We start from the raw sequence: 64,910 nt of genomic DNA on the forward strand, positions 1-64,910 counted from the left end.
GCAGGACCGGCCAGCCGGGTGACAGCAGACCCAGCAACACCACTGGACCCCAGGGAATCCCCTCAGCTCTCCCACAGGTAAGGAGGCTGGGGGGATTTAAAAAAAAAATGTTAGTGTGTGTTTGTGAGTGTGAGTGTGTGTTAGAGGAGGCTGGGGGGATTAAAAAAAATGTTAGTGTGTGTGTTTGTGAGTGTGAGTGTGTGTTAGAGTGTGAGTGTATGTTAGTGGGTGTGAGTGTGTGTTAGTGTTAGAGTGTGTGTTAGTGTTAGAGTGTGAGTGTGTGTTAGTGTGTGTTAGTCTTAGAGTGTGTGTGAGTGTATGTTAATGTGTGTGTGAGTGTGTGTTAGTGAGTGTGTTAGTGTGTGTTTCTGTTACTGAGTATGTTTGTGTGCGTCTGTTAGTGAGTGTGTATGTATGTCTGTCACTGAGTGTGTGTCTGTCAGTAAATGTGTGCGTCTGTTCATGAGAGTGTGTGTGTGTCTTAAGCACTTACCTTTCTCCAGCGCTGGACTCCCTTGGCGCTGGGAATCTCTCCGCCCCGATCCGCCTCTCAGCTCCGAATGCGCATGCGTGGCAAGAGCCACGCGCGCATTCAAACCGCCCATAGGAAAGCAATACTCAATGCTTTCCTATGGACGGTCAGCATCTTCTCACTGTGATTTTCACAGTGAGAATCGCAGAAAATCCTCTAGCGGCTGTCAATGAGACAGCCACTAGAGGCTGGATTAACACTCAGTGAAACATAGCAGTTTCTCTGAAACTGCTATGTTTTTAGCTGCAGGGTTAAAGGGACACTCCAGGCACCCAGACCACTTCTGCTCATTGGAGTGGTCTGGGTGCCAACTCCCACTACCCTTAACCCTGCAAGTGTAATTATTGCAGTTTTTTTTTAAACTGCAATAATTACCTTGCAGGGTTAAGTCCTCCCCTAGTGGCTGTCTACTAGACAGCCACTAGAGGGAACTTCCTGGTCCCTAGCACAGATTATCTGTGCTAGAGCGTCGCTGGACATCCTCACGCTGTGTGAGGACCTCCAGCGTCGCTCTATTCCCCATAGGGAAGCATTGAAATTCATTTTCAATGCTTTCCTATGGGGTGCGCTAATGCGCATGCGCGGCATTACCGCGCATGCGCATTAGGTCTCCTCGGTCGGTGGGCGGGATCAGTCTCGCCCACCGGCCGACAGAGGAAGAAGGTGGTGCGACGGGGGAGGAGCGGGCAGCGACGTGGGACATGTCGCTGCCTCAGGTAAGTCACTGAAGGGATTTTCACCCCTTCAGCAACTGGGGATTGGGGGGTGGGAGGGAGAGGGACCCTCCAGTGCCAGGAAAACTGATCGTTTTCCTGGCACTGGAGTTTCCCTTTAAAACTAGAGACCTGGCACCCAGACCACTTCATTGAGCTGATGTGATCTGGGTGTCTGTAGTGGACCTTTAAGTGTATGTGTTTATGCATGCACTGGCGTACACACCATGTGTTGCGGCCCCAGCCCGCGCAGAGTAAGTGCGCGCGCGGGGGGGCCCACGGATCAGTTTTCGCACCGGGGCCCCATGGGTTGTGTGTACGCCACTGCTTGTGTGATACATTGAAATTTGTCGTCCATAGTTGAAATCTTATTAATCATCACTTATTGTAACATGAATGAACATGGCATAAGGACAGAGTGGATTTGGGGACAAAAAATTGTTAGCAGCACCTTTTTCATAAAATCTAGGTTAAAGTCAAGAACATTATACTTTGATTCAAACTAACCCAACATTTGACATTGTCACTTAGAGTCAGCATGATACCTAGTTACTGGAATAACAAACTTCCTGTATAAATCCACTAGTCTGCAGTTTGAAGATGTTGCCCTTTTTTTCTGCTCTAGATTTATGGTGCCACGGTATTTAGCCCATTGCTGGGATGTGAAAAATTGCAATTAAACATTGTAAAGGTCAACGTAATTAAATTTGGCATCCAGTACAAATAACACGGAAAGATTTTACCTGTTTTTTTTTCTAAACAAAACTGTTTGTTGGAGCAGCAATGCCAGTCGTCATATGCAATGAGTATGTTTGACAAGATTTCACAAGAGATGGAGCTGTATCAGATCTACACAAATGTAGAATAACGTACAATGTGTCTATGTTTCTGCAGGGTTTCATAATTAACTAACTCTTGCTCAAAAACATAATTTTCGGTACTTTTATTCTGATGACCCAATTCCTTTTTTTGCTACGGATAAAGTTTATTGTCCTACATTTACTGGACTCTTGCTCAAGTTCTTTTAACAAACATAACTAGCATGACTAACATAAAAATAAACAGATTCTTCAAATGTTGATCATCATTACCATAGGAAAGTTAAACTGTGAACAGCTTTCCCTCCCCGCACCCTGATTCTTCTTCTGCCACTGTCATTAAAATAGAACACTAAGCCCTCAATGAATTCTATCCTAGCAACCTACGTTTCTACCTTACCCTTACCTTTTGTGTCACTGTGCCCCATTCCCTCTAGCATGTAAGCTCATTTAGCAGGGCCCTTAATCCCTCTGTCCCTGTGCGTCCAACTTGTCTGGTTACAAATACGGATCTATTAGTCCACCCATTGTTTTAGCGCTACGTATCTTGTTGGCGATTTATAATAATAATAATAATAATCGTTATACTTTATTAATGAGAGAACATTTGTCCCAGGATGTATAAACGCTGCTTGTACTAGGGGATTATTAGGTTTAGGCTAAATGTGTACATAAGGTTAGGGCTAAGGAGTAAATAGTGTTAGGGGTTAAGGTACCCCTAAAATCCATAGAGAATTCTCTGTGTTGGTGAGGGGCACACTTGACATATCAGTCTGTGAAAGATGGGAGTCACAATCCAGAGGTTATCCAATTTCCAGAACAGTCTTCAGCAGTTGTTTGACTCAGGATATTGACTGAGTTGGGAACCACTGATTTAGAAGACTGTCCTCATGGCGTCAGAAGTACATTGTTGACAGCATAATGGAAATCAGATTTCTCCTTGGATCAACAACCCAAATTCTTGTTAATCCTAACCTTGAATATTTTGTTCAAAAAACAAAAAATCAGATTTTTTTGAAATATTTCTAAAGAATTATGTTTTTATATATCTAAATATGTATTTTATCTAAAAAGGAAATGTTAAAGGAAACACACTGATTGATATCGCTGCAGGACCATAAATATATCACCTGCTTTCATTGCGTAGCCAAGCTTGTTATAAGTCCTGCTTTATATTATACCTATCCTATGATAATCTTACTAAACCTAACCCAAAGCGTTTGACAACTCATCTACTAACAAAAAATTGTGCAGATTTAATAATGCTACTTCACTGTATCATCCTGTACCAAATATTGCCTGCTTATGCGGCATACTGGAGCAGCCTGTATTTTTCGTTTGCACTACAAAAATAAAGAATTAAAATATATATATATATATCACCTGCTGTCAGCTTGTGAAGTCTTTACCAACATTATCACTTCCGACTTCCTGAAACAAAATCTCACCGAACTAAAGAAATGGCAAAGGAAGGAATCTAATATGTTGGACTGGACCCCATGTGTAAAATTTGTTTGTGATCTGGAAGAAAAAATGTACGATCAATCCAGTACTGAAGATTTAATAAAGACATTTTTGTAATTAAAAAAAAAATGTAGATTGATACTGATGCTACGGGATAACATGTTTATGGCGCACATATGAGTGTGAGCCAAAAACCACAAATAAAAAGGCTAAGTGAGGGATTGAGCATCACTCACATGTTATGCAAACATAACATTATTTGAAAGCAGACTCTATTAAGTAGACTCTTTCAAGTAGGAGTTAGAAAACCAGGAGTTGCTTGGAGTGGTTTGTATACTGTGGAGAGTGGTTTGTATTTTATTTTTGTTTAATGGGTTCAGTCTGTAAAGTTTAAAAAAAAAAAAAAAAATTTTTGTTTTTTTTTTGGTGTTGTGTTTTTCCCCCCTCTTTTGTGCTGCTGCTTGATTGATTGGGGGTAGTGTTCATTAATTGCACCTGTGTGGGATTAGTATCCCTATAAAGGCACATCCCTAACTCACTGAGCTTGCTCACATTATTTGAAAGCAGACTCTTTCAAGTAGGAGTTAGAAAACCAGGAGTTCAAACTAACTAGGGGTTTAAACTATCAAGGTAATTTTTAATTTTTTATTTTATATATATTTTTTATATTTTTTTTATTTTTTTTTATTTTTATTTTTTTATTTTTTATTTTTTTTATTTTTTATTTTTATTTATATATTTATATATTTTTATTTTTATCTGTATCTGGGGAAATGAGCGAGATTGTTAGTTTAACTCAATGCACATCTTGTTGCATGTATGGATGCCTGGATGTACCCGTCCATGGTCCATACCTCTGTGATGGTTGTGTGCGAGTGGCTTCTCTGGAAGCTCAGATTGGAGATCTCGAGAAGCAAATCGCAACTTTGAGGGAGATTGACAATCTTGAGAGGAGTCTGCTGCTGACTGAGCAGAGTTTAGTGGGGACAGGTAGTGGAGAGGGAGGAGATATGACAGATGGGGAACAGGCATGTAGCTGGGTGACAGTGGGGCGAGGAAGCAGGGGGGGAGGGAAGAGGAAAGGTCTAGCTAGTCCTGATTTGGTGCAACCTAGCAGATTTGCCCGTTTGAGGGAAGATGTTGGGAGCATCAGCTCAGGAGTAGCTGTATTAGAGGAAGCTGTTACTTCTAACAGCCGAGGTGACAGCCCCTCTAGTACGGGTGGGGATCAAAATGTATGGAAGGCAAGACAGGTTGTGGTGGTAGGGGACTCTATCATTAGGAGAGCAGATAGGGCAATCTGCCGCTCTGATCGGCTCAACCGGACAGTTTGCTGTCTCCCGGGTGCTCGGGTCCGGCATGTTGCTGATAGAGTGGATGGATTATTGGGAGGGGCTGGGGATGACCCAGCGGTCATGGTCCATGTTGGTACCAATGACATAGTAAGAGGAAGATGGAAGGTCCTAAACAATGATTTCAGGGAATTAGGTAGCAAACTTAAGAAAAGGACCTCCAAGGTGGTATTCTCTGAGATATTACCTGTGCCACGCGCTACAGTGGAAAGGCAGCGGGAGATTAGAGAGGTTAATGCGTGGCTGAAGTCTTGGTGCAGGAAGGAGGGTTTGGGGTTTTTAGAGCACTGGGCCGACTTTGTGATTGGGTACAACCTTTATAGTAGTGATGGATTGCACCTAAACGGGAGAGGGTCTGCAGTGCTGGGGGATAGGATGGCTAGAAGGTTGGAGGAGATTTTAAACTAGTAGTAGGGGGGGAGGTTCATAGCAATTTACAAAATGGAGATAGGACAGAAAGGAAATGGGCTTTAGCACAGTACAAGGAGGGTGGAGACGGGGGAGGGGCAAGCTCAGAACAGAGAAGCTATGTAATGTTGATAATTCACAAAATATACAAGTGATGCATGATATTAAATGTATGCTTACTAATGCAAGGAGCCTAAATAACAAAATTGGGGAACTAGAGGCATTAGCATACACTAAACAATATGATATAATAGGCATAACTGAAACATGGTGGGATGAGACACATGACTGGGCAGTTAACTTAAATGGGTACATGTTATTTAGGAAGGATAGGCAAAACAAGAAGGGTGGTGGGTTATGTTTGTATGTCAACCATGATTTAAAGCCAAATCTTAAGCAAATGGAATGCAATGAGGAAAATGTGGAGGCTTTATGGGTAAATATCTGCTTGGGGGAAAACAAGGGAAACCAACTATTGGTTGGGATATGTTATAAACCACCTAATGTTAATATTGACGAGGAACAACAGCTGTTTGAGCAAATTGAGAAAGCTGCAAATCTGGGTAACACTTTAATTATTGGAGATTTTAATTACCCGGACATAAATTGGGACAGAGGGACTAGTAGCTCAGCAAAGGGAATTAGGTTTTTAAACTTGTTAAATGACACCTTCATGTCACAACTAGTACAAGCACCAACTAGAATGGACGCTTGTCTGGACCTGGTTTTAACAAACAACATTGATCTTTTGACCAACATTCAAGTAGGTGAGCACTTGGGAAATAGTGATCACAATATAGTGTCCTTTGAAATAAACTCAAAAAAACAGAAGCACATGGGGTATACTAAAACATATAATTTTAAAAAGGCCAATTTCAATAAGTTAAGGGAAGCTTTACAATATATTGACTGGCATAAACTCTTTAGTGAAAAGAACACTGAGGATAAATGGATCATCTTCCAACAAATATTAGAAAGGTACATTTCTCAGTATGTACCATTGGGAAATAAATATAAAAGAAACAAAGTAAAACCAATGTGGCTTACTAGAAAAGTAAAACAAGAGATTAAAAATAAGAAAAGGGCATTTAAAGCATTTAAATCGGACAAATCAGATGCATCTTATAAAAGATATAAGGAAGCAAATAATGCGTGCAAAAAGGCAATTAGACTTGCTAAACTTCAAAATGAAAAAATGATAGCTAAAGAGAGCAAAACCAACCCTAAAGCATTTTTTTAAGTACATAAATTCTAAAAAACCCAAAAATGAAAGTGTAGCTACACTAAAAACTGAAACGGGGGTGTTAGTCAATGAAGACCAGGAAAAGGCAGGAATTTTAAATAACTATTTCTCCTCTGTATATATTAAGGAAGAACCCATGGCAATAGATGTGCAAATGATTGCTACTAAAAACTTGCAGAATAATTGTAATTGGTTAACTCAAGACAAGGTGCTGCAGCAACTAAAGAAAGTTAATGTAAACAAAGCTCCCGGGCCTGACGGTATCCATCCACGTGTACTTAAGGAACTAAGTGTAGAAATAAGTGAACCTCTGTTTTTAATCTTTCAAGATTCTTTTCTTTCAGGAAGTGTTCCGGAGGATTGGAGGAAGGCAGATGTTGTTCCTATATTCAAAAAGGGTTCAAAATCCTTGCCTGGAAATTATAGACCTGTGAGCTTAACTTCTGTGGCTGGTAAAATATTTGAAAGGTTATTAAGGGATTATATTCAAGAATTCCTTGAGAAGAACATGGTTATCAGCAAAAATCAGCACCGTTTTATGAAGCACAGGTCGTGTCAAACTAACTTGATTGCATTCTACGAAGAAGTAAGTAGAAGTATAGATCAGGGTGTTGCAGTGGATGTGATCTATTTGGACTTTGCCAAGGCATTTGATACAGTTCCACACAGAAGATTAGTGTTCAAACTCAAGGAAATCGGTCTAGATGAAAATGCTTGTTCTTGGGTAGAACATTGGCTTAAAAACAGAGTACAAAGAGTCGTTAATGGTAAATTTTCAAGCTGGACAGAGGTGGCAAGTGGTGTCCCTCAGGGGTCTGTTCTGGGACCCCTTCTATTTAACATGTTTATAAATGATCTCGAAGACAGCATTGAAAGTCATGTTTCAGTGTTTGCAGATGACACAAAACTTTGTAAAATAATACAATGTGAGCAAGATATTACTTTGCTGCAGAGGGATTTAGATAGACTGGAGGACTGGGCACTCAAATGGCAGATGAAATTTAATGTTGAAAAATGCAAAGTTATGCACTTCGGCGTAAAGAATACACAAGCAACGTATACCCTTAATGGAAGCGAATTAGGGATAACAACACACGAAAAGGACTTGGGAATTGTTATAGACAACAAACTATGCAACAATGTGCAATGTCAATCAGCAGTGGCCAAGGCCAGTAGGGTATTGTCATGCATGAAAAAGGGCATTCATTCTCGGGACGAGAATATCCTTTTGCCTCTTTATAAATCACTGGTAAGACCACACATTGAATATGCTGTGCAATTTTGGGCACCTGTTCTAAAGAAGGATATTATGGCACTAGAAAAAGTGCAGAGGCGGGCTACAAAATTAATAAAAGGAATGGAACATATCAGCTATGAAGAAAGGTTAACAAATTTAAACCTATTTAGTTTAGAAAAACGTCGCCTGAGAGGGGATATGATAACATTATACAAATATATTCGAGGCCAATACAAACCATTGTGTGGAAATCTATTCACAAACCGGACTTTACATAGGACACGAGGTCATGCGTTTAGACTAGAAGAAAGAAGATTTCGTCTAAGGCAAAGGAAAGGTTTTTTTTTACTGTAAGAACAATCAGGATGTGGAATTCTCTGCCTGAAGAAGTGGTTTTATCAGAGTCCATACAGATGTTCAAACAGCTACTAGATGCATACTTGCAAAAACAGAATATTCAAGGATATAATCTTTCAATGTAGGGTAATAACTGCTTGATCCAAGGATAAATCTGACTGCCATTCTGGGGTCAAGAAGGAAGTTTTTTCCTAGCTTGTTGCAAAATTGGAAGTGATTCAAACTGTTTTTTTTTTTGTTTTGTTTTTTTTATATCCTTCTTTTGGATCAACAGCAAAAAACAAATGTGAGGAAGGCTGAACTTGATGGACGCAAGTCTCTTTTCAGCTATGTAACTATGTAACTATGTAACCCTAGACAATTTATTTGTAATAAAATAGTCTAATTTTTTTTTAAATGCTTCCCTTCCAAACATAATGAGGTTTATTCATTAAAAAAATATATTTTTTCAAATTCAAAAACAAATTGCAAAGTTTAAAAAAATGCTGATTTAAAAAAAATATCCAAGCTACATTCACACCATGGGTATTTTGGCCTTAAATTTTGTAATTTAGTTTCAGTTGAGTAAAATCTGACATTTAGTGAATAAATGCCAATGTGAGCCCTTTATTTTTATGAGTTGTACAGTATGCAACTATGACTCGACAGCATTAAAGTTATAGTCATAAACTTACGGAGATAAATGAGAGAAAAAAAAGAGAACTGCCAGGAGAGAGTGAGAAATACTAACTGTATCGCTGGTGGAGTGGCAAATAGCAACAAATTAGGCTAGGTATTTCTAAAGAATACAACTTAACGTTTAACATAGCGATTAAGAGGTGAAATAAGTCACCACAACAAAAAGAAAAGGATAACAAAATTCAAACAGAAATAATAATGTACATATTTACACAACAATTATCCTGAGTGTAGCTGTAACGCCTCTTTATGAAAATCTGGTGGTTCTAACCAAATATGCGGATAATGAATACAAAGGCAGTACAGGCCATAAATTTGTGAGTTCAGGATAATAATAAAAAAAAAATCTGTAGCAGACCAGCTTTATAATGAAAATAGAAATAAATCTAAATCTAAACTCCAAACAAAGAAAATTAAAAAAAAAGTAGTATTTCATAATGTGCAGAGCTTCAATAGTATATTGCAATAGGAGTCCAAGGAATCTGTCACTAAGATCCTTACATGTCCACACAGAACACCCAGTTCCAAGTGAAACTAAGTTATAAAACTTTATTTTACTTCGGACTAGCCCTTAAGATCATGACATAGACATTGCTGTGACAACTATAAAATACAAATAACCAGAACATATCAGAAAACATACAGGGATTATTAAAAAAAATAACACTATTTTTATAAAAGTGTGGGGAAGAGAATATTAAATACAAAACATCCCTCCTGCCTGCAGAAACAGCAATATGCAAATCTATCTAAATATGCAAATTAACCAGCCTTGCTATTCAGGTAGTGCATATTGCTGGTGCTACCAACAGACGGTGCTGCACAGGCTCCATAGCCAAATGCACCTAGTTGATAGCAATCCTCAGCAGACACAACATTTATTTAACATTTCCTAGATTTGATGTCCGATTTCCTGACTATTGTTAATTGTTCAAGCTACTAGCTTGGGCCTTGTTTGAATAAACTGTCCAAATGAATCATTGCTATTAGAGAAGAAGCATGCAAAGAAGAACAGACAAAACATTTAACAGTACACATACACAGTATAAACACCCTGCACCTATAATGGGCTCATATAGGAGAAAACAAGGGTTTGGCTGCACTCACCTAAACATACTTAAATGGGGTGCTGCTGGGGGCCAATAAGTACAGTAAAAATGAAAATCCAGCGCACTCACTTATCTACTAAACAGTTATTTTAGTGCTGAACAATTTTGTTAGTTTTATTAAAAACACCTAATCTAGGCAAAAAACAATGGGGGTTTAGCTACAGTATATGATCATACATTGCATAAGCCTGCCACAACGCCAATGTACCCCATCTTTGGCACATGAGTGCGCTGGATTTTCATTTTTACTGTACTTATTGGCCCCCAGAAGCACCCCATTTAAGTATGTTTAGGCGAGTGCAGCCAAACCTTGTTTTCTCCTATATGTATATATTTAGGAGTCTAGCCAGCTCCTTGGTTTTGCACCGCCCCCGTTACAAGTGCCTCATCTCAGGACCCTATGTAAGCCTTGTACTGCAGAGAACTCGAGATGGAATGATTTCCCCAAGTGAGTAGCTCATTTAGTAGACAGTTGGCAGTGAGAGTAGGACCTGCCAAAGATGGGGTACATTGGCGTTGTGGCAGGCTTATGCAATGTATGACCATGTAAGTGAGGGCGCTGGATTTTCATTTTTACTACAATGGGCTCAGGGTGACTGAGACATAGGACTAGTCCAAGGCCCTACATAAAATGCCTGTATCAAACCCCAGTCACAAATGTTGAGGGGAAATTGTCATGTATATGATAATGCTTTGTGCGGATCAAATCAGATGGGTATTTATTTGTTTTTTCTGTTATCTGTGGATCAGTAATAGAATTTACATAGAAATCAGAGCTGTTTCTTAATTAATATCAATTTCTGTTCTCCAGTGTTAATTTGGCGGAAAAGGAAGAAAAACTCCTTTCTGCTTAGTACAGGTTTTAGGGGGTTTTGCAAAGCTACAGGGGCAAATATGGGACTTGCCCATTTCAATTTGCCAGATTGGTATGTTGGGTCTATGTTGCTTTTGAGACAATGTGGCAGCCCAGGAATGAGAATTACCACCATCTTGGTGTACCATTTGCAAAAGTAGGCAACCCAGGGTATTGAAAATGGAATATGTCCAGTAGTTTTTATAAGCCACTAACTCCCAAACGCTGGGCAAATGTAGTTAATTTTTTTTTATTTTTTTTTGCATTTTGAACACAAAAACTGCACTTTCACTTATGATATCATCACCATTATACCGTTTACTGTTTAAAAACACTGATTAAAAATGCACGATCTTAAGCAAAACATGAAGTGCTGCGAGTACTCAGAGAGCCGGAACCGCTTAACAGAAGTTTGTGATGATGACGGTGATGGCGTCAGTGTAAGTGTAAGTAGACTGCTGTGCCACGTTTGTTAAAACCAGAACTAAAACCAGAACTATGTTGTATTATATTATATTATTGCATAATGTATGATAGGAATGAATTACCTTATGCAATATTGTTTTAATTCATGTCTTTGAATTAAGTTGCACACACTAATCATTTTTTATTCCCTTTATGTACTCCTGTCTTTTTTCTTCTTATTCTTCTTTTTATTGCTATATTTTTATATTTTTTATTACTATATATTTTTCATTTTGTTTTTATATTTCTTTCTTTACTTTTCACTCTTTATTTCCACTCTTAATTATCACATTTTTCACTTCTATGTTTTTGGTGAGTTGGGTAAGCATTTAGGTGATTAGCTCCTTTTGGACTCTCCACTTTATACTCTTGGCAATATTTCAGTGCTAATAGGTAACATTTTCCTTACAGCTGCTTGTTACTATAATTATCAATCAGTAACGCTATCACGTTGTATGCTTTATTTACTTTATATGGAACATTCACAACCACAGCACGATATCCCACTCCTCTCTTCAATATTGGACTCACTCCCAGTCACTCGGACTTCCTCCACCCTCTGTTGGCTGGCTGACGATAACTCCTCCAGTTTATTCATGTTCCCTTTGTCTGTGCTGGATCTGCTACACTGGTAAGACGAGCTTTATTTTTTAACAATTTCAGGGCCAGAGGAGGCATTACACACTAATCTGCCAATAAAATAGTGAGATTATGCTATTAAAACCAAATACAATGTGCAGTGTTTGATTAGTAGTAATGTAAAATGTGGTGCAGGATGTAATGACCGTATTAACTAGAGCTAACTAACTACACAGCATTGACTTGTTGAGTGTAAATCCAATGATGCACTGGGCAAACAGCATTGATAGTTGACCATTATGGGAATAGTAATTTACTGTTAATGTGGCTGTGTGATGGGTGGGGGCATTACAGTAAAAACTCTAATTTTTGTTAAATGCATCTACAATAATTATCAGCCAGCCATACTGCTAGTTATAGGCTAAGCTTGTGGGCACTACATTACACACTAACTAGCCTTTTCTGGTTGACTGCAGCTCCCATGATAAACAGCCAGCCATTACTGGCTGAACACCATGGATATTGTAAATTAGGTAGTTGTGGCTAATCTTTACCATCCCAGCTATTGTAAACTAAAATTCTCATGTTGCACAGGTACATACCTGTATTTTAACTTCTGCTACCACAGTCATATAATGTTTCCTATTAACATTAATGTTCAGGAGGGTAGCTTGCTTGGGGTCCTGTTGCTAGGATATAAGTGTGGGGCTGAAGTAGCACTTCCCAATGCTGCATGTGCTGCTTCCTCCTATGCTCTGCCTCCCACGCGGCACTCTCCTTGTAGTTGGAAACAAGTGACCTGCATTCACTACCTCCCAAACTAGATACTACAGGGGAAGCTCATGCTGTTGCATCCTCCTCACCATCAGCCCCCTATCAGAGGTCGGGCTGTTATTGGAAGTTGTTGGAACAGTCACTGTAAGTGGGGGTCCTCCTGCCGGTTTAAGCACGAGTGCTCCGGTTGCGGTGGGGCTCATCCTGCCTCCCGCAGTTTCAAGCGGGGCAAAACTAGTGAGAAAAGGGACATGGAGGCTAAGGGCGACGACCCCGATAATCATAAACGCGATGCGCCCGGGCTTGACCTTTATATGAATCGGGCTGCGGCGCGGATCCTAGTAGACGAGTTTGAGCAGGGTTTTTGGATCCCCTGCTCGGAGCGCCCTCCACTGCTCTCCGTTCGGAACCTCAGGTCTGTGCGGGAATTCCCTCAGGTGGTACGGGAAAAACTGGATAAGGAGGTCTCCTTGTGCCGGATGGCCGGCCCATTTTGCACCACCCCCATGCCTAATTTGCAGGTTTCTCCTTTGGGTGTGGTGCCTAAGAAGGAACCCAGTAAATATCGCCTGATTCACCATTTGTCGTACCCTCAAGGGTGTTCGGTGAATGATGACATCTCAGCTGAGCTTTGCAGGGTCTCCTACGCATACTTTGATGCGGCGGTTCGCATGGTGTGGGCTGCTGGCCATGGGACATTGCTAGCTAAGGCGGATGTGGAATCTGCTTTTTGGCTGCTTCCAGTGTATCTGGAGTGCCATCATCTCCTGGGCTGTGCCTTTGAAGGACAGTTCATTGTGGATATGTGCCTCCCTATGGGTTGCTCTCTGTCCTGTTTTTATTTTGAGTGCTTTAGAACTTTTCTGGAATGGGTGGTACGGAGGGAAGCAGGGGTCGCTTCCCTCCTGCACTACCTGGATGATTTCCTGTGTGTGGGGCCGGCGGAGTCTCATGTCTGTGCCCTGTTGCTGTGGGTTCTCTGGGAGGTGTTTCAGCAATTCGGTGTTCCGTTGGCTCATGACAACACCGTGGGTCCGGTCACGTGCCTTAGTTTCCTGGGCATCGAAATCGATTCGGTGGCCGGGGAATGTAGTTTGCCCCAAGACAAGGTCCTGGACCTCCGTCAAGCGGTGTCACGGGCTATGGGGTGGCGTAAGATCCAACTACGCTGCCTGCAATCTCTTTTGGGGAAACTAAATTTTGCCTATCGGATTTTGCCCATAGAGTGTATCTTTAACAGGCGCCTGGCGGCTGCGACGTCTGGGGTCATTCACCCGCAGCCCTTTATCCGGCTTCCGCGGCCCTTGCGGGCTGACTTGGCCGTCTGGGATTGCTTTTTGGCCTCGTATAATGGTAGGACTTACTGGCAATGCTGATCTCCACCTGTTTACCGATGAGGCCAGCTCGGCGCGTTTTGGGGCCATTCTGGGCTCAAACTGGTGCACTGACTCGTGGCCAGAGGCCTGGCATTTGGCAGGGCTCACTCGGAACTTGGCCTTTCTGGAGCTCTTCCCCATTCTGGGGGCCTTGGAGGTGTGGGGTTCCCTGCTTGAGGACAGACGGGTGGTTTTCCATTGCAACAATTTGGAGGTGGTGCAGGCTATTAATCGGTTGACTGCTTCCCCCCACTGTGGTACGCATTTTACTTTTGTTTCCCAACGTGCGCTTGGTTTGGTCTGAAGTTATTGCCCATAACTTCTGGCGGTGCGCCCGGAACCAGAGTGCCACGGAGCGCTGCCGCCGTAAGTTGAATAGGCGGGTTTCTCAGTTTGTTTTGGAGGTTTGGGGGATTCCAGTTCGCCATAGGGTTTTTGAACGGGATGCGGCCAATCTGTTTCGGGGGGATGGAGTGCACTTAATGGAGGTCGAGCTCTACCTTTTTAATCTCGCCCTACAGGAAGCCGTGGAGCAAGCCATTGGTGGTTTTGGTGGGGTCCCCCGCTGATTTAGGTATAAAACAGCGGGGTTTGTGGTGGGGGTATGCCCTTGCCAATTAAGTTTGAGGGGTTATGTTTAAGGATATGGAATGAGTTGAACAAGTTTGCAGGTCTCAACCTCCCCTGCTGAAAAGGTTAACCTTAGGTTACCTGGGATGTCGTGCCCATCGAGCGTGGATAAGGTCGGCTGGTGGCAGGCACTGGAAGGAAATGAGTTTATGCCGAGGGGGGAGGTGAGAGGAAGTGGACATAGGAGCATGGTCTGTTTATTGGCAAGGACGGTTGGGTACACTGTATAACACTGTGTTAAGTTATATGTATATATATTAAGTTATGGTTATTTATGTTTAACGTTTTGGTTACAGAAAAGAAGATAAATTATTGAATAAATTATGGATGTGTTATGCAGTATTTTATCATATGTTATAATAAATGCTGTGGCCTGTTTCATCCATACTACATTGTCTGTCATTATTTTGGAGGGATAAACGGGGGTTAGTTTATGTATCATGCTGTATCGCGATTCCCCACTACGTACATACATGTCTTTCAGTCTGTTTTTCTGTATAACTGTGTATCGTATTTATCTTTGCTTACCTGTCTATTTTCATGAGTAACTTTGTTGTACATCACCTCTGGAGTGTAAACACAGTTTAATATTAATAGAATAAATAAATCCTAATAGTCACAGGAAATGGCTATCAGAAAAAAGATAAGAGGGAACAAGACACAGAGATAAGTGAAAGCTCAAAAACTAGAAAGAATGGGGTTTCACCAAATCCCAAGGGTTAACACAAGTAGGAAAAAACAAATATCCAGGAGCTTGCAGAGTGTAGATTAAAATATACCATACAATAGTACAAATATAAAGCTATATACAAGATAAATAATGTATAAATTACAAGACTTAAAGCCTAATCGGTAATAATGTAAATCTAAAATCCTCAAGATATCGAAATAATAGTCTATATGGGATATTTTAACCCCTTCAGGACGGAGTCAATAGTGCACGTTCTGATCAAAACAAAACGTAAACAAATACTGGAATTTGCGCTATATGTCTGTTCACCCGTAGTTCCCCTCTTTCATATTATATGCACCCACACTTATTATATATCATTTTGTTCAGGAGAAACAGGGCTTTAATTTACCATTAACTATTCATATATGGAATATAATTTATTATGAATAAAATAAAAAAAACTGTGAGAAATTTATTTATTTTTTAAAAATGTGTAGTTCCGCCTCACATTTTAGCTGTAAATGTCATAATACTGTTAGGTTTTACTGCAACAAAATGCACATATTTGTAATGAGCGATGTCTCACGAGTACAACAGTACCCCCCATTAACAGGTTGTATGTTGTTTTGGAAAGTTACAGGGTCAAATATAGAACGTTCCATTTTCAAATTGAAATTTGCCAGATTAGTAATGTTACCTTTGAGACGGTGTGGTAGCCCAGGAATGAGAATTACCCCCATAATGGCATACCATTTGAAAAAGTAGACAAGCCAAGGTATTGAAAGTGGGGTATGTTTAGTCTTTGTTAGTAGCCACTTAGTCACAAACACTGGCCAAAGTTAGCGTTCATATTTTTTTTTGTGTGAAAAAAGCAAAAAACGAATATTTGGCCAGTGTTTGTGACTAAGTGGCTACTAAGAAAGACTGGACATACCCCACTTGCAATACCTCGGGTTGTCTACTTTTGCAAATGGTATGCCATCATGGGGGTAATTCTCATTCCTGGGCTACCATACGCTCTCAAAGGCAACATAACCAATCTAGCAAATTTCAATGTGAAAAAAATGAAACGCAAGCCTTATATGTGACTCTCTAACTTTCCAAAACACCATAAAACCTGTACATGGGGGGTACTGTTATTCTCGGGAGACTTCACTAAACACAAATATTAGTGTTTTAAAACAGTAAAACATATTACAACAATAATATAGTCCATAAAAGTGCCGTTTGTTTGTAAAAAATGCAAAAAACGTCACTTTTACTTAAAATATCATCGTTGTAATACAATTTACAAGTTTGAAACACTAATATTTGAGTTCAGCGAAGTCTCCCGAGTAAAACAGTACCCCCTATGTACAGGTTTTATGGTGTCGTGGAGTATTACAGGGTCAAATATAGTGCTTGCAAATTAAATTCTCTGCACTTTCTCCCTGTGTTGTCAGGCATGTCAATCAAATTTTAATTAATCAAATCACATAAATTTGTTAAAAGATTATTTAAATATACATGTAGAATTTTAATATATATACATATATATGTATTTAAATTCTACGTGTATACTAATGTAATCTTTTATGTAATTATATGTATTTATCTATATATATATATATGCGGTTATTTGTATTTTATATATAGATAGATATATATAGAATGTCATTCTAAGTGTATTTTGTTACCAATATATATATATTAATAACAAAATACAGTTAGAATGAAATTACATATGAATATATAATTTATATTAAATTTTGTTTCAATATTTTATTTATTTATTTTATTATTTTATTTATTTATTATTTTAATTATACGTATATATATATAATATATATATGTACATCTATTATATATATAATATATATACATATTATATATATGTAACATCATTCTAAGTGTATTTTAATGCTAATATATATACTTATATTAGTATTAAAATACACTTTGTATGACGTTACATATATATAATATGTATATATATTATATATATAATATATATACATATTATATATATATGAAAAAACACATAAAATGCTCGGATGTTATCCCATAAAAAAGAGAGGGAAACTACCGAGCCAGCTGGTAAATTAAGCATGCACGTTAAATGTTATGCCAAATAAATCTTAGAGTCTGGAGTCCAGTAGATAGGCAAAAAATGGGGATGGGAGGCAGAGAGATGCTAAATGTGATAAATACAGTGCATGATAGGTATCTCTAAATCCACAGAAATATTCAGACTTTAATGTTCTATTAAGATACAAGAGATTCTCTAGCAACTGTGTATCAATGCAAGCTCTCTGATTCCTCTAATTACCTATAAAGTTAACCCTTGGTGCGGAAAAAAGCCAAATCCGTGGTTCGGAATGCTCTTACTGAGGGGGTTATAGGTGAAAGTGCCCTAAACAGCGTACTACCTTTAAATAAATCTGAAGTGTAATATATATATATATATCTTGTGCGCCCTCATATGCCAACCTGCACCTGGGATGGTGGGAGGAACAAGTTGTATTCACATCACCCCCAATAAATCCCCTGACCCAGTACATATACCTATGGAAAAGATATATAGATGACATCATAATCATCTGGACTGGGTCAGGGGATCAGTTCAGACAATTCACACTTAGCCTAAACATAAATGAACTCAACCTCAAATTTACAGCCGAGATAGGCACTCCGTCCCTAAGTTTCCTCGACTTGATGGTGTCCCCATTAGAACCAGGCACCATCAAAACAAACCTGTTCAGAAAGAGCACGGCCACCAACAACCTCCTTAATTGGAAAAGTTACCATCCAACGCAGCAAAAATGGGGAATACCGACGGGCCAATATCTACGTCTAAGACGCAATTGCTCGGATTTGGAAGACTTCAAAACACAGGCAAGAGAATTGCGCCACATGTTCAGGTCCAAAGGTTACCCCAACAAATGCCTGAAGATGGCATACCACAGGGCTCTCCTATCTGAGCAGGAAGATTTACTAAGAGAAAGGGAAAATTCCCCTACCCCACCAGAACCTAAACAACTGAGATGTATCGCCACCTTTGACGCCGGCTGGGACCAAGTTAAAGCAATCCTGAATCGCTTCTGGCCTCTACTAAAACAAGACATCCATCTCAGGGACGTCCTCCCCTCCCATGCAACCCTCACAGCTAGAAGGGGCAACAATTTGAAAGATTTATTGGTACATAGCCACTTCCAGCCTCATAAACCACCTACACACTGGCTATCGGAAAAAATTAAAGGCACCTACAAGTGTGGCAGGTGCAAAGCATGTGGGTACATTAACACTAAATCAAAGGACTTCAACAACAGCTCCAATACGGAAAACTTTAAATCACTTTCCTTTTTTAACTGCAACTCGAAAGGAGTGATTTACTTAATCACTTGCCAATGTCACATCATGTATGTGGGCAAAACTTTCAGACCGTTCAAGAAACGCATCCTTGAACATATAAATTCCATAAAAACAGCCAGACATATAGAAACATCGGTCTCAAGACATGTGAGAACTTTTCACAATGGGGACCCAAAAGTCCTTAAATTTCAGGGCATCGAATTAATTAAACAGGACCAGAGGAGGGGCAATTGGGACCAACGTCTAAGGAGACGTGAATGTTACTGGATCTACCGCCTCAAAACCCTGTCCCCCAAAGGTCTTAATGAGGGTTTTTCATACTCTCCATTTATTTAGAAGTCTCCATAAAAATATAGATCTTCAATGCACTTGTAAATAGCCTCCCCGTTTTATCTTAGTTAAATGTATATACTTTTTGTTTGAGAATTCTTTTCACTTTATTATGTTTTCACACAGAGGGACTTTTTACGGTCCCCAATACTGCCGCCTGACCAAAAAATCCCCACCTTCCTTGCCTTTCTGCCTTTCCGCTATGTCCTTTACCTATATAGGGGCTCAGAACTTAATAAATGTAACTACCCACTAAGGACATTTCCTACAATCCCTTAGCATTGTGGGTTTCAAGGATAGTATACTTCAAATACAACACATGAATCATAATACGACTTTCCACTCATATACTAGGAGTGGTTACTTCACACTGGACCAGATGTTCTGTAACTTTATCCACACAGTTATTTTCTTTTAATTACGTCTACTTCAGCATTATGATTTACCATTACTAGTGGGTCTGTATTTCTACACCAAGTATACGTCCTCCCCCACTTTAGATCAATATAGTCCTCTATCCAATTTGACATCTGTAGACACACATTACATTTCTACCTATGGTCCAATATATATGGACATAAGTACAATAACACAGCATACTATGACTGAGGTTCCGTACAGTTCTAACCTTAGAAGATTTCTTCCCTTCTACACAAGGGATCCCCAGCCTGTCAATCTTCTGACGTTACGGAAATTAACTCCTCCCCTATAGAGTCGACAAGACCATAGCGCTACGTCAGTGATGATGACGTCAGGCACTTCTCCCTGATTGGCCAACAATGATTTAAATACCGGGAACTTCTGGGCGGCAATTCTGATCCCTGACGAAGGAGTTGCTTACTCCGAAACGCGCGTCGGATCGTACCACTGGGGGGATTCCCGAGTCACAGCACTCGGACATTGCACTATGCACCACTCACGACGCACTGAGGGAATCCTCCCCTCTTCTATTCACCTTTTGATTATGAGTTATTATTAGTTTTTCCAACTTTCCGTTTTCTCATTACTTACTCCCTCTGGAGTCCTATTCTGTTTGATAGGTTCAACAGCATTTAGTACAATCATCTAGTTTTAGAACACCCACGAAGGTGTTTATTAGCAGAAGTAAGGGAAATAGCAATAGCAAAGAGACTGTTTACTGTTCGTTTTGTCTGTGATATTCTGACTCTATGTCAGTTTTTTATTTTTCGACTTAGCTGTCTCCCTCGTCTATTTAGACACTTGCTACCTCTACTTGTCCCTCTGCTATACCTAAATTTTTGGTTCAATACCCTTCATAACTCTGCACTGTGTATATATCGAGTTATTTATCTCGCCATGGATATATTACACTTCAGATTTATTTAAAGGTAGTACGCTGTTTAGGGGACTATCACCTATAACCCCCTCAGTAAGAGCATTCCGAACCACGGATTTGGCTTTTTTCCGCACCAAGGGTTAACTTTATAGGTAATTAGAGGAATCAGAGAGCTTGCATTGATACACAGTTGCTAGAGTATCTCTTGTATCTTAATAGAACATTAAAGTCTGAATATTTCTGTGGATTTAGAGATACCTATCATGCACTGTATTTATCACATTTAGCATCTCTCTGCCTCCCATCCCCATTTTTTGCCTATCTACTGGACTCCAGACTCTAAGATTTATTTGGCATAACATTTAACGTGCATGCTTAATTTACCAGCTGGCTCGGTAGTTTCCCTCTCTTTTTTATGGGATAACATCCGAGCATTTTATGTGTTTTTTCATTTATGTAACAAAAGGGTTCATGCCCACCTGGGTGTAGCTGGTACCACCCACCCTGACCAATTTTCTCCTAGTCAGAGATTTGACCCTGTGTGAATCGCTAGACTTAGGAGAAAATACCTTCTCTTCTCCATATTCGAATATTATATATATATAAAAATATTTTCAATTTATTTTTTAACATGTTTAATTTCTTTTTTTATACTTTCTTACCAGCAGGGGGACTGTCTGATATTTTAGACAGTCCCCCTGCAGGCAGATCCATAGCCAGCTATAGGGGGCCATGTGATCGCTCTTTGAGAGCGATCACATGGCCCCCGGGGGCCTCATTTGCCGTGGGAGGGCTGCCTGGGCTGTCAGGCAGCCCTCCAGAAGAGGATCGCGGCGGAGGTAAGTATAACTTACCTCCTGGGGCTCAAAGCCGTTACGGCGTTCCATGCCGCCGCAACGGCTTTAAAGCCCATTATAATGGGGACGGCATGGAACGCCGTAACGGCGTTAACGGGTTAAAGTGTGTAGCAGCAAATAGTCCACAATTTCAATATATAAATCCCAACGTAGAATTGGTAAATGGTGCACAACAGTCTTTTAAATATGTATCATAAAACACCTTTGAGCCGCTAAAAAAGCAGAATCAGCTGAGGTAATTATGAATTGATATACTTTCAAATGTAAGAAAGACAGAAAATAATAAAAATATAATCAAATGAGACAAAACAAAACAGAGCAGAAATAGAAATAAAAAAATAAAATAAAAAAAAAGGCTTGTTAGTATAGCAGACTGAAAGCCTGATTATAGTCTCTCATTTAAAAAATCTGGGCTGACCGCCAAAAGGATGATTGCAACTGTAGCAGTCAAAATATCTGTGCAAACGATACTGTGTAATAACTGTAATGGTAGTTCAGATAAGATCCGTTTAAATCCAAAATGACTTGTAAAACGAGTAAATAAGAAAGTAATTTTATTAAGTTAATAATGATCCTTAAAAGTAATGAGACATCAAAAATATGAATGGGTAAAATACTGCAGAACTGTCCCAAAGTAGGAGAAAGTAAATATGGCTATATGACCTGACCGATGCTCCTGGATGGTTGTGGATGGTGATAGTCTTCTTCCAAGTGAATATAGCAGCAGCCGGTGAGGACGGCATCCGCGGTCTTGGTTGGTTCACCTCCAACCTCACATCGATAGGTGAGCCACCAGGATGATGCCAGGCAAAGGGAGTGGATAGCTGAATAAAACTTTCCCCAAACAGTCCTTAGTTCTCAATCCTTACTCGTCTAGATTGCAGCCTTACGCGTTTTAAAGGGTATTGCCCTTTTTCATCAGAGGCATGTCTGTGTCCTACTTGGTGTCAGTATATATACCTGATAACCTACAAGTCAGTAATTGGCAATTAATTGTACATCGTATCTGAAAATAAAATTGGGATTAAAATAAATTGAAAAACAATACTATACTAATAAAAAGATGTATCAAACTGATGCTATACTTATAGTTACATCGTTATGTCTGAACCACAGATGAATACAGCATTACACATGGATATAGCATATCTATACAAATCGGCAAGGTGATAGTTAAATATCAAGCCTAAAAATCAAATCTAGAACTGGAGCTAAAACAAAAAATCCAAAGAAACATATAAAATATAAACTCAAAAAACATAATTTCAACTGTGTGCCACAAATATAAATGGATACAATACATTTAAAAACTTTTCCTGTCGGCAAATTGATAAGTCTTAATCCGTTTAGAGCAATTATCTATGCTTTTCCTAAACCAGCAGGAGTATTTGGTAACTTTTGTGTGAGCTTTTGTATGAATGTAACATAAACCTATTAGTTTCATTATTGTAATCGAGTGTATGACTTACGTATTAGGATAATAATTTGCAGACCATATTACTTATAACGATGGGACAAATATCAAAAAACCTTAAATATGTCTGACATAACTAGTATTTGCATTTATCATTATTATCAAGTGAATTATTTGAATCAGGACCATTGCCACTGTTTCTGGTCATTATGCTGCCTCTTTTATGGTTATTGTGAGAATATAACTTTTAGAATGTTTTGTATGTTTTATAGCAATTATATTATTGCTTGAACTACTTTTATTTCTGAACTTTTATCTATGAACTCTTGCTCCAGTATACCATTCTTAACAAGTGGCTAATACTTGATTTATTTTACATGCATATATTATAAGGATAATTTATTGCAAATGATACGTTGTCATACTTCAATGTTTATGCTTTGGATTTTTTTCCGTTTAGTATATAGATATATATATTTTCAGCCAAAGATACTTGCTGTTTATTCTAACGGAACCTCACTGCTATTCCGATATTTTTATGTAAGAGGTCACTATTCCAAACTAGATCCCCTTAAAAAGAATCTTTTAGCGAACTAGTTATGTCAGACATATTTAAGGTTTTTGATATTTGTCCCATCGTTATAAGTAATATGGTCTGCAAATTATTATCCTAATACGTAAGTCATACACTCGATTACAATAATGAAATAGGTTTATTTTACATTCATACAAAAGCTCACACAAAAGTTACCAAATACTCCTGCTGGTTTAGGAAAAGCATAGATAATTGCTCTAAACGGATTAAGACTTATCAATTTGCCGACAGGAAACGTTTTTAAATGTATTGTATCCATTTATATTTGTGGCACACAGTTGAAATTATGTTTTTTGAGTTTATATTGGATATGTTTCTTTGGATTTTTTGTTTTAGCTCCAGTTCTAGATTTGATTTTTAGGCTTGATATTTAACTATCACCTTGCCGATTTGTATAGATATGCTATATCCATGTGTAATGCTGTATTCATCTGTGGTTCAGACATAACGATGTAACTATAAGTATAGCATCAGTTTGATACATCTTTTTATTAGTATAGTATTGTTTTTCAATTTATTTTAATCCCAATTTTATTTTCAGATACGATGTACAATTAATTGCCAATTACTGACTTGTAGGGTATCAGGTATATATACTGACACCAAGTAGGACACAGACATGCCTCTCATGAAAAAGGGCAATACCCTTTGAAACGCGTAAGGCTGCAATCTAGACGAGTAAGGATTGAGAACTAAGGACTGTTTGGGGAAAGCACTCCCTTTGCCTGGCATCATCCTGGTGGCTCACCTATCGATGTGAGGTCGGAGGTGAACCAACCAAGACCGCGGACGCCGTTCTCACCGGCTGCTGCTATATTCACTTGGAAGAAGACTATCACCATCCACAGCCATCCAGGAGCATCGGTCAGGTCATATAGCCATATTTACTTTCTCCTACTTTGGGACAGTTCTGCAATATTTTACCCATTCATATTTTTGATGTCTCATTACTTTTAAGGATCATTATGAACTTAAAAAAATTACTTTCTTATTTACTCGTTTTACAAGTAATTTTGGATTTAAACGGATCTTATCTGAACTACCATTACAGTTATTACACAGTATCGTTTGCACAGATATTTTGACTGCTACAGTTGCAATAATCCTTTTGGCGGTCAGCCCAGATTTTTTAAATGAGAGACTATAATCAGGCTGTCAGTCTGCTATACTAACAAGCCTTTTTTTTATTCTTATTTCTATTTCTGCTCCGTTTTGTTTTGTCTCATTTGATTATATTTTTATTATTTTCTGTCTTTCTTATGTTTGAAAGTATATCAATTCATAATTACCTCAGCTGATTCTGCTATTTTTAGAGGATCAAAGGTGTTTTATGATACATACTGTTGTGCACCATTTACCAATTCTACGTTGGGATTTATATATTGAAATTGTGGACTATTTGCTGCAACACACTTTAAAATATCCCATATAGACTATTATTTCGATATCTTGAGGATTTTAGATTTACATTATTACGGATTAGGCTTTAAGTCTTGTAATTTATACATTATTTATCTTGTATATAGTTTTATATTTGTACTATTGTATGGTATATTTTAATCTACACTCTGCAAGCTCCTGGATATTTGTTTTTTCCTACAGTTTAATATTAACCTCTTGTTAATTAGGAAACTATTGAATGTATTATATCATGCGGATCAATATGCGCCTCCTTTTGCCATGGTTACCCTCGATGCCGAGAAGGCCTTCGATCGGGTGAACTGGAAGTACTTGGAGGAAATGCTGAAGGCCTTCGGCATCGAGGGTCCCTTCAAGGAGTGCACAATGGCGTTATATAAAGATCCTCAAGCAAGAGTTTCAGGTTATATGTTCCAATCAAAATGGTTCCCAATTAGAAACGGGACGCGACAGGGATGCCCCTTGGCACCCCTGTTATATATCCTTTCCATAGAACCGCTGGCTGCCGCGATTAGACAGAATGATGACATCAGTGGGCTAAAAGTGAATAGCTTGGAGAACAAAATTACACTTTATGCAGATGATGTTCTATTGACCCTTACAGACCCTATAAGTTCTATTCCAGCCGTATTTCGACTTATTAATGAATATAGTAAATTCTCATGTTACAAAATAAACATAAAGAAAACACAAATTCGGATAAAGGGTCAAGGTGGACCTGGGGAAGACAAACTTAAAAAAGAATTTAAATGTGACTGGGAATCAAGGAATATAAAATATCTAGGGGTAAGACTATCTTTAGATTATAGGGAAATTGGAGAACTTAATTATACAGAAATTGCTATACAATTTAGGAGTATCTTAAAAAACTGGAAGGGATTGGAACTGTCTTGGCTAGGAAGGATTGAAGCAGTAAACTTCTATCTTCTCCCTAAACTGATTTTTTTATTTCGTAATCTCCCATTGAGAGTGTCATGCCAGACGATACGCGGTCTTCAAAGACAGGTATCAGATTATATATGGCAAGATAAGAGACCTAGAGTGCCACTGGAAATATTACAAAGAGAGTGGAAAGAAGGGGGAATTTCTTTTCCAGATATACAGAAATTATATAGGAACAATATGGTAGCACACCTAATTAAATGTGATAATTTTTCAATGTCAAGACCAATCTGGTTAGATATTGAAAAATTGGACCTCTGTAATATTGAACCCTTATATCTCTGGTGGTGTGATAGTGAATTTGTAACAAATATAAGATCTAGCAACCCGATGAATAACACAATGATTTATATTGTTAAGTATTTGAAAAGAAAATATGGAACAAAATATATATCAAGAAATGCCCCATTAACATGTCTAAAACTATATATTATGGACATAAATATTCAAGAATGGGAAAAATGTGGAATAGTAAAAATTGCGGAACTTCTAACTGAGAATAATATATTATCATTTCCAACGTTACAGTCTAAATATAACCTCCCTTCGAAGGAATTATTTAACTATTTAAGAATAAAATCTTTTATTATGGGAAAGGTCTTTTCGGAAATCTCTCCAATTGACCAATTCGTAGCATTCCACTATAAAAAAAAAAATTGTATCTAGATTTAATAAATTTATAAGATCACAAAGGCAAATAGATAAAGCGCCTGCAATGAATAAATGGGAACAAGAACTCCATTTCTCATCATCGGTTGAGGACTGGATTTCGAGCTTACAAGCGGTTAAAAGATACATACATGGGGTGAATAGACAAGAAGTGTACTTTAAAATTATATATCGTTGGTACTTGGTGCCTACTCGCCTCCATAGGTTTCAACCCACACTCCCACCAGATTGTTGGAGATGTGGTAAGGAGTTGGGTTCATTCTCCCACATTTGGTGGGACTGCGAGGAGTTGAAACCTATGAAAGCAATGCTTTCGGAACTGGTTGACTTTATCCATGGGGTACAAGTGGTTACTACACCCCAAATGTTTTTGTTTCATTTAGATCTGCCAAAAAGCAACATAAAATTAAAAATTCTCATGATCCATATTTGTATGGCAATAAAAATAGTTTTGGCCAGAAACTGGAGAAATATGGGTGCATTAAATTGGCATGATATTTGTACACAGATAGAATTTCAATGTAGCATGGAAGCTGGGATAGCTCTAAATAAGATATCTAGAGAGAAATATAATGAAGTTTGGGCCCCTTGGGTCAGATATATTAACCATAAAACTCAATCCCCCCGCTCCCCCCATAGATAACCACTCCTAGGTAGCAGTGAATGGATAAGATGAAATATTTGTACTGTATGAGTGTAGGATATGTAGATACAGCTCAATTTGTGTATATGATTGTTCGAAACACGGTCTTATTGTCAAAAATGCATAATACAACTTACTGTACTGTGTTCCAAATCTTTGAAAAGTTGTATATGAATGAATTTTTAAATTGAAAATAAAGATTTATATATATATAAAAAAAAAATAATAATATTAACCTCTTGTCTTTTAACCCACTTATCAGCTTTTGTTGATTAATCTTGTATAAAAACAGAGATTTACATCATAATCTGAAATGATCTATGTGCATTTGAATTGAGAACAGACGGGGCAATGGATACACAATTCTCTGGACCAGAGATTTACCAACAGGAATTTAATTCAAAAGATTATTATGATTCATACTATTCATCAAACCAAGGAGCATTGCTCGGAGAATGGACAGATTTTGTATTAAGGAACTTCCATCAAATCTTCTCTTCAGGTAATCTTCAAGACTGTGAATAATCTAGCATAAAACAATTTTAATAGATGAGAAGTGAATGTGATTTCAAAAAAATCTAAATTGTTTTCTGCTTTTTTTCTCTTTCTATTTACTAGCTTAAAAAATACATGGTACATTTTTTTCAATGATTCTCTTCATTTGCATTATGAGTACAGTTTGCTACTTGATATATTTTGTAGACCAGAAGTGACCAAACTGTCGTAGTTTTGCACGCCTGGACTGGCTGTCTTATTGGCAATTTGTGATGTTAAATATTTTTTTTTTTTTTTTAAGTCAATGGGCCTATTCCATGGGCTTGGGCTTGGAGGTGCAGCTTCATCAGCCCCTATGTTAATCTGGCCCTGATTGAGCAGGGCCCTCAATCCCTCTGTTTCTGTGCGTCCAACTTGTCTGATTACAAATATGTGTCTGTTAGTCCACCCATTGTTTAGCGCTACGGAACTTATTGGCTCTTTATAAATAATAATAATAATAATAATAATCATGATAGTTTCATTAATGAGGGAACATTTGTCCCAGGATATATAAACGCTGCTTGTACTAGGGGATAATTAGTTTTAGGCTAAAGGTGTACATAAGGTTAGGGCTAAGGAGTAAATAGTGTTAGGGGTTAAGGTACCAACTAAAATCAATAGGGAATTCTCTGTGTTGGTGAGGGGCACACTTGACATATCAGTCTGTGAAAGATGGAAGTCACAATCCAGAGGTTATCCAATTTCCAGAACAGTCTTCAGCAGTTATTCGACTCAGGGTATTGAGAACCACTGATTTAGAAGACTGTCCTCATGGCATTAGAAGTACATTGTTGGCAGCATAATGTGAATCAGATTTATCCTTGGATCAACAACCCACATTCTTGTTAATCATAACCTTGAATATTTTGTTTAAAAAAATCAGATTTTTTTTTAAATATTTCTATAGAATTAATTTGTATTAATTTATTAATATGTATTTTATCTAAAAAGGAAATGTTAAAGGAAACACACTGATTGATATTGGTGCAGGACCAACAATATATCACTTGTTGTCAGCTTGTGAAGTCTTTACTAACATTATCACTTCCGACTTCCTGGAGCAAAATCTCACCGAACTAAAGAAATGGCTGACGAAGGACTCTAATATGTTGGACTGGACCCCATGTGTGAAATTTGTTTGCGATCTAGAAGGAAAAAGGTACGATCTATCCAGTATTGATGATTTAATAAAGACATTTTTGTAATTAAAAAAAAAAAATGTAGATTTATACTGATGCTACGGGATAACATGTTTATGAGTGTGAGACAAAAACCACAAATAAAAAGGCTAAGTGAGGAATTGAGCATCACTCACATGTTATGCAAACATAACCCTAGACAATTTATTTGTAATAAAATAGTCTATATTTTATTTTCTTTAAATGCTTCCCTTCCAAACATAATGAGGTTTATTCATTAAAAATATAATTTTTTTTAAATTCAAAAACAAATTGCAAAGTTTATGCAAAAAATAAATAAAAAAAATGCTGATTTGAAAAATATATCCAAGCTACATTCACACCATGGGCATTTTGGCCTTAAATTTTGTAATTTAGTTTCAGTTGAGTAAAATCTGACATTTAGTGAATAAATGCCTATTAATGTCTATCCTGCCTGCAGAAACCGCAATATGCAAATTTATTTGAATATGCAAATTAACCAGCCTTGCTATTCAGGTAGTGCATATTGCTGGTGCTGCCAACAGATGGCGCTGCACAGGCTCCATAGACAAATCCACCTAGTTGGTAGCAATCCTCAGCAGACACAACATTTATGTAACATTTCCTATATTTGATGTCCAATTTACCGACTATTGTTAATTGTTCAAGCTACTAGCTTGGGCCTTGACTTAATAAACTTTCCAAATGAATCATTAGTATTTGAGAAGAAGCTGGCAAAGGAGAGCAGACAAAACATTTAATAGTATACATACACAGTATAAACATAGTTACATAGTTACATAGCTGAAAAGAGACTTGCGTCCATCAAGTTCAGCCTTCCTCACATATGTTGTTGCTGTTGATCCAAAAGAAGGCAAAAAACCTAGTCTGAAGCGCTTCCAATTTTGACACAAACTAGGAAAAAATTCCTTCTTGACCCCAAAGTAGCAGTCAGATGTCTCCTTGGATCAAGCAGCTATTACCCCACTAATTAGAAATTATATCCCTGTATGTTATGTTTTTGTAAGTATTTATCCAATTGCAGTTTAAACATGTGTAGTGACTCTGACAAAACCACCTCTTCAGGCAGAGAATTCCATATCCTTATTGCTCTTACTGTATAAAAACCTTTTCTTTGCCTTAGATGAAATCTCTTTTCTTCCAGCCTAAATGTGTGACCTCGTGTCCTATGTATAGCCCTGTTTATGAATAGATTTCCAGATAAAGGTTTGTACTGGCCCTGAATATATTTGTATAAAGTTATCATATCCCCTCTCAGGCGCCGTTTTTCCAAACTAAACAGATTTAATTTTTTTTAACCTTTCTTCATAACTAAAATGCTCCATTCCTTTTATCAATTTTGTAGCTCGTCCCTGGACTTTTTCTAGTGTCATGATATCTTTCTTTAGAACAGGCGCCCAAACTTGCACAGCATATTCAAGGTGTGGTCTTACCAGCGATTTATAAAGAGGCAAAATTATATTTCATCCCGAGAATTTATGCCCCTATTTATGTATGACAAAACCTTACTGGCTTTAGCAACTGCAGATTGACATGGCATATTGCTGCCTAATTTGTTGTCTATAACAATTCCCAAATCCTTCTCATGTGTAGTTATCCCTAATTCACTACCATTGAGTGTGTAAGTTGCTTGTGCATTCTTAACCCCGAAGTGCATAACTTTGCATTTCTCTACGTTAAATCTCTACATCCTGCACCTATAATGGGCACAGGGTGACTGAGACATATGACTAATCCAGGGCACTACATAAAATGTCTGTATCAAACCCCAGGTGATGGTGACTAACGTCACAAATGTTGAGGGGAAATTGTCATGTACCAAAACCAATGCAAGGTAACTGACAAGAAGAATACAAAGTAATAAATATAAAAAACCGGGCTGCATCACATACAGAAGAGCGACTTAATCATAATTGAAAATACGAAATGGTATGTGAGCGCTCCAAATATAGAATAAAATAATGACCACTAAAGCACTGTACCCCAATCAATATATCAACAGAAACGCAACTGGATCAGGTAGCAACGCGGGGTTAATATAAATTGATAAGTAAATTACATTAGTAATGTTGTTATATGTCAAATGTATAAAACAATATTTATTAAACATAGAGACAATATAGTAACATCAAATCAATATTGCGACAATAAAATGTATAAACCAGCAACAAAATGTCCAGAGCAGATGTTTGAAAAATAGTAGACACAGTGTGGGGCCCCCTTACACTGGTGAAATGGCCACTGGAGAAAAATTGTGCACATATAAAATAATAAAAAATATATAGTAAATAAAAATGATAAAAAATCCCCAGACTCCTACACTATCCCTGCCGGGGGGAGCTTGTAAACCGGTCAAACTACCGGGTCTGGGCTCAGGGGGTTGCAATGGGAATAACCCAGAGTAAAAATATATATATATATAAATACTCTGGGGATCAACCAGAGCAACTTACCCCGTTCGCCCGACCTTCGAGTGAGGTGATGGGAGCACACCAACGCCTGGACACGAGATGTGCAGGGACTAACGATCCAATCACGACAGCTACCACAAATCACTACCGGACCGTAAATAAAGGACCGGAAAGGAGGTACAGCACAGAGCAACGGATAGAAGAACGTCTACGCGTTTCGTCCTTGCTAGAGGACTTTCTCAAGACAAAGTTTTACTATCACAGAACTGGGTATATATACCCTCTCTTAAAGTGGTCATAATTAATTAATTACGTAAGAAAATTAATTAAAAGTTATCAGTACAACGAGTATACAAATGATAATAAAGATACAACTATCAGAGTTATTGGAATCATTATTAATTCTGCACAATATACAAATGAATAAAAAATAATAAATATATAATACATGGATGTACACATTTATATTAAATAAAGACCAACTTCACCCTGTCAAAAAGCCACCGGATAATAGGTGGAACGAGCTTTCAAGCCTGTTGATATGCTAGCTTCCAGGACCTCTTATGCATCAACCTCTATAGGGAACTCAGTTTGTTCGCTGAGGAGGCCCATTCAATTTCTTAGAATAATTTTATCCTGTGGGTTATTTAAAAAAACAGGGCATTCATTGACACTATTGGCCTCCTTGATGTTAAAAGACCTCATGAGGGTAAGTTTCCTAATAAACTGGTTGAGATCTCTAAAGAGGTCTAGAATCTCAGGGTTCCTAGAGGGGGCAAAATTCAGGCCTTTATTAAGTAAAGAAATCTCAGGAGTAGTTAAAATATGAGTCAACAAATTGTATACTGATTTATTATTTATTTTATTGAGTTTGTATACTTTATAGTACTAATAATGACTTTATTATTTTTGCTATTTGTATTTACTAATATTCCTAATTCCAAGGGTTATATTTATGATAGGATGAAGTGAGCCTTTGATTAATATAAATATGTATATTTATGTATTAGATATATATCCATTTTTTATTCATTTGCATATCAGCAGAATTAATAATGACTTCAGTAACTGTATTTACCAATATTCCCAATTTTAGGGGTTATACTTTTTGACAGGGTGAAGTTAGTCTTTATTTAATATAAATGTGTACATCCATGTATTATATATGTATTATTTTTTATTCATTTGTATATTGTGCAGAATTAATAATGATTCCAATAACTCTGCTAGTTGTATCTTTATTATCATTTCTATACTCGTTGTATTGATAACTTTTAATCAATTTTCTTACGTAATTAATTAATTATGACCACTTTAAGAGAGGGTATATATACCCAGTTCTGTGATAGTAGAACTTTGTCTTGAGAAAGTCCACTAGCAAGGACGAAACGCGTAGACGTTCTTCTATCCGTTGCTCTGTGCTATACCTCCTTTCCCGTCCTTCATTTACGGTCCAGTAGTGATTTGTGGTAGCTGTCGTGATTGGATCGTTAGTCCCTGCACATCTCGTGTCCAGGGGTTGGTGTGCTCCCATCACCTCACTCGAAGGTCCGGCGAACGGGGTAAGTTGCTCTGGTTGATCCCCAGAGTATTTATATATATATTTTTTTTACTCTGGGTTATTCCCATTGCAACCCCCTGAGCCCAGACCCGGTAGTTTGTCCGGTTTACAAGCTCCCCCGGCAGGGATAGTGTAGGAGTCTGGGGATTTTTCATCATTTTTATTTACTATATATTTTTTATTATTTTATATGTGCACAATTTTTCTCCAGTGGCCATTTCACCAGTGTAAGGGGGCCCCACACATTGTCTACTATTTTTCAAACAACTGCTCTGGACATTTTGTTGCTGGTTTATACATTTTATTGTTGCAATATTAATTTGATGTTACTATATTGTCTCTATGTTTAATAAATAATGTTTAATACATTTGACATATAACAACATTACTAATGTAATTTACTTATCAATTTATATTAACCCCGTGTTGCTACCTGATCCAGTTTCATTTCTGTTGATATATTGATTGGGGTACAGTGCTTTAGTGGTCATTATTTTATTCTATATTTGGAGCGCTCACATACCATTTTGTATTTTGAAATTGTCGTGTATATGATAATGCTTTGTGCGGATCAAATCAGATGGGTATTTATGTGTCTTACCATGTAAAGATTAATGCAAATAATAAAGTTGGTTTTTTTCTATGTTATTTGTGGATCAGTAATAGAATTTACATAGAAATCAGAGCTGTTTCATAATTAATATCCATTTTTGTTCTCCAGTGTTAATTTGGCAGAAAAGGAAGAGAAACTTCGCAAAACTGTGCAGCAAGTTTTGAAATGTGACGTACTGAAGAAGAATCCATTTGAGCCACTTGTTCTTCCACCAGCTGATTGTCTAATAAGTTGTCTCTGCTTAGAGGCTCCATGTAAGGACGTGGCTTCCTATTGTAACACCCTGAAAAGCCTTAAGGACTTGCTCAAACCAGGAGGCCATGTCATAATTCAGAGTGCACTAAATACTTCGTTTTATTATGTTGGGGGAAAAAAGTTTTATTGCTTGAGTATAACAAAGGAAGAAATTGAGAAGGCTTTTGTAGAAGCTGGTTATGAAATTGTGAATTTAGAAGTGAAGCAGCGTGAAGATAAGTCTAGGCTAGACGTCTCCGATTATGACAGCTACTACTGTGTTCATGCCCGTAAACCATGCAGTGTATAACAGTGTTCTGCAACCTTTTAACACACGTGGCCCGGCGAAAAAAAGGAGAAATATTTTGCGGACCGGTTTCAGGCTGAAATAAAAACCAATGGTATGTGTGAGGGGTGTTGTGTGTGTGTAAGGGGTGCAGTATGTGTGTATGAGGGTGGTGTGTGTGTATACAGGGCAGTGTGTGTGAGGTTATGGGGGCAGTGTGTGTGTGTTTGAGGGGGCAGTGTGTGTGTATAGTTGCAGTGTGTGTGAGATGGGGGCAATGCGTGTGTATGGATGCAATGTGTGTGTATTGGGGGTAGTGTGTGTATTGGGGCAGTGTGTGTGAGGGTATGGGGCAGTGTGTGTATAGGGGCAGTGTGTGTATGGGGTGCAGTGTGTGTGAGGGCTATAGTGTGTGTATGGGGCAGTGTGTGTGGAGGGGCAGTATGTGTGTATAGAGACAGTGTGTGTGGGGGGTGGTGTGGGGGGGTGGGCAGTGTGTGTGTGTGGGTGCAGTATGTGTGTATTGGGGCAATGTGTGTGTGGGTGTATAGGGACAGTGTGTGTATGGGGAGCAGTGTGTGTGTATGGGGTTAAATTATTGTGGGTCTGTGGGGTTGGAGGGTTGATTAATAAATTATAAAGAAAAATGTAATTACAGTAATAAAAATAATAATTTTGATGTCCCCCTTCCCTGCTTACCTTTGCCTTGTGGTCCGTGGGGAAGGCCTGGTGGTCCAAGTGGTAAGAGATAACTCTAGCAGCTCAGGTTAGAGTTCACTCTTGTGAGATTTGGAGCGTTGCCACAGTAACCGCAGCAACGCTCTGAGTTTGCGAGAGGAGAACCCAGCGGAGCTGCAGGTTAGAGCTCCTCCAAGTCCTCTCTCTCCCCCTCATTTCCCTGCTAGCAGGCCGAAGAGGGAGAACTCTGATCTCCCCTCCGGTCCGGCAGAGCCAGCAGGGGAGAGGTAGGCACGGACGGTTCCCGGTACTATGATCATATGATCATATGATCATAGCACCAGTGAAATATTTTGCGCCAATTTATTGCCAGTCCGTGAAAGCTTTCACCCAACGGATAAAGTCGGGTGAAAGCTTTCGCGGACCAGCGCCAGTCTGTGGACTACCAGTTGAAGACCACTGGTCTACAACTTTTTCATCAATAATGGTAGATGTGAGCTTTTATCTTTTATCAAAGAATAAAACATGTTTACGATGATAAAGTGCATTGCAATATGATTTATCAGTTGATCACAGTTGGATTTTTAGCACATGATGTGCAAATACACAATATATTAGTGGATATTTCCCTTTGTAAGCACATATTTCTTTGTAAATAACTAGGTATTCACATAAAATATCCTCTCTCTCTCCTAAAAATAGCACAACAAACATCTTTTAGCTTTGCAAATATAATTCTGTGTGCTATCTCAAATGTTACTGTCCACTGAAATGTGTGGAAATGTCCATGTGCAACTCGGTGAAGGGTATGTGCCCATATATGATCTCCATATAGCACATTATATACCATGAAAGCCTTTACTTACAAAAACACAATCACTACTACAGTGTTTAGGTAATGTTCTATTTTTGTTCTAATGATCAGCTTTAATACTAGCTATGTATCAGGTTATACATTACTTTGCAAATAATGCTAATGACAAACATTTGCTCTTAACAGCGATCTCTAATCCATTCTGGCTCCTGCAATGTTATTTTAGATATATTAATGTTTTTCTAGCACATATAATTTGTGAATCTGTGTTCAATAAACAATGGTGGAAAAACATTTTATACATCTTGTTAAAGATAATCATACTACTTTTACACTTTTTTTTCCTAATTCATTACTATGTGTTATTGCAAGAATAAAGTTAGTTTGATATTATGTGTAGTATTCCCCTCTATCAATACACTATTGCTCCTATTTTCTATTCTGTAATATCACCATACATTATTTTCCTATTGATGAAAACGGTGATAATTCCATTAAGATAAATAAAATTGTCTCTGTTTATGCTTTCATCTTATGTTTTATGGAAAAGGTACAACTACTAAAATGGTAGTAGGGTAGCAATTGGGATCCCTGTAAGTTCCGTGTTCAAATGAGGTAGGTTCTCAATGGTCCTTCAGTTTTCCATTCCAAGAATCCTTTTCGCGAAGATGTATATTAAAGACTAGGGTGACCTCTCTCAGGTGGAGGGGGATGGGAGGGTCGAGGGAGCAGGGGAAGAGGTGGAGAGGGGGTTAAAAAATGGAAATTGAATATGGAAAGTTTTGTAGTATGTTTGTAGTATGTTTCATAGTCTTATGTATCCTTTACAAACCCTTGAAATTGTTCACTTATTATGAAATATAATAACTTGCGTCCATCAAGTTCAGCCATCCTCACATATGTTTTTGCTGTTGATCCAAAAGAAGGCAAAAAACCCAGTCTGAAGCGCTTCCAGTTTTGCAACAAACTAGGAAAAAATGTCCTTCTTGACTCCAAAATAGCAGTCAGATGGATCAAGCAGCTATTACCCCACTAATTACAAATTATATCCCTGTATTTTATGTTGTACTGATATAAATCCAAATAAGGATTGTCAAATTAAAGTCCCTGCCAACCCCTACACCTTTAGATATTTGTGTATAATAAAAATAATCTAAATTATGTATAAGCGCTATTTGAAACTAAATTCTGTATAAATTGTGCAAAGTGAATTTAGACTGTAGCTGTGTCCACGGTTCATGGATTGCCTTCCTAATAACACAATTTAAATGCAATCAGTAGTGATAGTGCAGTGGAGTGCTTTTAAAGGGACACTCTGAACCCGTGAAGAGCTTTAGCCTTCTGAACTGCTTTATGTGTGAAGAGTGTCTCCTCTTTTTTTTTTTTTTTTTTTTTAATTCTTTATTTTGGTTGTGCACGGAGTGAACAAATAGCCGGCGTGCGCCACAACAGCGACATCCGGTAGAATAGGTAAACAATTGATATGGCATGTTATGGCATTAGATTTACAGGCACATTTTTATAATATTCAAAAACAGTAGCTCAGGTTCACGCTTGGTTTGAAATATGGTTGCATATTGCCCATGTCATGGAGAAACAGGTAGATAAGAAACCTATGAAGGGAGCATGGTATGTGCGTGAGAGTGTACATAGAATGTTAAGAAATAGAGTGTTTGATAAGTACATAGGCTGATAACAGAAAAGCAGTGTCAACAGTAGATATTTTGCTTGAGCGCTGAATATGCTTAAAATTGCTTAGAATATGCTTAAAGTATGCTTAAGATACGCTTATATTAACCACCCCATGTTTACCCAGGAACAGTCAGGTAAGAGTCCATGTCGATATACAGGATACAGTATGACCCTTCAGTGAGCAGTGCAGTATGTTGTATTGTGGTAAAATGCTTAATGGCTGCCTCTGTGCTGATAGTCCCATTGGGTGACCTGAAAGGGGGGTCGCAGTTCCATTTCTGGGTCACTTGTGTTCCAGCTGAGCACTAGACTTGGGCCTGTGGTGAGTCCCGGTTGTAGTTACTGTGGGTGGGTCATTCCTCCACTTCAGGCTCCCAACGGGGTACTGGGCTGTGTGCCAGGGTGGTCCGAGGCGTGTCTCCTCCTTTTTTAAAGAAGATTGTCCTTTTGTCAAGAAACCTGCACTTTTTATAAAAGGTTTGTTTGCTGGGCCTATGTTGCCTTTGAGATGGTATGGCAGTCCAGAAATGAAAATGACCCTGTCAAAAATAGATGACCCAGTATATTCCAAATGGGATATGCCCTAATTTTTTAGCATTCACTTAGTCACAAATCCTGACCAAACTTAGTGGTCATATTTGTTTTTTGCATTTTTCACACAAAGTCTTCAATTTTTGTGATATCACTATACATTTTACTGTTTTAAAACACTAATATTTTTGTTTAGTAAAGTCACACGAGTTCAATGGTACCCCCCATGTACAGGTTTTATGGGGTTTTGGAAAGCTACAGGGGCAAATATCGGGCTTGCCCATTTCAATTTGCCAGATTGGTTTGCTAGATCTATGTTGCCTTTGAGACAATATGGCAGCCCAGGCATGAGAATTACCACCATCTTGGCATACCATTTGCACAAGTAGACAACCCACGGTACTCAAAATGGAATATGTCCATTAGGTTTTATTAGCCACTAAGTCACAAACCATGGTCAAACTTTTTTTTTTGCATATTCACACAAAAACTGCACTTTCACTCATGATATCATCCTCATTATACTCTTTACTGTTTAAAAACACTAATAAAAAAATGCACGATCTTAAGCAAAACATGAAGTGCTGCGAGTACTCAGAGAGCCGGAACCGCTTAACATAAGTCGGCGATGATGACGGTGATGGCGTCAGTGTAAGTGTAAGTAGACTGCTGTGACACGTTTGTTAAAACCAGAACTGAAACCAGAACTATACTATATTATATTATTGAATAATGTATTATAACATATGTTTTTTTTTTTTTTATTCTTTATTTTTTGTGCGTTGAGATAAACACAGACAAGCTCGTGGTGCCCCAAAAGCAGTCCTCGAGCGTATTTTCGTGCATGACAGTAGGAGCAATGGGTTAATCGGCACATTTTTAGTATAATAATTGTGGCTTGATAATCATATTCATTAAAACTGCGTTTTGGTATGGTCAATATTTATGGTTTTAGCTAACGTTGCTGCAAGTTACAGCACTGTTTAACAAACATATAACACGTTTTACTCTAAGCTTAACTTTAGTGACACTATGCTTGGTTACACATAGATGCTTCACCCTTCCGCCCCTATATCACACATGTACAGGTTAGTAAGGCAGGTCCTGTGAGACTAGGAGAATTTCAGTTGTGCCCTATCTTTATTATTTAGAATTACATCGGTATGGCATGTTGTCAAGGTGAGCGTCCGCGTTTGGCTCTGATTAGCCTATGCCCTATGTGGGCTTAGTGTGCTCGACTGTCCGCATGTGTTGCGACATTGGTAGGTGCTGTACGGCAGTCCGGGAGTGGAGTGCGGCATCGGGCATGAGGCATCTAGAGAGTGGAGCCTCGCGGGATTTGTTCTCTTGGTCTATGTTGTTCTTCGTGTGCTGGCTTGCCTTGCCTCTCTCTCCGCTGCCTGCTTCGGGCCTGTCTCAGAGCTGGGGTTAAGGTCCCATGCCGGGTCTCAGAAGAATAAGAAGAAAAAAGACATGATTTAAAACAATATTGCATAAGTTCAAAAAGGTTTATATCCACTTATCATGTCTTCCAAGATTATTAATAAATTAATTCCTATTATACGAACTAAAACCAAAGATTTATGTGATAACAACTTTTTTTAGCATGAGGAGCTATATCACATATGTTATAAGGGGGGCGGGGCCGGACCGCGAAGGTGGACGGTCGCAAGTGAGACCAGCTCCTGCAAACTAGAAACCTATAAGCCATAAAACAAAGAGCCGCTTGTGATCTGCTCTGATTGTTGTTAATGCGGGGTGATAGCCTTTGGATTCTCTGGTCTCGGCTCCGTCGCACATGGCCTCCGCCATCTTAGCTGCAACGTCTGGGTCGCGGGTCGGGATGACACTGCCTTAGAGGTGTTGCAGTGGTCGGGGCTTCAGGGTGAGTACCGGGATCACCCCCACCAGAGGGGGGAACAGGGCCGGTTCCTCGTGGGACTGGACCCCTGGCTGGGCAGCCAGCCTCACCCTGGATCCAGTGTCCTCTGCTCGACGAGGGCCGCTGTTGCCGGTCAATATTTGGGTCAAAAATCTTTGGTTTTAGTTTGTATAATAGGAATTAATTGATGAATAATCTTGGAAGACATGATAAGTGGATATAAACCTTTTTGAACTTATGCAATATTGTTTTAATTCATGTCTTTTTTCTTCTTATTCTTCTTTTTATTACTATATTTTTTATGTTTTTATAACTATATCTTTTTTTTATATTTTGTTTTTATTATCACTTGTTTATATATTTCTTTCCTTTACTTTTCACTCTTTATTTCTACTCTTCATTATCACATTTTTCACTTCTATGTTTTTGGTGAGTTGGGTAAGCATTTAGGTGATTAGCTCCTTTTGGACTCTTTATACTCTTGGCAATATTTCAGTGCTAATAGGTAACATTTTTCTTCCAGCTGCTTGTTACTATAATTATCAATCAGTAACGCTATCACGCTGCATGCTTTATATACTTTATATGGGTCATTCACAACCACAGAACGATATCCCACTCCTCTCTTCAATATTGGACTCACTCCCAGTCACTCGGACTTCCTCCACCCTCTGTTGGCTGGCTGACGATAACTCCTCCAGTTTATTCATGTTCCCTTTCTCTGTGCTGGATCTGCTACACTGGTAAGACGAGCTTTATTTTTTTTAACAATTTCAGTGCCAGAGGAGGCATTACACACTAATCTGCCAATCAAATAGTGAGATTATGCTATTAAAACCAAATACAATGTGCAGTGTTTGATTAGCAGTAATGTGAAATGTGGTGCAGGATGTAATTACCATATTAACTAGAGCTAACTAACTACACAGCATTGACTTGTTGCGTGTAAATCCAATGATGTACTGGGCAAACAGCATTGATAGTTGACCATTATGGGAATAGTAATTTACTGTTAATATGGCTGTACGATGGGTGGGGGCACTACAGTACAAATTCTAATTTTTGTTAAATGCATCTACAATAATAATCAGCCAGCCATACTGCTAGTTATAGGCTAAGCTTGTGGGCACTACATTACACACTAACTGGCCATTTCTAGTTGACTGCAGCTCCTATGATAAACACCATGGGAATTATAGTTTCGATAGTTATGGCTAATCTTTACCATCCCAGCTATTGTAAACTAAAATTCTCATGTTGCACAGGTACATACCTGTATTTTAACTTGTGCTACCACAGTAATATAATGTTTCCTATTAACATTTATTTGCAGGAGGGTAGCTTGATTGGGGTCCTGCTGCTAGGATAGGAGTGTGGGGCTGAAGTAGCTTTTAAAAAAACGCAATTTACAACTTTTTCGACATGCGTTGTTCTGGAATTTTTGTTTTTGTTTTGTTATTCTGTCTCTCACTGTTTAAATACACCTACCATTAACCCCTTAACACCGCAGCCAAATGTACAAGTTGTGAACGAAACAAAACGTAAACAAAACCTGGCATTTGCGCTATATGTCTGTCCAACCGTAATTCACCTCTTTCATATTAAATGCACCCCCCCTTATTATATATCATTTTATTCAGGGGAAACAGGGCTTTCATTTAATATCAAATATTTAGCTATGAAACATAATTTAATATGAAAAAAATGGGACAAAATAAGATTTTCTTTGATTTTTTTCGTTCTACATGACATTTTAACTGTCAATGTCATAATACTGTTTGCTTTTACTGCAATAAAATACACATATTTGTATTCAGCAAAGTCTCACGTGTAAAACAGTACCCCCTATGTACAGGTTTTATGGTGTTTTGGGAAGTTACAGGGTCAAATATAGCGTGTTACATTTGAAATTGAAATTCGCCAGATTGGTTACGTTGCCTTTGAGACTGTATAGTAGCCCAGGAAATAAATTTACACCCATAATGGCATACCATTTGCAATAGTAGACGACCCAAGGTATTGCAAATAAGCGATGTCCAGTCTTTTTTAGTAGCCATTTGGTCACAAACACTGGCCAAAGTTAGCGTTCGTATTTGTTTGTGAGTGAAAAATGCAAAAAACGCCAATTTTGGCCAGTGTTTGTGACTAAGTGGCTACTAAAAAAGACTGGACATACCCCATTTGCAATATCTTTGGTTGTCTACTATTGCAAATGGTATGCCATCATAGGGGTAATTTTCATTCTTGGGCTACCATAGGGTCATAAAGGCAACGTAAGCAATCTGGCGAATTTTAATGTGAAAAAAATTAAACACAAGCCTTATATTTGACGCTGTAATTTTTGAAAACACCATAAAACCTGTACATGAGGGGTACTGTTGTACTCAGGAGACTTCGCTGAACACAAATATTTGTGTTTCAAAACAGTAAAAAGTATTGCAGCAATAATATCGTCCCTGTAAGTGCTGTTTGTGCGTGAAAAATGCAAAAAACGTCACTTTTACTGGCGATATCATGGTTGTAATACATTTTACTGTTTTGAAACACTAATATTTGTGTTCAGCGAAGTCTCCCGAGTAAAACAGTACCCCCCATGTACAGGTTTTATGGTGTCTTGGAAAGTTATAGGGTTAAATATAGTGCTAGCAAATTAAATTCCCTATACTTTCGGCATGGGTGGTCAGGCAGGTCCCGCTAATTGTAATTAATTAGGATACCTAATTATGTAAAATTATTACATAAATATATGTGTAGAATTAATATATGTATATTTCCTGACCAATTCTACATGGCAGCATTTACTCTTGGGTAGCTCCTCCCCTCACAGCAGAAAGGACAGGAAACAGAACTCTGAAACTGGTATATATAGATCCTCCCCCTACCCATCAGGCAGTCTTTTTTCCTGTCCTTCACAAGCAGTTTGGAAGGAGTCTGCTTCTGCAGGCCAAGGTTTTCTTTTATGCTCACCAGGCTATATTTTTGTAGCCATGCCAGGGTTCAGCCTCTAAGCCCTGAAGACCCAGCAATACGCACTAAGATGAAAAGCTGCTACCCTGGGTACCCCCTTTAGTGACCGGGGGTTGGACCCAAACTCTCCCTGAAGGGGATGAAAATGGTCCACTGCATGCCAGGGTTCAGCCTCTTATCCCTGAAGACCCAGCAACAGGCCAGCTTGGGTACCCCCTAAAGGGATGTATGTGATCTACTGTATGCATGAAGCCCAGCAAACAGCATACCGGTAAGAGTTTCCAGCCTGGGTACTTGCTTCAGCATCCAGGGGTCTGTTTCTTGGAAGTAATGACAGTTGTCCACTGCATATATGAGGCCCAGTTGATTCTAAGCTTTTATCCCTGAAGACCCAGCAAACAGTACATGTGTAGGAGTTACCAGCCTGGGTACCTCCTTCAGCAATCAGGAGTCTAACCCATAACTCTCCCTGAAGGGTTGACAGCGGTACACTGCTTACATGAGGCCCAACAGAGTTGTGACTGCCGGGGTATACCTATTATTTGTGTTCCACCTTGTATGGTGATGATAAATGGCATATGGGGTACAGATGGAAGCCTATAGTTTAAACAGTTTAGGCTGTCAGTTGTTCAAATCCCCATTTTTTCCGCTGAAACTCAGTCCTGCAACGGTTCAGGTGAGTGCATTAGTAGTTTGGATTAAAACTAGTATAGGCACCTGGGTCTCTGTTCTTTCAGTCCCTCCCAGCTGCTTATTTTAGGCTTCCTTCTAACAAATAGGTCACATTTAGGAGATTTGTGTGGTGAGCATTTTAGGTAAGTTTATATTGTTTGGTGCAGGTATATGTACCCAAAAGAGTGCTGATGATACAAGTATGCATTGGGCAAAGTAGTGCTGATAATGCAAAAAGAGTGCTGATAATACAAGGAGGCATTGTGCAAAGGAGTGCTGATAATGCAATGAGACGCTATGAAAAAGAGTGCTAATAATGGATATCCTGGCTGTACAAAGTCTGCTGGAATTCCACAGCCTGGGGTCAGAGGAATATCCAAGGTAAGAGAACCTTCCTGGGTGTCTGTTTGAAGTACACATATGTATATGACAGGTTTTGAAAAACCTAGCTCCAAGGCCACACAAACACTTGTTTCTATCAAGGTATGTGGCATTGATTGCTGTTATCTGTGCATTATCACAAATAAGCAGGCCTTTGCAGACATTGGAAGAATATGCTGCACAGGAGACCACCGGGCCTCAGTATCTGTACATGAACTGGTGGTGATACAGCATCGGTATGTTTCCACTACATGCTCTAATGTATGAACAGTGTGTGTCCGGTATATGCTCTAGGTATGAGTTGCTATGAGGACACGGCCTCAGTATTTGTATCCACTATATGCTCTAGGTATGGGTTACTGTGGGGACATAGCCTCAGTGTAGGTGTCCGCTATATGCTCTGTGTATGAGTTACTGTGAGGACACTGCCTCAGTATATTTATCCACTATATGCTCTATGTATGAGTTACTGTGAGGACACAGCCTCAGTGTATGTACCCACTATAGGCTCTGTGTATGAGTTACTGTGAGGACACTGCCTCAGTATATTTATCCACTATATGCTCTCTATAGGAGTTACTATGAGAACACAGCCTCAGTGTATGTATCCACTATATGCTCTATGTATGAGTTACTGTGAGAACACAGCCTCAGTGTATGTATCCACTATATGCTCTATGTATGAGTTACTGTGAGAACACGGCCTCAGTGTATGTATCCTCTATATGCTCTATGTATGAGTTACTATTAGAACACAGCCTAAGTATATGTATCCTCTATATGCTCTATGTATGCGTTGCTATTAGAACACAGCCTAAGTATATGTATCCACTATATGCTCTATGTATGAGTTACTGTGTGTACACAGCCTCAGTATAGGCACGGCATCAGTGTATGTATCCACTATATGCTCTATGTCAGGGGTAGGCGGCCTTCGGCGCTCCGGGTGTTGTGGACTGCATCCCCCATAGTGCTCTTACACCCATAATGTTGGCAGAGCATCGTGGAGGGTGTGGTCCGGGATGGCTGGGGTGCCGAGGGTTGCCTATGCCTGCTCTATGTGTTAGTTGCTGTGCGAGCACAGCCTAGGTATATGTACCCACTATGGGCTCTGTGTGAGTTACTATAAAGATGCTCTGTGTGTGAGTTGCTGTGGGGACACAGCCTTAGTATTTGTACCCACTATATTGGCTGTGTATGAGTTGATCTGAAGACTCTGCCTCAGTGTGTGTTCTTTATATGCTCTAAGTCGCTGTGAAAACTCAGCCTCAGTATATGTCCTCTACATGCTCTATATGAGACATTGCTTCAGTGTATCTGTTCCCTATGTGTTTGATGTATTAGTGGAAACACAATATGTGTGAATGATATAGGGCACATCCGCTATATGAATCCAAGCTAATACTGGTTCTATGTCGGTTGTGAGTCGCAACCTCAGTATATATGACTGGTGTAATATGTGCATGAAGTTCGGTTAGAACACAGCCTCAATTTAGCTCATTCATATAATCTTAATATGTGTACAGGCATAGTGTCACTGTATATAGCAGAGGTAGGCTATGTATGATTTCTGTTTAAACAGACTCCGTATATGTAACTGATATATCTGTGCATAAGGTGCTGTTAGTAACTCTCACAATGTATGTGATTCATATAATCTGTATGCAGGTTGGTATTATTATATAACCCCAATTTATATACGGCATTGGTAGATTTAGTATATACGAATGATCTAAGGTCTGTTTTGCGCTGAAATGTAGCACTGCCCAGTTCTAGCAAATACTAATGCACTAGTAACTGGATAAGTAATTATTGCCTACTGTGGATTTTCTATTTCATTTTTTTAAATGAAGTATATAAGGGAACATACTGCTGTTGGCTTTGTATTAGATTCCTTCTCCCACAGGTGTTTCAGGATAAGCAATTAACACATTTTTATCACTTCAGGTAGATTGCAGGTGTTACTGAACCTGTCTGAGTGCCTCTCCCAGGAGAGAAGGAGACCTGATTTTCCAAAATGTAGCATGGTACTGTTTCACAGAATCAATGTTAATTACTTTTTTTTTTTTGTGGGTGCACATCTATGTAATTATTCATGAGACAATAGATTTTCTATTACCAGGTATCCTCTCCTCTCTGTCCAAGATAGGGAATGTTTTTTTAATTGGTGACAGTGTTTTACCTTTAGATATATGCTGATTACTAATTCACAGCTAAGTAGATCATACTAGTTGCAAGAGTACAAATTGGGCTAATTGATCTCACAAGTAGGTAACGCTGAAGCCATTACCTGATTTAAAAGCTGTTAATATTGTTTTTTTCTCATAACCTTTTAGTCTTTAAATCTGAATTCATTTCCTTAAAGCATAAATCTTATCTTTTATCCCTTGGGGTCCTGAAAGTTTGGCAATCCCTTTCGTATATGTCAGGAGTGTCATGCTTCTGGTTCTTAATGTGTTAATGATCAGAATCTTCTGACCAATTCCCCTGTTGTGAAGGGGAACATTATAAATTCCTTTCTGCAATAATGGTATTATTTTAGGCTCATATGCTCAGGTAACTTTGATGCTGTGAATTGCATGTATTTTAAGGTCTTTCCAGTCCCCAGTCCTTCCTACCAGGTTTTCTATTTTAGGTAAAAATTCACCTGCTACCTGAACAATAGTGGAAATCCCTAAACAGGTTCTGTAATTGCGACCAACCTGTGGATTATATGTTTGGATTGGGGTTGATATCTTGCAGATATAACAAGCTGCTTATTATCACCATAGGCTCTGCCATAAGTCCTTCTTCACTGTCTGAGGATAAGGTAAGAGGAAGTATGTGGTTGTTCTCCTAGGGATAATTGAATATCTTCTACTGCCCTGCTTATTGTGTGTCTGTTGCCACAATGTATAATGTGCCTCTGGTTACCACCTTCCCATCAGTATCTTGCCTAATATGTGTGTGTATATTTTCTATTACCATGTATATCTTACTTATGTTGCACAACAGTCTCTAGTAAATGTGATTAAACTGTTTGGCATAACCTGTACTATTTTACAAATATAGGTACTGACATGGTTAGCCTCCTTATTGATTATTAGTTGCCACATATTCTATGGTTCATACCGATATTTCTTCATTTTCCTCAACTAATCTGTATATGGTTCTTCTTGCCTTTTGCCTAGTAATGTGATTAGTTTATCTCCTGTGGCTGATCATTGCTCTATCAATTCGTCCACTGTGTGAGGTTGTGAATCTGAATTTAGCAACATCGGGTAATTGTTGCAGTGTTTTAATGACCGACTCTTATTTCTCTACTAGGCTCTGCCCCTTTCTGACAGGCAGATATTGATTTGTTCCTGTTGCTTCAGGTAAGTAGTTCACAAGGCAAGAGGAAGCGGTGTGAATCATCTTTATTAAATACATCCAGAAAGTAGTAAGATTCTCAGTGTTATTCTCCCCATGTTTAATAACATGGGGTCTCCGTTCTCATCCAACATTTATCTGCGTGTTACAGTATGATCACTGGAAGTTATGCCTTTGTTGAGGTTTTGATTTGATGATATCAATTCGGTTTTATATCAGTAACATTTTTCTTCTCTAGTTTATGCTTTTATGGCCTTAATTCCTATCTGACTCTATATCTATTCAGGATATTTCTGGTATTGAATGCCAGGAGGTTGCTGACCTTGCAGCCTCTAGGGGAAATTTGTCTTGTCTGAGCAGATTTTTATGACGATTTCCTATTGATTCTTGTTTGGCTTTGTAAAGTCTTCTACGATTTATACAGCTCAATAATGGTTTTATAGCTATTGGCTGTTTTTGAACTCTGTCCCTCCCTCTATGTATTGCTTGGGTATTCCCCAAGAGTAAATGCTGCCATGTAGAATTGGTCAGGAAAATGGAAAATTCCTTCATACTTACCGTAATTTTCTTTTCCTGATAATTATACATGGCAGCATTACGGTCCCACCCATATACTATAGGAGGTGAAGCTAGTTACAAAGACTGCCTGATGGGTAGGGGGAGGATCTATATATACCAGTTTCAGAGTTCTGTTTCCTGTCCTTTCTGCTGTGAGGGGAGGAGCTACCCAAGAGTAAATGCTGCCATGTATAATTATCAGGAAAAGAAAATTACGGTAAGTATGAAGGAATTTTCCATTATATACATATGTGTATATATACGTATATATATATATATATATATTTTTTTAATATTTGTATTTATATATAGGTATATATATAGTGATATATACGTATATATTTATGTATATAGATATATATATTATTTTGTTCTACGTGTATTTTGATATAAATATATATATATTAATATCACAATACAGTTAGAACGAAATAAAACACATCTATATATTTTTTAATATTTTATTTTTAATTATTTATTTTATTTTATTTTTTTACGTTTTACATATTTTTTTTTTATATTATTTATAAATATATATATAACAATAATTATATATATATTTAATCAGTATCAGTCTACGTGTAATTTGATATTAATATATATATATAATTATATATATATTAATATTAAAATACACCTAGACGGTGTATGTGTGTGTATGTATATGTGTATATATATACTTAGATCATATATATATAATATATATATATATGATCTAAGTATAAAATTTTTTTTTTACACTTTTTTCATTATTTTTATTTTCAGCCAGCAGGGGGACCAACTGTCATTACAGTTGGTCCCCCTGCTGGCAATGCCTGAGCCAGCTATCCCGGCCATGTGATTGTGAGGTCCTCGCAAGGACCTCACTCTCACATGACCGGGAGGCACCGGAGGAGGAAGATGTGCCGCGGGGGGGCTCCCAGGGAGTCCCCCCAACCGCGATCGCCGGCGTGGGACCGCCGGCGACCGGGTAAGTTACTAAAAACCGGAGGGCGTACTATTACGTCCGGCGGCGTTTAGAGCCGCTTTTAAAAGGACGTAATAGTACGCCCTCCGGACTTAAGGGGTTAATATTATAGACTGATCATTTCTTTGTCAGTGGGCAAACGTTCAAAATCAGCAGGGGATCAAATACCTTTTTTCCCTCGCTGTACACCTCAGCATTCAGAATCCAATACTACCCACAAATACACCCCTACATTCAAACATCAACATTACATACACACAACCCTACATTCAAAACCAAACACTACACACAAGTAAACTACTGCTATCAAATGGCAACAGTACATAAAAACACACAATACTACACACAAATACTCCCCTAAATTCACACATAGTCCATACAAAAAAATGCTTTCATTCAAACATACAAACACTGTTCACTGCTAATTACATCCTTGCAAGCATGGGCAAATGGTAGTTCTTAAGCTGGCAAAGCATGTGGGAGTTGTATGACAGCTGGGAATCTACCTTTTTGTCCATCCTCGCGATAGGGGGGCCCAAAACAATTCTTGCGCCAGGGCCCTCTAAACTTTAGTTCTGTCACTGAATGAATATTATAATATATACAAACATCAAAAAAGTTATTTCATTATTATTTATGTATCCATCCTTTGTCTGTCAGTCTGTTTTTCTGTCTACCCGTGTATCGTATTTATCTTTGCTTACCTGTCTATTTTCATGAGCAACTTTGTTGTACATCACCTCTGGAGTGTAAACACAGTTTAATGTTAACCTCTTGTCTTTTAACCCAGTTATCAGCCTTTGTTGATAAATCTTAAAAAGAGAGATTTACACCATAATCTGGAACGATTTCTGTGAATTTGAATTGAAAATAGACAGACGAGGCAATGGATACACCATTCTCTGGACCAGAGATTTTCATAAAGGATTTTAATTCAAAAGATTATTATGATTCATACTATGCTTCAGACAAAGGAGTAATGCTTGGTGAATGGACAAATTTTGCATTGAAGAATTTCCATGATATCTTCTCTTCAGGTAATCTACTAGAATGTGAATAATCTTTGAATAAATTTTTTTTATAGATAAAACGTGAATGTGACGAAAAAAACACACTTTTATTTTCTCAATCTAATTACTAGCATAAAAATATGTGGTACTTTTTCTTTTTCGAAGGATTCTCTATATTTGCCTTATAAACATAGTTTGCTACTTGATATATTACGTAGACCAGGAGTGGCTAAAAGGCAGATCTTTAGATGTAATGGAACTATATTTCCCATGATAGTTTGTCAGTCTTTAAATATGATGAACATCATAACCATTATAGTTTTGTACTCCTGGATTGACTGGCTTTTTGGCCATTTGTGATTTTGAATGTTTTGGTTTGATTTTTGGAGTTATTCACAAGTGAGTATTGGCAGGAATTCAAAGTTAACTTTAAACATAAGGCCAAAGCTCCCAAACTATAAGCGTGGACTTGGAGAACATTTCTAGTTTGGCTATTTTGCCAATAAAATTAAAAAGCACTTTCAATTCACTTTGAATTCCAGACAGTTCTCACTATGAACAGCCCTGTTAGTTGTCATAGTAAGTGTGAGTTCTAGGCATTTTTTTCTGAGTTTACATTAATACAAATAGACCTGTAAGATTATTTTATATATTTTGTTCTCTAATGTTTCAAGTTACCTTTACCGTGCTGACATGAATTCACATAGTAATTGTTTTGAATGATTTATAGCATAAACAAAACAAAGCAATCCAAGAAACATGGGTAGACATTGCTTCCCTCAAATCCAAACTCATATATTGTCATAAGGACATTCTTGAAAATGAGAGAAACCTAAATGTATCCTTCCTGGTAAAATATTTTATAAAAAAGTAAATAAATACGATATTGTCATAAAAGGTTGTGCTGTCAAACAGCAGGTCATTATACATTACTCCAACAGAAATACGTATTGGAATGTGAACCATTTCTGGCCTGTCTCCCTCAACAGCTGAAGTCAAAGTGTCTAGAAGAATATTGCCTGAAAGTATAGTTGTTTTATTGATCCTTATATTTTACCCATCTTTTGGTAACATTACTTCATCTGTGAATAAAATTAACATTTAGTGGCTGTCCCTTAACCATCAAACTTTTTTTAGTTACTACCTATTGATTGGAATGGAGATACAGCCAACATGATTAGGAGACCTATTGTCCACCATATGAAACTAAGATGCTGGTTGGCCCGCATCCCAAAAAAGCAAGAAAACCACATCTTCTCCATTTCATTACCTGTTTTTCTGGTGCCAGAAATGACAATCTAAAGCATGAACCAAAACAAAAATGACTGGGCTCATATGAGTTGGTTCACCCCAGCTTCTGCCACATGGCGATTTGAAAATCAGAAATTCTTCCAATAACTCAATCGACCCAAAATCTCCAAATCTAATTATTTGTATATGTTGTATGGAATCCTGGGAGAATTTTGTTTGGAATTTTGGCATGGCTGTATTGAGGGTTTTTTATGTTAATTTTAATATATATTTCCAATAGAGCAGTATATGTGAAAATGTTCTTAGTCAAGCAGGGTTATTTTTTTATTTTATAATCTCACCATAATATTATTATTTTTTAGCTTATTGTTGTTAGAGAGATACCCGAAATTAAACTAAAGCTGGTACCATGCCAATGAGCCCAAAAAGGTGAAAAACAGCACTCTAATACAAAGTCCATTGGGGAATAAAATCTGCAAAAGAGAATTAGGTCTGTGATAGTGGAAATTTACAAACTTGATACATTCTTTCCAACTGTTAGAGCAATCATGCTACCTGTGTACACGTTGACTTTTACCGACATGCTAACCTTGTACGGCACATTGGAATTTGGCATCCACAGCTGAAATCTAATTAATAATCTCTTATTGCACCATGAATAAAGATGACATGAGAACAGAGGGGATTTCGGGACACACAAAAATTGTTACTTGCACCTTTTTCATAAAAACTAGGTTAAAGTAAAGAACATTGTATCCAACCAGTACATTTATGGTACTGTGGTACTTGCTGCACCAAAGGTAGTTTAGCTCATTCCTGGAATGTGTAAGATTTCAATTAAACTTTGTAATGGTCAATGTAATTTAAATGTGGGCTAGAATATCTTTATCTTACACCGAGGGCTATATGCTGGCATCCATTACAATTAACACATAAAGATGATACCTGCTTTTCTTCTGCCAAAACTGTTTGTTAGGGTAGCAATGGCAGTCTTCATATACACTGAACAAAGTTATAAACGCAACACTTTTGTTTTTGCACCCGTTTTTGATGAGATGAACTCAAAGATCTAAGACTTTTTCTATGTACACAAAAGGCCTATTTCTCTCAAATATTGTTCGCAAACCTGTCTAAATCTGTGTTAGTGAGCACTTTTCCTTTGGCGAGATAATCCATTCCACCTCACAGGTGTGGCATATCAAGATGCTGATTAGACAGCATGATTATTGCACAGGTGTGCCTTAGGCTGGCCACAATAAAAGGCCACTCTAAAATGTGCAGTTTTACTATATTAGGGAGGTCCGGGGGGGTCCGAAAACCAATCAGTATCTGGTATGACAACCATTTGCCTCACACAGTGCAACACAACTCCTTCGCATAGAGTTGATCAGGTTGTTGATTGTGGTCTGTGGAATGTTGGTCCACTCCTCTTCAATGGCTGTGCGAAATTGCTGGATATTGGCAGGACCTGGAACATGCTGCCGAATACGCATGATCCAGAGCATCCCAAACATGCTCAATGAGTGACATATCCGGTGAGTATGCTGGCCATGCAAGAACTGGGATGTTTTCAGCTTCCAGGAATTGTGTACAGATCCTTGCAACATGGGGCCGTGCATTATAATGCTGCAATATGAGGTGATGGTAGTGGATGAATGGCACAACAATGGGCCTCAGGATCTTGTCACGGTATCTCTGTACATTCAAAATTCCATCAATAAAATGCACCTGTGTTCATTGTCCATAACATACGCCTGCCCATACCATAACCCCACCGCCACCATGGGCCACTCAATCCACAACAATGACATCAGCAAACTGCTCACCCACACAACGCCATACACGCTGTCTGCCATCTGCCCTGTACAGTGAAAACTGTGATTCATCCGTGAAGAGAACACCTCTCCGAAGTGCCAGACGCCATTGAATGTGAGCATTAGCCCACTCAAGTCGGTTACAACGACGAACTACAGTCAGGTCAAGACCCCGACGAGGACGACGAACATGTAGATGAGCATCCCTGAGATGGTTTTTGACAGTTTGTGCAGAAATTCTTTGGTTGTGCAAACTGATTGTTGCAGCAGCTGTCCAGATGGCTGGTCTCAGACGATCTTGGAGGTGAAGATGCTGGATGTGGAGGTCCTGGGCTGGTGTGGTTATACGTGGTCTGGGGTTGTGAGGCTGGTTGGATGTATTGCCAAATTCTCTGATACGCCTTTGGAGATGGCTTATGGTAGAGAAATGAGCATTAAATTCACGGGCTTTCCCGCAGTCAGCATGCCAATTGCACGCTCCCTCAAAACTTGCGACATCTGTGGCATTGTGCTGTGCGATAAAACTGCACATTTTAGAGTGGCCTTTTTTTTTGTGTTTGCCAGATTGCACAAGAGATGAAATATCAGTCTGTGAAAGATTCTAGTCACAATCCATAGGTTATCAATTTCCCAAATCAGTCCACAGCAGTTGTTCACAAACCAGTCCTTAAGACACCCCGAAAGTCTTGCATGTCCCAATTCTAATCCAATGGAGACACTGATTGAGTTGAGAACCACTAATTAATAGGACTATTCACATGGTTAGGAGTACATTGTCGACTGCATAATGAAACTCAGGTTTTTCCTTAAATCAACAACTCACATATTTCTTAATCATAACCTTGAATATTTTGTTTAAAAAAAGAAAAATCCATGCTTTTAAAAAAAAAAAAAAAAATCTACAGAATTATGGTTTTATATCTCTGAATATATACTTCATCTTAAAAGGAGTTGTTAAAGGAAACACACTGATTGATATCGGTGCTGGACCAACAATCTATCACCTGCTGTCAGCTTGTGAAGTCTTTCCCAACATTATCACTTCCGACTTCCTGGAGCAAAATCTAGCCGAACTAAAGAAATGGCTGACGAAGGAATCTAATATGTTAAACTGGACCCCATGTGTAAAATATGTTTGTGATCTAGAAGGAAAAAGGTAAGATCAATTAAATAATGAAAATGTAATAAGGATTTTTTTGTAAGAAAGAAGAATGTAGTTTTATACTTATACTAGGAAGTAACACGTTTATGGCGTACATATGTGTGTGAAACCAAAAACCAGAAGGAAAAAAAGCTAAGTGCAAACATATCCTTAAAAATTGCTTCCATTTCAAATATAATGAGGTTTATTTATTAAGTAGCAATAAAGTGCTGATTAAGAAATATCAAACTCAGCTACAGCCACACAATGGGTATTTTAGCATTACATTTTGTAAATTGGTTTCAGTTCACTTTAATCGACATTTCGAGAATACATGCCAATGTGAGACCTCTATCACTATTTGTATTCTGTGGCATATTTCTATGGGTTGTAAACTATGCAACTTTAACTTGAGAGCTTTACAGGGTTCACATGTCTACACTTAATGGGATTATTATGTCACCAGATGACTACATGCGATGGACCAGAAAATCTGTTTTTCAAATACACAGAAATTTCTTCTCTAATAGTATTGGTTCATTTGGAAATAGAGATGTCCCGAACAGTTCACCGGGAACTGTTCGCCGGCGAACTTAGCTTGTTTGCGGTCGCCACGGCAGGCGAACATATGCGATGTTCGGTTCGCCCCCTATTCGTCATGGAGCTGGGAGGGTCTGGGAGGGAGGGTCTGCTGCTGATTGTCTGGAATGTGTCTGCTGACTGTGAGGTACAGGGTCAAAGTTTACTCAATGATGCCGAATAGGGGGCGGATCGAACATCGCATATGTTCGCCCGCCGTGGCGACCGCGAACAAGCTTTGTTCGCTGGCGAATAGTTCCCGGCGAACTGTTCGGGACATCTCTATTTGGAAAGCTTATTAAATGAAGGACCAGACAAGTAGCTTGAACAATTAACAGCACTGTCAGGGAATTGGACATCAAATATAGGAAATGTTATATAAATGTTGAGAGAAGATTGTCATGTATATGATAAAGCTTTATGCGGATAAGATGGACATGTATGTGCCTTACCATGTAAAGATTGATGCAAATGATCAGAGTTTTTTATTCTATGTTATCTGTGAATCAGTTATAGAATTTACCTACAAATCAGAGCTGGTTCATAGTTAATATCCATTTCTGATTTCCAGTGTTAATTTAGGGGAAAAGGAAGAAAAACTCCGCAAAAGTGTGAAGCAAGTTTTGAAATGTGACGTACTGAAGAAGAATCCATTTGAGCCACTTGTTCTGCCACCAGCTGATTGTCTAATAAGTTGTTTCTGCTTAGAGTCCGCATGTAAGGATGTGGCTTCCTATTGCAACACCCTGAAAAGTCTTAAGGACTTGCTCAAACCAGGAGGCCATATCATACTGCAGAGTGCACTAAATGGTACATTTTATTATGTTGGGGAAAAAAAGTATTATTGCTTGAGTATAGCAAAGGAAGATATTGAGAAGTCTTTTATAGAAGCTGGTTATGAAATTGTGAAATTAGAAGTGCAACAGCGTGAGGATATGTCTAGTTTAGACATCTCTGATTACGACAGCTTCTACTGCATTCACGCCCGTAAGCCATGAAGTCTATAACATTTTCACCAATATTGGCCGCTTCGCGCTTTTTTTCTTTTTAAAGAGAATAAAAATGTGTTTAAGATGATAAAGTTCATTGAAATATGATTTATCAATTGATCAGAGTTTGATGTTTAATTATGATAGTGCAAATGTGTATTAATACACATATATAAAAGGGACCCTATAGTCACCAGAACAACTGAGTATAGTTGTGAGTATAACCAGTCCTCAGATGACTAGTAGATGTGTTTCCTGGGGCAGTGCTGCACATTATGCAGAACTGACATTCGGTGGCTGATAAACAATTGGGGATAAACAATTTTAGAACAATATTTTGGACTGGTTGTAAGCATACATTTCCTAAAAATAGGACATATTTTTAGCTTTGTATATGCATTTCTGTGTGTAATCTCAAATGTTACTGATCATTGATGTTTTTCTAGCACATAAAATTTTTGAATGTGTGTTCAATAAACAAAGGTGGAATCCCTCTATCAATACACTCCTGCTCCTGTCTTCTGTTCTTTAATATCCCCATACATTATTTTCCTATTGTTGAAAATGGTGATAATTCCATTAAGAAAAATAAAATTGTCTAGTTTTATGCTTTAATCTAATGTTTTATTAAATAGGTACAACGCCTAAAATGGCAGTAGGGTAGCAATTGAGATTCATGTAAGTTCAATTTGCAAATTAGTTTGTTTCTCAATGGTCCATCTGCTATCTTGTCACCACTGACTGTCACAACTGGTACAAGCACCAACAAGAAAGGATGCTTGTCTGGATCCGGTTATAACAAACAATGTTGATCTTTTGACCAAGTCAAGTAGGTTAGCACTTGTGAAATAGTGATCACAATATGGTGTCTTTTGACATAAATTTAAAAAAGCAAAAGCACATGGGGTATACTAAAACATGCAATTTTAAAAAGGCCAATTTCCATAAGTTAACACCAGCTTTGCAACATATTAATTGACATAGACTCTTTAGTGACAAAAACCCACTGAGGATAAATGGAATATCTTCTAACAAATATTAGAAATGTAAATTTCTCAGTGTGTACCATCGGGTAGTAAATATAGAAGAAACAAAATAAAACCAATGTGGCTTATTGGGAAAGTAAACCAAGAGATTAAAAATAAGAAAAGGGCATTTAAAGCATTACATATGGACATCGTGTATAAGATATAAGGATGCCAATAATGCATGCAAACAGGCAATCCGAGTAGTTAAACTAGAAAATGAGAAAATGATAGGCAAAGAGAGCAAAAGCAGCCCAAAACATTTTTTAAGTACATAGATTCTAAAACAAAAAATTAAAGTGTAGGTACACTATAAACTAAGATGGGGTGTTAGTTAATGAAGACCAGGAAAATGCAGACATTTTATATAACTATTTTCCCTCAGTATATAACAAGAAAGATCCTATGGCAAGAGATATGCAAACCATTGCTGCAAAAAAACTTGCAAAAAAATTGTGATTGGGTGACTCAAGACAAGTTGCTGCAGCACCTAGAGAAAGTTTATGTAAACAAAGCTCCGAAGCCTGACGGTATTCATCCACGAGTACTTAAGGAACTAAGTGTGGAAATAAGGTTTTTAAGGGATAATATTCAGGAATTAATTGGGAAGAACATTGTTATTAGCAATAATCAGCATGGTTTTATGAAACATAGGTCACGTCAAACTAACCTAATTGCATTCTATGAAGAAGTAAGTAGCAGTATAGATCAGGGTGTTGCAGTGGACATGATCTACTTGGACTTTGCCAAGGAGTTTAACATGGTTTCTTATAATAGGTTAGCGTTCAAACTAAAACATATTGGTCTAGATGAAAATTCTTGTTCTTAGGTAGAACATTGGCTGAAATCTAAAGTACGAAGAGCTGTCATTATTAGTAAATTTTCGAGTTGGAATAAGGGTAAGTGGTGTCCCACAGAGTTCTGTGTCCCTCAGGGTTCTGTTCTGGGACCGCTTCTATTTAACAAATGTATAAATTATCTTGAAATACTTAAGGAACTAAGTGTGGAAAGAAGTGAACTTCTGTATATAATCTTTCAAGATTCTTTTCTTTCAGGAATTGGACTGGGGCATTGGAAGAAGGCAGATGTGGTTTCAATATTCAAAGAGGGTTCAAAAATTCTTGCCTGGAAATTATAGACCTGTGAGCTTAACTTCTGTGGCTGGGAAAGTTTTTAAAGGGTTTTTAAGGGATAATATTCAGGAATTAATTGGGAAGAACATTGTTATTAGCAATAATCAGCATGGTTTTATGAAACATAGGTCACGTCAAACTAACCTAATTGCATTCTATGAAGAAGTAAGTAGCAGTATAGATTAGGGTGTTGCAGTGGACATGATCTACTTGGACTTTGCCAAGGAGTTTAACATGGTTTCTTATAATAGGTTAGTGTTCAAACTAAAACATATTGTTCTAGATGAAAATTCTTGTTCTTAGGTAGAACATTGGCTGAAATCTAAAGTACGAAGAGCTGTCATTATTAGTAAATTTTCGAGTTGGAATAAGGGTAAGTGGTGTCCCACAGAGTTCTGTGTCCCTCAGGGTTCTGTTCTGGGACCGCTTCTATTTAACAAATGTATAAATTATCTTGAAATACTTAAGGAACTAAGTGTGGAAAGAAGTGAACTTCTGTATATAATCTTTCAAGATTCTTTTCTTTCAGGAATTGGACTGGGGCATTGGAAGAAGGCAGATGTGGTTTCAATATTCAAAGAGGGTTCAAAAATTCTTGCCTGGAAATTATAGACCTGTGAGCTTAACTTCTGTGGCTGGGAAAGTTTTTAAAGGGTTTTTAAGGGATAATATTCAGGAATTAATTGGGAAGAACATTGTTATTAGCAATAATCAGCATGGTTTTATGAAACATAGGTCACGTCAAACTAACCTAATTGCATTCTATGAAGAAGTAAGTAGCAGTATAGATTAGGGTGTTGCAGTGGACATGATCTACTTGGACTTTGCCAAGGAGTTTAACATGGTTTCTTATAATAGGTTAGTGTTCAAACTAAAACATATTGGTCTAGATGAAAATTCTTGTTCTTAGGTAGAACATTGGCTGAAATCTAAAGTACGAAGAGCTGTCATTATTAGTAAATTTTCGAGTTGGAATAAGGGTAAGTGGTGTCCCACAGAGTTCTGTGTCCCTCAGGGTTCTGTTCTGGGACCGCTTCTATTTAACAAATGTATAAATTATCTTGAAATACTTAAGGAACTAAGTGTGGAAAGAAGTGAACTTCTGTATATAATCTTTCAAGATTCTTTTCTTTCAGGAATTGGACTGGGGCATTGGAAGAAGGCAGATGTGGTTTCAATATTCAAAGAGGGTTCAAAAATTCTTGCCTGGAAATTATAGACCTGTGAGCTTAACTTCTGTGGCTGGGAAAGTTTTTGAAGGTTTTTAAGGGATAATATTCAGGAATTAATTGGGAAGAACATTGTTATTAGCAATAATCAGCATGGTTTTATGAAACATAGGTCACGTCAAACTAACCTAATTGCATTCTATGAAGAAGTAAGTAGCAGTATAGATCAGGGTGTTGCAGTGGACATGATCTACTTGGACTTTGCCAAGGAGTTTAACATGGTTTCTTATAATAGGTTAGTGTTCAAACTAAAACATATTGCTCTAGATGAAAATTCTTGTTCTTAGGTAGAACATTGGCTGAAATCTAAAGTACGAAGAGCTGTCATTATTAGTAAATTTTCGAGTTGGAATAAGGGTAAGTGGTGTCCCACAGAGTTCTGTGTCCCTCAGGTTCTGTTCTGGGACCGCTTCTATTTAACAAATGTATAAATTATCTTGAAATACTTAAGGAACTAAGTGTGGAAAGAAGTGAACTTCTGTATATAATCTTTCAAGATTCTTTTCTTTCAGGAATTGGACTGGGGCATTGGAAGAAGGCAGATGTGGTTTCAATATTCAAAGAGGGTTCAAAAATTCTTGCCTGGAAATTATAGACCTGTGAGCTTAACTTCTGTGGCTGGGAAAGTTTTTAAAGGGTTTTTAAGGGATAATATTCAGGAATTAATTGGGAAGAACATTGTTATTAGCAATAATCAGCATGGTTTTATGAAACATAGGTCACGTCAAACTAACCTAATTGCATTCTATGAAGAAGTAAGTAGCAGTATAGATTAGGGTGTTGCAGTGGACATGATCTACTTGGACTTTGCCAAGGAGTTTAACATGGTTTCTTATAATAGGTTAGTGTTCAAACTAAAACATATTGTTCTAGATGAAAATTCTTGTTCTTAGGTAGAACATTGGCTGAAATCTAAAGTACGAAGAGCTGTCATTATTAGTAAATTTTCGAGTTGGAATAAGGGTAAGTGGTGTCCCACAGAGTTCTGTGTCCCTCAGGGTTCTGTTCTGGGACCGCTTCTATTTAACAAATGTATAAATTATCTTGAAATAGGCATTGAAAGCCATGTTTCAGTGTTTGCGGATAACACAAAATTCTGTAAAGTAATACAATGTGAGCAAGATATTACTTTGCTGCAGAGGGATTTAGATAGATTGGGGGATGGGACACTCAAAAGGCAGATGAAATTTAATGTAAAAAAATGCTAAGTTATCAAATTCAGGGTAAAGAATGCACAAGGAACTTATACCCGAAACGTTAGTGAATTAGGGATAATATTACTCAAGAATGATTTGGGAATTGTTATAAACAACAAACTAGGCAACAATGTGCAATGTCAATCGGCAGTTGTAAGGCCAGTAAGGTATTGTCATGTACAGTTCCAAAACATAGTATGTGAACCCTGTGTAATGATATGGATTTTTGCACAAATTGGTCATAAAATGTGATCTAATCATCATCTAAGTCACAACAATAGACAATCACAGTCTGCTTAAACTAATAACACACAAATAATTAAATGTTGCCATGTTTTTATTGAACACACCATGTAAACATTCACAGTGCAGGTGGAAAAAGTATGTGAACCCCTAGACTAATGACATCTCCAAGAGCTAATTGGAGTGAGATGTCAGCCAACTGGAGTCCAATCAATGAGATGAGATTGGAGATGTTGGTTACAGCTGCCCTGCCCTATACAAAACACACACCAGTTCTGGGTTTACTTTTCACAAGAAGCATTGCCTGATGTGAATGATGCCTCGCACAAAAGAGCTCTCAGAAAACCTACGATTAAGAATTGTTCACTTGCATAAAGATGGAAAGGGTTATAAAAGTATCTCCAAAAGCCTTGCTGTTCATCAGTCCACGGTAAGACAAATTGTCTATAAATGGAGAAAGTTCAGCACTGCTGCTACTCTCCCTAGGAGTGGCCGTCCTGTAAAGATGACTGCAAGAGCACAGCTCAGACTGCTCAATGAGGTGAAGAAGAATCCTAGAGTGTCAGCTAAAGACTTACAAAAGTCACTGGCAAATGCTAACATCCCTGTTAGCGAATCTACAATACGTAAAACACTAAACAAGAATGGAATTCATGGGAGGATACCACAGAAGAAGCCACTGCTGTCCAAACAAAACATTGCTGCATGTTTACAGTTTGCACAAGAGCACCTGGATGTTCCACAGCAGTACTGGCAAAATATTCTGTGGACAGATGAAACCAAAGTTGAGTTGTTTGGAAGAAACACACAACACTATGTGTGGTGAAAAAAAGGCACAGCACACCAACATCAAAACCTCATCCCAACTGTGAAGTATGGTGGTGGGTGCATCATGGTTTGGGGCTACTTTGCTGCATCAGGGCCTGGACGGATTGCTATCATTGAAGGAAAATGAATTCCCAAGTTTATCAAGACATTTTGCAGGAGAACTTAAGGCAATCTGTCTACCAGCTGAAGCTCAACAGAAGATGGGTGTTGCAACAGGACAATGACCCAAAGCATAGAAGTAAATCAACAACAAAATGGCTTAAACAGAAGAAAATACGCCTTCTGAAGTGGCCCAGTCAGAGTCCTGACCTCAACCCGATTGAGATGCTGTGGCATGACCTCAAGAAAGTGATTCACAACAGACATCCCAAGAATATTGCTGAACTGAAACAGTTCTGTAAAGAGGAATGGTCAAGAATTACTCCTGACCGTTGTGCACGTCTAATCTGCAACTACAGGAAATGTTTGGTTGAAGTTATTGCTGCCAAAGGAGGTTCAACCAGTTATTAAATCCAAGGGTTCACATACTTTTTTCGCCTGCACTGTGAATGTTTACATGGTGTGTTCAATAAAAACATGGCAACATTTCATTATTTGTGTGTTATTAGTTTAAGCAGACTGTGATTGTCTTTTGTTGTGACTTAGATGATGATCAGATCACATTTTATGACCAATTTGTGCAGAAATCCATATCATTCCAAAGGGTTCACATACTTTTTTTTGCAACTGTAAGTGATAGAAAACAGATTGATATTTTCTACACTAGAAACTACCAGATAACAAGCTGGTATATTTCAACCAGTGATCAATAGCTAAGAGGTACTTCAACAATATTGTAATTCTGGGGCAATACCCACACAAGTCAAACTGAGAGGTCAGTTTATAGGGAAAACTGTTGCCTGGAGGAAATTATTATTATTATGTTATTTATATAGCGCCATCAAATTCCGCAGCGCTTTACAATGGGTGGACGAACAGACATGTAGTTGTAACCAGACAAGTTGGACACACAGGAACAGAGGGGGTGAGGGCCCTGCTCAATGAGCTTACATGCTAGAGGGAGTGGGGTAAAATGACACAAAAAGGTAAGGATAGTATTAGACTAGTGACAGTTGCAGAAGAGGAATCAGTCAGGAGCCATTAACAGTTTAATTGATATGCTTTTATGAAGAAGTGGGTTTTTAAAGATTTTTTGAAGAAGTGGAGACTGGGTGAGCATCTAACAGAGGAGGGAAGCGAGTTCCACAGGAACGGTGCAGCCCTCGAGAAATCTTGAAGGCGAGCATCAGAGGTGGGAGTACGGACAGAAGATAGACATAAGTCTTCAGCAGATCGTAAGGGCCTAGACGGGACATACTTGTGTATAAGGGAGGATAGATAGGTGGGAGCAGCATTATGTAGCGATTTGAAAGCAAGAACCAGAATTTTAAATTGAGCTCTATATTTTATAGGAAGCCAATGTAGGGACTGACAGAAGGGTGAGGCATGGGAGGTGCAGGCGGACAGGAAGATGAGCCTTGCTGCCGCATTCATTATGGACTGTAATGGCGCAAGTTGGGAGCACGTAAGACCACTGAGAAGCGGATTATAGTAGTCAAGGCGAGAAAGGACAGAGGAATGGACCAACACCTTAGTCGCATCTGGCGTTGGGGCGGATGTGCGCAATGTTTTTGAGAGGGAAATGACAGGATTTGGCGATAGATTGAACATGAGGCTTGAAGGAGAGGTCAGAGTCAAAAAGAACACCTAGGCAGCGAGCCTGGGTAGGGGGAGCTGATGGTAGCACTGTTGACTTGGAGGGAGACAGACACAAGAGTAACAACACTTGAGGGAGGAAAGACCAGAATTTCAGTTTTGGTCAAGTTAAGTTTAAGGAAGTGGGCAGCCATCCAGTTAGAAATAGCAGCGAGGCAGTCAGAGACACTAGTCAAGAGGGACGGGGAGAGATCAGGAGAGGACAGGTAGTTTTGCGTGTCATCTGCATAGAAATTATATTGGAAGCCAAAGGAGCTAATTAATTTACCAAGGGAGGCAGTATAGATGGAGAACAGTAAATTCTAAAACAATTTCCATATGTCCTTTGCAGACTTTACATGCTGGAAGAACACAGGTGCCAACTGCTGTGGCTTTCTGCAGTGTGCATACAGGCAGGGTTGAGGAGTGGGTGGAAGATGATGTGGAGGATGATGAGGTCCTACAACCCACATGGAATCAAGGTCATGCAAGTGACGTGTGCAGTTTGGAGGAAGAGGCGCTGTGGCAAAGAGGCACCAGCATAGCATAAGAGGGAGCAGGGTGCAAAAGAGGAGCGACCGTCCCCTAGCGCTCGTCGGCATGTATTAGCTTGAGATTTACCAGTTATCCAAGTAATACATGTAGCAATCAAAGGATCCATAATAGACTTGAGCGAACCCGAACTGGGTTCGTACCAGATTTAACGATCCATTCATAGTTTCACAGTGAGGTGGGCAGTCTGGTGACCAGGACCCAGACACTGTCAGGATGTGACATTCACTGTAGCGGCTGTGCGCGCTTTTGGCATTGTCACCCTGCTGCTGCTCGCCTGTCTGTGCTGCAGCGTAACTTCGGCCTTCTCGCTCACCGCCTCATGAGACTTTGCGAGCAGCAGCAGGCGATAGTGGAGTTTCAGCTGCAGCACGTACGGGTCAGTGGCTCTGCACCAGACTTCCCTCCAATTGATCAGAGTTAAAGGATTTCAAGTGGACTCATTACAATTACAGGGCCTCTAAAGAGTCCTGTATTGTTATTTGTCGTCACTACCTTCCCCCGTCGGGAGTGGGTCATTTGCGCGCCTGCTGCCTTTCTTGCATGTGGTAGCCATTTCTCAGGGTCCCTGTACAGAATGGAATCCTGATTCCCTGTTACCCGTAGTCACCATGGTAGGCACAGAAACTGGCATCGAAAGTTGATATGGATGACATCCGCATGCAAAGTCGCCGCCATGGGGTGTGGTTTGCCCGAGGTTCTCTAGAGTCAACAAAGTTCCTGCGTAACTATAATGTCAACAGTTACTCTGCGGAACAGACTTGTCTTTTTTATATGTATTATTATATGTATTATATGTAATATTTTTGGGGCAACCACGATTAAAATATATATATATATATATATATATATATATATAAAAACAATGTTGGCTACCTCATCCTCCTCCTCCACCGCCACGGTCACCACCTCCTCAACCTATGGGTCACTTAGTATAAGCTAGGTACACATTAGCAGAGGTTTGTGAAAGCCTTTTCTCCATGCATCAGGAGTTGAGCATTTCTCTATGCATCAGGACTGCAAGAAATGCACCGCAGGCCGCAAATGTTTCTTTATTTGTATGTCCCAATATTTTGTGGGCTACCACAATAAAAACAAACAAACATAAAATACAGTGTTGGCTACCTCATCCTCCTCCTCCACCGCTGCGTCCTCTTCCACCGCCACGGTCACCGCCTCCCCAACCCATGGGTCACTTAGTATAAACTATGTACACAATAGCAGAGGCTTGTGAAGGCCTTTTCTCCATGCATCAAGAGTTGAGCTCAGTTTGAACAATGAAAGAGAATACCCTGCACTCCAACCCTCTCTCAAATGGATAATTCTGGTAATCCTCCTGACAGCCATGCTTTAGATTTTGATTTATGTTCTAACAAAACTAAATTCAAAGATTCCATCTAGTGCTATTTTATGGCTCAGCTATATTTAAATTTTTATGTTATTTTAAGTGATTTCCCTATCCACATTTATTTGCAGGGCACTTGTCCTACTCTTACCCCCATTTTACTTCCTTTTGCAGCTCTCTAGCCCTTTCCAGGAGTTTTTTAGAGGCATTTTTGTGGCCAAAGGTTCAGGTCGCCATTGACTTCAATGGGGTTCGAGTTCAGGGGGCAAGTTCGGGGTCAAGTTCGAACCCGAACCCGGACTTTTTTTCAAAGTTCGGCCGAACCCGCCAGACCTGAACATCCAGGTGTCCGCTCAACTCTATTGATTATCTCACCCCATTTTTTTTTGTAATTCTTAGTTTAATATTGTTAGAGAGATTTCCAACATTAAACTAAATCTGGTACCATGCCGATGTGCCCTAAAGGGTGAAACTGCACAAGCTGTATGTACTCACTCAGACACCAAGTTGGATGATATCATAAGAACATTTCTAAAACAGCAGACCATTACAAAGGCCATAGGGGCATAAACGCTGCGAAAGAGAATTAAGTCTGTGATAGTGGAAATTTACAAACTTGATATATTCTTTCAAAAGGTTGCAGTAATCATACTAACTGTGTACAAATACATTTTAACTGACATGCTAACCTTGTACAGTACATTGAAATTTGGCACCCAAAGCCAAAATCTTATTGATCATCACTTA

At 38.5% G+C, this 64,910-nt stretch overlaps 2 protein-coding genes across 4 annotated transcripts; both read left to right on the forward strand.

Moving 5' to 3' along the window:
* Positions 1 to 3,470: 3,470 nt before the first annotated feature.
* On the forward strand, positions 3,471 to 35,651 carry LOC134577595 (nicotinamide N-methyltransferase-like). 3 transcript variants are annotated; one of them, XM_063436424.1, is made up of 5 exons: positions 3,471 to 3,598; positions 11,724 to 11,860; positions 27,122 to 27,280; positions 28,267 to 28,474; positions 33,190 to 35,651. In XM_063436424.1, the coding sequence occupies exons 1-5, from the start codon at positions 3,546 to 3,548 to the stop codon at positions 33,623 to 33,625; spliced, it is 993 nt and encodes a 330-aa protein (XP_063292494.1). In that variant the 5' UTR covers positions 3,471 to 3,545; the 3' UTR covers positions 33,626 to 35,651. The 3 variants fall into 3 exon arrangements, with proteins under 3 accessions (XP_063292494.1, XP_063292495.1, XP_063292496.1); XM_063436425.1 differs by lacking the exon at positions 3,471 to 3,598 and having other exon boundaries at positions 11,797 to 11,860; positions 27,041 to 27,280; XM_063436426.1 differs by lacking the exon at positions 3,471 to 3,598 and having other exon boundaries at positions 11,804 to 11,860; positions 27,071 to 27,280.
* Positions 35,652 to 39,863: 4,212 nt separating this feature from the next.
* On the forward strand, positions 39,864 to 55,118 carry LOC134577599 (nicotinamide N-methyltransferase-like). The gene is made up of 4 exons (XM_063436428.1): positions 39,864 to 39,941; positions 48,885 to 49,131; positions 53,118 to 53,325; positions 54,461 to 55,118. The coding sequence occupies exons 2-4, from the start codon at positions 48,981 to 48,983 to the stop codon at positions 54,885 to 54,887; spliced, it is 786 nt and encodes a 261-aa protein (XP_063292498.1). The 5' UTR covers positions 39,864 to 39,941; positions 48,885 to 48,980; the 3' UTR covers positions 54,888 to 55,118.
* Positions 55,119 to 64,910: the final 9,792 nt, after the last annotated feature.

The sequence above is a fragment of the Pelobates fuscus genome, chromosome 11 (assembly GCF_036172605.1).
Source record: "Pelobates fuscus isolate aPelFus1 chromosome 11, aPelFus1.pri, whole genome shotgun sequence".
NCBI lineage: Eukaryota > Metazoa > Chordata > Amphibia > Anura > Pelobatidae > Pelobates > Pelobates fuscus.

Coding starts and splice junctions, on each gene's coding strand:
- LOC134577595 (XM_063436424.1), top strand. CDS start 3,546: ATGTTGGACTGGACCCCATGTGTAAAATTTGTTTGTGATCTGGAAGAA. Junction 11,861..27,121: donor GTGCTGGATCTGCTACACTG/GTAAGACGAGCT, acceptor AATTGAGAACAG/ACGGGGCAATGGATACACAA. Junction 27,281..28,266: donor CCATCAAATCTTCTCTTCAG/GTAATCTTCAAG, acceptor TTATCTAAAAAG/GAAATGTTAAAGGAAACACA.
- LOC134577599 (XM_063436428.1), top strand. CDS start 48,981: ATGGATACACCATTCTCTGGACCAGAGATTTTCATAAAGGATTTTAAT. Junction 49,132..53,117: donor CCATGATATCTTCTCTTCAG/GTAATCTACTAG, acceptor TCATCTTAAAAG/GAGTTGTTAAAGGAAACACA. Junction 53,326..54,460: donor TGTGATCTAGAAGGAAAAAG/GTAAGATCAATT, acceptor TCTGATTTCCAG/TGTTAATTTAGGGGAAAAGG.